The sequence below is a fragment of the Eublepharis macularius genome, chromosome 6, assembly GCF_028583425.1.
Source record: "Eublepharis macularius isolate TG4126 chromosome 6, MPM_Emac_v1.0, whole genome shotgun sequence".
NCBI classification, from domain to species: Eukaryota; Metazoa; Chordata; class Lepidosauria; order Squamata; family Eublepharidae; genus Eublepharis; species Eublepharis macularius.
The window spans coordinates 115,313,175-115,385,263 of record NC_072795.1 but is presented as its reverse complement, the minus strand read 5'-3'; the positions used below and the strand labels follow the sequence as shown (position 1 = coordinate 115,385,263).

At 40.5% G+C, this 72,089-nt stretch overlaps 2 protein-coding genes across 4 annotated transcripts in view; one reads left to right on the top strand and one right to left on the bottom strand.

Annotated features, from left to right (window-relative positions):
* The window catches only part of SIRT1 (sirtuin 1), a 16,197-nt gene extending 2,844 nt beyond the window's left edge, over positions 1-13,353 (top strand). The window contains exons 3-9 of the mRNA XM_054982867.1: positions 1,873-2,114; positions 3,146-3,298; positions 4,417-4,564; positions 6,021-6,100; positions 6,827-7,013; positions 7,301-7,858; positions 11,417-13,353. Coding sequence (XP_054838842.1) covers positions 1,873-2,114; positions 3,146-3,298; positions 4,417-4,564; positions 6,021-6,100; positions 6,827-7,013; positions 7,301-7,858; positions 11,417-11,736 — 1,688 coding nt within the window. The 3' untranslated portion in view covers positions 11,737-13,353. The remainder of the gene's footprint in view (positions 1-1,872; positions 2,115-3,145; positions 3,299-4,416; positions 4,565-6,020; positions 6,101-6,826; positions 7,014-7,300; positions 7,859-11,416) is intronic.
* A 10,374-nt stretch (positions 13,354-23,727) lies between these two features.
* On the bottom strand, positions 23,728-71,684 carry HERC4 (HECT and RLD domain containing E3 ubiquitin protein ligase 4). Of its 3 annotated transcripts, XM_054982863.1 has the most exons (25): positions 71,589-71,684; positions 68,451-68,536; positions 66,204-66,489; positions 62,384-62,543; positions 59,712-59,788; positions 58,668-58,889; positions 56,795-56,886; positions 54,339-54,469; positions 52,902-53,062; positions 52,385-52,458; positions 51,184-51,317; positions 47,974-48,033; positions 47,087-47,198; positions 46,389-46,578; positions 45,250-45,422; positions 43,767-43,886; positions 36,558-36,656; positions 31,996-32,163; positions 31,062-31,205; positions 29,343-29,509; positions 28,830-28,896; positions 28,577-28,659; positions 27,770-27,953; positions 27,017-27,119; positions 23,728-25,031 (listed from the first exon to the last, which is right to left on the bottom strand). In XM_054982863.1, exons 3-25 carry the CDS (start codon positions 66,427-66,429, stop codon positions 24,823-24,825), a joined length of 3,156 nt encoding a protein of 1,051 aa, XP_054838838.1. In that variant the 5' UTR covers positions 66,430-66,489; positions 68,451-68,536; positions 71,589-71,684; the 3' UTR covers positions 23,728-24,822. The 3 variants fall into 3 exon arrangements, with proteins under 3 accessions (XP_054838838.1, XP_054838839.1, XP_054838840.1); XM_054982864.1 differs by lacking the exons at positions 68,451-68,536; positions 71,589-71,684 and adding an exon at positions 67,170-67,255; XM_054982865.1 differs by lacking the exons at positions 23,728-25,031; positions 27,017-27,119; positions 27,770-27,953; ... (2 more) ...; positions 29,343-29,509; positions 31,062-31,205 and having other exon boundaries at positions 32,002-32,111.
* Between the last annotated feature and the right edge of the window lie 405 nt (positions 71,685-72,089).

Genomic DNA, 72,089 nt, shown 5'->3' with positions numbered 1-72,089 from the left:
GTCATCCCCTCCTCCTTGGTCAAATAATCTCTAAGCATCCATGATGTTGTCATTCCTTATATACAAGTTATGGTAGGTTGTATATTGTGTGCATTTTGCTATCCACTGGTATGTATAGCAGTGGACCTCAAATGAGCAGCTGAATGACCCAATGTATCTTCCCTACCATAATTTACTCACCAGCATGAGACTGTGCCTGCTGTGGCCCTTATATTCAGGATTAGCCATTGAGACTCTTGCACTGCTGTATGGTGGCTGTGCTCTTTTTCTCTTTTGACTTCTGGCTTTTAAGTTCCACTGATCCATTAATCTCAGAGAAAAGCACATATATGTGCAGTACTACCATGCTGTGACATGTTTCTATGCCACTAGCACTGGCTTTAAACTGCCAACACAACTCTGTACTGGGGTACCAGTACAGAGCCATGGGGGACAGCGATGTGTAGTATGAAAAGGACAGTATTTTGAAAAGGGCTGCCTTCAAACAACAATAAACCTCTTTATATGATGGGCATTAACACTGCTTGGTCATCATGGTCACATGTGGAATGCAGATGGAGAGCTTCCCAGTTGGGAAAAGCTTTCAACTAATTCCAATTTGCCATCAGATTCCCAGTTTATGGGGGAGAACCCAAACTCCCACTTTGCCAGGTATCTGCATTCAGACATCATGGCAAACAGGAGTCTGAAATCTTCATGTTTGGAAAGCACCCTGCATGCAGTGGGAGGGAACTTGCAGGTATGGCAAACAAGTTGTTTATGTCCATCAGGAACAAACAGGCTTGTCCAAATGCTTGAATACATAGGGAAGTAGTGAAATTCACATCAGCAGAATGGGAAGCAGGTGGTTTTCTCCTCAATACCTTTTTACACAGCTGGGTTCTCAGTTTCAGGGCCTAAAATGCATTCAGAAGGCTCAAGATATAGCATGAACTTTTGAAAACATATTTAGAACAAATATAATAACGGATGTAGGGCTTATCAACTGTTTAATTAGTAGCTGTAATAGTGACATTTATAGTTATTACAATATAAGTTAAGTATGAAACAATGAAGTTTAGTTCTAAACAGCTGACAGAATTAACTACGTGCAAATGGTTGCAATAAACAAATCATACAACTATGAAAGAGAAAAACCAGTTCTCAATGTGGTTCATGAAAGGTGAGGGTGAGGTGGAAATCCTCAAAGGAATGGAGAGCAACCAGATTATACCACAAAAAGGTCACCTACCAAGGTATTTCATGGACTACTGACAGTATTTAACCACAGTCACATAAACAGACAGTTGGTCAGTCAATCAGCAGAGCTTCTAACCATAAACGAATTTCTAAATTAGATTAATTCTAAGATCGACAGTATCGCAGATAAACAGATGGTGACCAGTGCAACGCCAACTTTTGTGGTGAGAAACTTACAAGTCAAGCGGGGGTAGAAGGTCAGCACTGCGGAGCAGACTTACTGTGCAAAGCTGCATATTCTCATTTCCATGCCATTACCACGTGATGGCAGGAGGAAGATGTGAAGAGGCTTGGAAATGCTAGGCTGCTGGTGTCACCACACTACCAGATCTTGCACTTAATACATAGTGATATACTGATGGACCGAGATTAAGCCCAAAACACATCATAGGAAGAGTCTGCCCTGTTTCTTGCTCAGGGGGTATGCCTCTTGTAATGCTAATGCATGGTTTCTGTGCACGGTACAAATTGGTATGACACCTGGTTGAAAACTAATCCAGCTCTGTTGGAAATGAGATAGAAATGAACTGAAAATGAGACAAAAGATGCAGTCATTGAAGTTATTGCAAAATTCTGGTTCAGACTCTGCATGCTGTGTCAGCCAGATCACATGTATTTTGTTTTCTGTAACAGGGCCCTACACTTTTGTCCAACAACATCTCATGATAGGCACAGATCCACGTGCAATTCTAAAAGACTTGTTGCCAGAAACTATTCCTCCCCCTGAACTGGATGATATGACATTGTGGCAAATAGTTATTAACATTCTTTCTGAACCACCTAAAAGAAAAAAGCGGAAAGACATTAATACTATAGAGGATGCTGTGAAACTCCTACAAGAATGCAAAAAAATAATTGTTTTAACTGGAGCTGGGGTATGTATTTCATATGCTTAATAGAAGAAATTGATCATTTCTGAATTAACTTGTATGCAGTTCAGTGCTAATGTTAGTGTTGCTCCTGGACAGATTTTTCATTATAAATTACAAGATCAAGGTCTGTGTGATGATCTCACACAGGAAGCCTACAGTCCAAATTTCAATGCCATAAAAAAGCCATTAATTTTCAGACCACTCAGTTTTTCCATCCAAACATTAACTATCTTGTATCTCAGTTTCTACCAATACAAATTTATACAGTAATCCCATTTAAGACCACAGGGCTTAAACTGGAATAATTCTGCATAGGATTGCGCTTGAAAATTTTGATCCTGCTGCATGTCAGTAGTCAAGCACAGTGTTGTTGTGTACTGTATCCTATCCTCAGCATCTTGTTTCCTTTCTCTCTGTTTATAAGTCTTGCATCCCTTTGAAGCACTAGCTGCTAGTCTTCTCTCCCCAAGTACTGTAGACGGGGCTCTTCCAGGGTAGATTAGAGATGGAGCTGGGTATTTACAGATCTGCTTCTCTAGCATTGTCCAAAATATGTTGTAAGGCCAGTTGCCAGGGTTTTAGGAAGGAAGCAGGGCAGAACATGGCAGCTGTGCCAGTTAGCAATGCATACTATGTCACCTTAGTTGTGGTTAAAAGGAGATGTTTGTGTTACAACTAAAAGCCCTCAGTAAGATCATTCAGTCTTCATTTCTCTGGAACTGAGATGATATCTCTTAAGTAGGTAGAAGTAGTTATTTGTCTGGAAGTGGTTGGACTGTGCTTTAATATTTTCCCCTGTAGTACTGTATCCACATGTTCTTCGTACTGGATTTTCTGGATAGTACATACTGTTGAATCAGACTTTTCTTCCATGTAACCATATAATAAAAAATTATGAAGAAAAGTAACATCTCATTTGTCAAAAGAAAATGAGCAACTACAGTTTGCAGCATGTTATCTTAATGTTCACATGTGATAAACAAGAAGTACAAAAGCGTGTACACATTTGATACTACTGTATGCAAACATTTCAGGTGTCTGTTTCTTGTGGAATTCCTGACTTTCGATCAAGAGATGGTATCTATGCACGCCTTGCAGTTGATTTCCCAGATCTTCCAGATCCTCAAGCCATGTTCGACATTGAATACTTTAGAAAAGATCCAAGGCCGTTTTTTAAGTTTGCAAAGGTGCTTTTTTATATTCTACTTAACTGGCAAATAGACTTTAAGCTGTCTGCACACTTACACTGTATCTAAAACAAAAAACATCTCTGCCCTTCCCTAATGTCTTTATACATAATGCCAAAAAGTGATGCTTAGGAGAGAGCCTGTGTGTCAGGCTAGATATGAGGAGACACTGTTTCAAATCCCCATTCACCATGACACTCATTGGATGATCTTGGACCAGTCATTCTCTCTCCTCCTAACCTATCTCACAGGCTTGTTGTGAGGATAAAACATAACTGTGTACTTGAACTCTTTTGGAGGAAGGGCAGGATTAAAAAATGTACTAAATAAATGCAAAAGGTATGCTGTGAATAATGCATGAGTATAATATTAAACTTTCATTGGAAAATGTTTGAGAACAATATTCAGAACCTTTTTTTGTAGTTTTTTTAAAAAGATGGTGGATATAAAAGAGCTAAATAAGAACGAAGCCAAGCCCATGAAATAAATAACATATAATCCCCTCAAATAGCCAACTTCATGGTCAGGTGCTATCACAAAGGTAGTGAAAGGGGCCCACCAGCAGACAAGGTTGGCAGTTCTTCACAATCAGGAGACTCTCTCTAGGTATACAAAAACAAAATTTAAGGACAATAATCCCCTAACCTCAATGGTCTGATAAGGACTGTGCATTCATGCTGATGGCCCTCAGACCATTTAGAGCAACTGAATCGGGTAAAAGAGAGGCCCATCTTTCACTTTAATGTTTAAATGATGTTTAAATGATGTTGGGATCTGATACAGCATAATATATTTCTTTATTGAGTTTTTGCTTGAGGGAAGGGATTTAATTAACTGAGAGTAATTCCTCTAAATATTTGCATTTTAAGCTTCAGGATATGTCACTGTTGGGTACACTTCTCCATTCACATAATGTATTATAATAATTTTGAATCTAAGCCTAAGGTTTAACACACACTGAAATTAATCTATGTGGCTAGAATCCTGTGAGTAGAATTTTTGGCAACAAACTCTACTGTTGAATGTTTGGTATTGCTTTTAAGAATAACTGACATGTTTAGTGAGAAAAGAATGTGGCAACCACAAAGTTATTTACATAATTATTTTTAAATTTGTAGGAAATATATCCTGGACAGTTTCAGCCATCTCTCTGTCATAAATTTATAGCTCTGATGGACAAAGAAAGAAAACTGCTTCGAAATTATACTCAGAACATAGATACACTGGAACAAGTTGCAGGAATTCAAAGGATAATCCAATGTCATGGTCAGTCAAGCTTCAATTATTTTCTATCCTAAATCTAGGGTTTACATTGAAGTACTCGATAGTGGGTACACAGTTTGGATAGAAAAGCATCCTCTTGCATGCAGAAAGCATTCTCCACTCGTGAAAAAGCTTTTATACTTTATACTAGAATACTACACAGGAAAAGTGAAACTATTTCCCAAGATGTATGCCTTGATGTATGAGAGACAGCACAATATTACACAGTTTCTTGCACATGCATGAGAACTTTTTTATAATCTACATTATAGTATGAACTCCTGCACATGTTTTTGTGCATACTTTTGCGGAACTGTATTCATAACTGTTTTATATTCAGAAGTGTTGCTTTAATTGAATTGATCGGTATTATTTACATTGTTTCTACCTGCCTTGGGCCCTAAGATGCCTGAGAGAGAGAGATGATTATATAAATACTTTCAATAAATAAGTTCTACTTATTTAAAAGGAATTTCATTTAATAAATAAAAGGACTTTCATTTAAAAAAAAACAAAAGTAACTAGGCTTTTATCGTATGGAAGGATAAGGAAAAGGATTCAAGCAATATTTCACCCATCTGCTCAGTAAGTACTAAACCTTCTCCCAACTTCCAGTGTCCTAGCAAGCAAAAATGAAAGATTAACAAGTACTCAGCACATTTTTTCTATATCGTTTCCTCTTTCCCCATGTACTCTTGTTTCTCCCCTCACCCCACACCACACAATTTTTCAATAGGACAGTGATACAGAAAGAAATAGTGTTGCTTAGAATATGTACAAAACTACAGAAAAATACTGTCTGCTAGAGAGACAGCACAAAACTAGATGAGCAAAAAATTTGGAAAGGCAGTATAGAAGTATTTTAAGTAAATAAATCAAGTTTCTGCCTCGATAAACAAGGGTGTAACAGGGCATACATGTTAATATGGGCCTATACATTATGCCAGTTTTCTTGTTAGTGTGCCTTAAAGCTATTGTGGCTCTTGCAAAATCCTATGTATGTTCAGAAGGAATTTCCACATAAAGAAATGTGCACAAAATTGAAACCTTGGACACTGAAAAATAATAACTTAAGATGAGCTGGAAAGAAATTAGGTGGTATGTGGATTAGGTGGATACTAAAACGTGGCAGATAAGTCTCCTGATGGGCAGTGGAGAAACTATAAAAGGAATTCACTGACAAATGAAATAACAGTAATTTCTTCATCTCTCTGCAAAATCAAAGCAAGTATAGTGTTAAGTTTCCAAATTTTCTGATCATTAAAAGTTCAGTGTGAATTAGGCTACAGTCATATGCATGAATATTTGGGAGTAAGCTCTGTTGAACTTAATAGGGCTTGATTTTGAGTAAGCATGAATAAGATTGGGCTGTAAAGTTATCCTGGCAACTTGAATACTTGAATTTATACAACATTTCATTAAGGGTCTAATAACTCCCTTTGCTCCATGTATTTTTCAGGTTCCTTTGCAACAGCTTCTTGCCTAATCTGTAAATACAAGGTTGATTGTGAAGTTGTCCGTGGAGATATTTTTAATCAGGTAGGACTACTCTCTTTGAATTAAGCACTAGGCTGGGCAAGGGGAGGCAGGGCAGGCAGCATGTGTCTGCCTTATGATTGGAGTGGTGTGGGACAGCCATATAAAAGGATTGTGTAAGATGTGGCTAGTGATCTAGCAACTTAAGGAGGCAGTAAGAGCCAAGAAAGAATGGATCTGACTTTCACATACTAATTGGAAGTAAACAGCTAATTCCCTTGCAGTGGGCTTTTAGTTCTTTTACAGCTAATGTGATCATGATAGGAAGGGGTGTCTATCTTCCACCTACTCTCAATAGCAGAGCTCAAGTTGTTTACTCTTAGAGCTTAGTGAAAAAATTATCTACACAATTTGAGATTAATGTGTAGCATCAGTTGGGTTCTGTGCAATACCTTCCAGGAACTTTCAGTGATTCTGCTCATAACAATGCATTTAATGTAGTATGTAGGCATGTAGAATAGGTCTGATGAGGGGGGGAAATTATTTTATGTTCGTTATGTATGCTCAGGTATTTCATTAGTGCATTTCAATAAGGTGTTAAAAGACCCTACAAGATGTAATTAATGTTGTAGTGGCTGAAATGAAATCTAGAATAGTTGTGTGTGCTACATTGTCAAGATATGTTGTGGAGATTTGACCTTCTCCACAAGTAATCTGATGCAGTTAATGCACTGAAAGAATGCATTTATAAAATTAATTCTAAAAACATATCCTGCTTTCTGCATGCAGATTGTTCCTAGGTGCCCCAGGTGTCCACCTGATGAACCCCTTGCCATCATGAAGCCAGAAATAGTGTTCTTTGGCGAAAATCTACCAGAGCAGTTCCATAGGGCCATGAAATATGATAAAGATGAGGTTGATCTTCTTATTGTTATTGGGTCTTCACTTAAAGTAAGACCAGTAGCACTGATTCCAAGTAAGTGTTCATTGCTGGCTTATTGTGTGTGGGGGGGGGGTGGATCATGGTTTACATTGAAAATGTATGGGTAACAATTCATACAAGTTGTATACTGTACACAGCAGAGAGACAGATGAATTTAGGGAGCTAGAGTGAATCACTGTGGAAGTAATGGGTGTGTATCTAGTATATTTTGGAATGTAACAAATGCCACTTAAAATTGGTTAACAAGTTTATTTGTATCAACTGTCATAAAACTAATTTTAAAATGAATTTTAATAGCTTCTTTTTTCTTGAAAATGTAGGTTCCATCCCTCATGAAGTGCCTCAGATTCTAATTAATAGGGAACCATTGCCTCATCTACACTTCGATGTGGAGCTTCTTGGTGACTGCGATGTGATTATCAATGAATTATGTCATAGGTTAGGTGGTGAATATACAAAACTTTGTAACAGCCTAGTCAAACTTTCAGAAATAACAGAGAAACCTCCACGAGTGCACAAGGAATTTGAAATACACTCAATTGAATTACCACCAACTCCTCTAAACATTTCTGAATATTCTAGTTCACCTGAAAGAATTGCACCCCAAGACTCTCCAGTGGTACATTCAGATCATTCTTCTGAATATAAAGCAGGAAATTCTGATGGTGCCTTGGTATCTAAAGAGAACTGTGTAGAAGGGAAAACATATGAAGTTCAAAATTCTTTAGAAAACGCTGAAAGTCTTACTGATCAGTTAGAAAGCCCAGAACACATGAAAGAAAAAGGATCTAACCAAGGCGAAAACAAAGAGAGACTTCTATTTGTTGAAACACTGAGAAAAAGATGTGCAAAAGAACAGATTAGCAAGCGACTTGATGGTAAGTTCTGACTTCTTCTGAACACCATGGGTTGGATACTATGAAATGGTGCTCACAGATCCAAATCTTTCCTGCGTGTCCCTTCCGCAGGAATACTCTGAGATCTCCAGAGAGCTGATGCCAGAGGTTGCAGGTCATACACAGCCAAAAGACTATGTGGCTGAGAGGGCTGCAGCAAAGAAGGGAGATTGAACAACTTCACCCCAGTCTCACTGTTGTCTTAATAAACCTTTTTGCACCAATGGAAACATTACTGACAGAAGAGGAAGGCTGGGGATGTAGGGGTGATTTCACCTGGTCCCTTCTCCCTTATTGTAGCCCCCCACGGCTTGTTTGCATAGGTCCCATGATCTCCAAGTAATAGTTGTGCTCTTGCTTCATAGGATCCAATCCTATGAGTTTCCCAAGTATAGGTCTTTAGCTTGAATAATGTCAAGATGAGTTTGTTTTGAAGATTTGAATAAATAAGGGACAGCATTTTGTTAACATTCTGTCATTTAGTAGTTAGAAGCATTAGCAAACATCCACAAACATTGCCACAAAACACTTGTGTTGGCCTGATGTGATAAGAAATGGAGAAAAAGTAAAATCATTCATCTGACTGATCCAACTAGTTTCTTAAAGGTTTGCCTTACAAACTACATTGAGGCAGTAGTATAGTTAGAATTTACAGTCCCTTCCTAAGCAAGTCTACTCACGGGGCAGATATGACTTTCTAGTGATCGTATATTCACTTGCTATACCTTCCTTATTTGCTATTTTGCCTTAATTGTCTTACTGGCCATGACTCCAAGGAAAACACAACTTAACCATTATTAATGTAGTCTTGCCCTGACATGATGACTCAGGCTAGCCCAATCTCAGAGCTAAGCAGGGCCGGCCCTGGATGGTATTTGAATGAGAAACCAAGAAGGAACACCACAGTTGCTACGCGGAGGCAGTAATGTCAAACCACCTCTGAAGGTCTTTTCCCTTGAAAACCCCAGCAGGTTCTCCATAAGTCAGCTGCGATCTGATAGCACTTTACACACAAAACGTAGTCTGTTGTAGAACTGTGGTGTTCTAAACGGATAGTCTTATGCCCAAATTGTGGATCTTTAACTGCCAATGAACATATACATTGAATGTTTGCAATGATTAGTTTGTTCAGTAAACATTATTTCATCCAGGTAGATCAATGTTTCATACCTTCTGAAGTGAGACCCATTTTAAAACTTGCTTTACTTTTTAGGGCCTACTTAAAAATTTAATGTAGTTGGTACCCAAATGCAAAGGAACTCCACACTACTTTCCCCCTCCAATGAAACAATGAAGGATTTGGTTATGTGGTTGGGTGCCAATAATGGTTACGTGGTTGGGTGGCAAATCAGCACTCTGCTGATTTGAATCCCACTACTGCCATGAACGCTGCAGGTGGCCTTGAGTAAGCCACTCTTTTCAGCCCCAGCTCCACAGCTGTATTGTGGGATAATAATAGCACTGACCTTATTCACTGCTCTGAGCGGGGCACTAATCTGTCCAGAAGAGCGGTGTATAAGGGCAGTTATTATCATATTTAGTATTCATAAATATGCAGCATTGCTGAAATTTGTGGTTATTTTGTACATTATGCAAAGGCAAACCCAAATTTGCTATTAACCATTCTCTCCCAGATCCTCCTCCTCCCTTCTGGCCTTGTGACCCACCTGTGAGAGATCTGCAACCCTCTTTTGCATTCCAAGCCACAGAACTTCTTAGCCAGATAGTTCTAATATAAGCTGTGTGTGCAAAGTGCCATCAGTTTGTAGCCAATTTATGGCAACCCCAGAGGGTTTCCAAGACAAGAGTATCAGAGGTGGTTTGCCATTGCCTGCCTCTGTGTAGCAATCCTGGACTTTCTTGGTGATCTCTCATCCAAGTACTAACCAGAGTCAACCCAGTTTATCTTCCAAGATGTGATGGAATCGGGCTAGCCTGAGCTATCCAGGGTCAGGGCTTATTTTATCTAGGGGTGCCTTTTAAGACCTCTCAGAAAATTCAACTTCTTCAAAATGCTGTGATAAGGATGCAGTGGAAATGGACTGGAAACCAAAGCATTATGCCTGTTGCTGCTTTGGTTTCCAGTCCATTTCCAGGTGTAGTTCCAAATGCTAGCTATAACTTATATAAAACTAGCATTTACTTTACTGCTCTGAACAACCTGTGTTCAGAGCATCTGAAGAACAGTTTAGTTCTTCAAGTCGCTATGAATCTGCCCATTCATTCAGGTCTTCTTCTGAGGCTGTTCTTCACAGTCTCCCCACAATTTGAGGTGGATGTTGACCAGGGAGAAGAAGGTCTTCCGTGGTGCCATATCTTTGGACATCCTTATTCCACTTATAATTTAATCGATACCCTTCAGTTACTATAGTGATGGGAGTGAATTTTTGTTTTCTACTGTTTTATCCATTTTGCCTTTTCTTCTCTCACCAACAGTGAATTAGTGAAGGGTATTTGGGTATTATTTTTGACATTCTAGAAAAGGGGCAACAAAAGTGTTACTTCTGGGTCTTGGGTTAAGGTGGAATTTCTCATCACGGGTATCGGCATGTTCTGTTCCTGCATTTCCCAGGCTTCACCTTTTGTTCAAGACCCAGGAGAGCAAGTGAGAGTCCATCACATTTCCTTTGCTGCCACTATTTAGAAAATATGAACTGAGCTAATGTTGCAAGAAAAGTTTGAAAACAGGTGGTAAATAATTTGTGTGTGTGTTATTGTCAGTAATGAGCTATTTATATGAAGCAGTTTAACACATATATTGGGTGCTTCCCTCCACATCAGACTTTTTGCCATTTACAGTGGCATGGACAAAATAATTTAAATCTTGTGTTGAGCTGCTGCATGCAACTAGTTCACATGGTAGCTGTGCCATAAAATCAGCCCCAAGTTTCCATTTCCCATATGGCAAAGTTCAGGTATGTTTCATGAATTACGATTTGTATTAAAATGAAGCAGTATGTTTTTCTTTAAGAGTACTTAATAGTATATTGGATGATACATCTGAAATTTGAATGCACCTTTCTTTGAGAGAAAGCTTTCATCTATGTACTAGCTGTGCAAACATATTTGAGAAATCTCAAGCACCGCAAGCCTGTTATTGGAGCTTGCAATTGTACTACTCATGGGAAGCTTTTGTATAGTGAGCTAACCTTTAATAAGCATTTAGATTGTTAGGTTAGATGTTATGGCTGTGTATCTTAACTAGGTCACCGGTATAGTGTGATAACATTCCTAATTCAAGTATGTCTTGGAGGAAGACCTATCTGAATTAATAGGAGAATTCTAAAGTTGCTATGAATTCTTCTAGGAGAGAAAAGGAAGATAAGCTGTGGTAAATATGGGTACACTACACCTCTGTACTGCAGAACCTCTTCCTTGGAATCCTGCAGCCCTTTTATTAACCCTTCTGTGTCACTGGGTGCTTACTTAACCGCAATTCCCTTACCTACAAACAGAGTGCATAACGATTGCATCTTTCAAAATCTTTTATCAGTTTATTCACTTTGAAATAACTATTCTTGCTGATCAAATGTGTTTCAGGTACTCAATACTTGTTTTTACCCCCAAATCGCTATATCTTCCATGGTGCTGAGGTATACTCAGACTCTGAAGATGATGTCATATCCTCCAGCTCTTGTGGAAGTAGCAGTGATAGTGGGTCCTGTCATAGTCCAAGCTTAGACATAGAAGATGAAAGTGAAATTGAAGAATTCTATAATGGCATAGAAGATGATGATGTTCCTGATAGAGAAGAGGAGAATGGCTTTGGGGAAGATGGAGCTGACCTTCAAGAAGCTGTTGATGAGTCAGCTTCTGTAAATGAGGCTATAGGACTTGATCATCCAACAGACAAGCTGTGAAGTAATTACTGGTTCCAGGAACTTTCCCACCAGCATTAGAAATTTTGGCATGTCAGAATGAATGTGTATTGAATTTAGAGCAAAGAATAAGGATGTAATGTTTATACACAACTAGAGTAGATTTTCATGCATAGTTTTCTAACTTTTCAGATCAAATTCTATAAAGGCACACTCAACACCAACTGATCTTATGTTTTGAATTTTGAAGAAGGTACTAAGTATCTTTTACTGTCACTGCATTCACATTAAGTTAATCTGCGTGATCTGTGTGTATATATACAGTATTTTTGCTTAACAAATTTCAGCCTATTATTTTTAAACAGTTTGAAAAAGCCATTGGAATGTTAATGTAATATAAAGGGAACAGCTAATCTAGACCAAAGAATGGTATCTTCCACACCTCTCTTGCTTTGTTATACTTTGGTTTATTTAAAGTCTGCTTGTATTTCTCTTAATTCTCTTCCTGCATAATCTGTTCAACACTGGTATTTCCCCAGAATTTCTATGGCAGCTATGTTTGTTTTAACATTACTCTTCATATTGAGATGCATGTGAGCACACTGCAAGATACTTAGACATCATTGCAAGCATCTCATAAATCTTTTGTAGATTACTAGAAAGTGCTTTAAAAAACTTCCTGTGGATATGTGCTAGTGCCTGTGGCTTGCACAACTGTAGCAAGAAAGTGTTAAATGATGTCATCAGCAACTGCTCTTGTTGCAGGAAGTCAGTATATAAAAAAGCTTAATGTAAAAGGTTCTTTGTATACACTGCCAAGATGTGAATATGCAAATGTACTGAAAGTATATATAAAGGGAAGTTAATGCTACCCAAATACAATACTTTAGTAAGGAGTTACTTAGGCTTCCAAGGAGTTACTTAGGCTTCCAGTGTAATGCATAAATAGCAGTTTAAGCGTGATTTCAAACGTGCTGCCCGAGGGCTTACGACTTTGGTTTGGAAACCCTTTGGAAACCCTCTAATACCACTTGTTGGTACAGTTCTTTTTAAGCAGCTACTGAAATTTGTCCCTATACTGCCTCAAGGCTGCCTTTACATAGATATCGCAGATGTTTCCAGCATAGTTTTGAATTTGTTTTGAAACCACTTTTAACAGTGTCCCAAAAGAGCTCAACCAGTCGTCATTGCAGTGCATTGCTTTAATATTTATTCCATTTTGAAATATGTACAGTAGCTGTCCTTTTAAGCAATTAATACATCTGTTTTGTAGCACAGCATAACAAACTGTTAAGAATGGCCTTCTGTGTTCATCTAAAAAATGTTGGCATGTTTTCTAGTGGCCCAGGTTCTAAATGTCAGAACTTAGGCTACACTAAAGAATGCAATATGTTTAGCTTTGCTTGCATGTCAAAATGTATTTGTGCTATAGGAGATATTTTAAATGGAAAGATTTTGTTTTTAAATTATTTTTACAGTGTGGATTGTTTTCTGCTTTTATATTGTATATAGTGTCTTTTATGTAACCAACTGGCAAATGTTTTGTAGAAGATGGTTTAAAAATGACTGGCTCTCTTCCTGCAACTTTTGAAATATAAAACCAGTGTTTTATACTTGTATAGTTTGTTTTAATGTCTATTAAATTGTCATTTAACTTTTGGTTTCTGTTAAGAATGTGTGTGCAAAGCCTCTTCTCATGCAAGTTGTCCTGTTAGTGAATATGAAATATAGTGTGTGACTGGTGTAAAGGTTAGTGTGGTGCTTCCCCTATCACCTGCTGCCACTGAATGCTGTACTCGATGGCATTTCCATCTTACTCAGCAGGTGCTTGGCAGTGCAGTTTCCTAATCCTGAATGCACGGGGTGGTAGAATGCCAAGATGGATTCTGTTGATATAACACTGCTCTTGCTGCCAAACAGGTTTCTTTCCTGGACTGATCAAAATAGTCTCAGGGGTTATCTCTTCCCCCCACATACAACAGTCTTGATAAACTTCAGCATTGAAGTGGAGGCCCTCCTCAGATTTGGCTAAGGATTTCATAATTTCTGTACTGCAGGGGTCCCCAGTGTGACATGCATGGGCACCATGATGTCTGCCAGTACCTTTCCTGGTACCCACCAAGTGTTTTAAGAAAGTAGGTGGAGCCAGGTGGGTGTTTTTCCCAGCACCACTTCTAATTAGTTATGCAGATTTTGTAAAAGTTTCTTCAGCAGCAGCTGCTACCACAGCACAAAGTTCTCCACTGCATTACTGAAGGTCAGCTGTGTGTAGGCAAGGAAATATTTATAAACAATATTTTCATTCTAAAAGACTATCTGTTAAACAGCCTCTGCCTGAAATGTTGAAGAGTTACTCCCTTACATTTTGTAGTTGACCCCATCTCCTATAGTGGCCATTTTTGTGCTTGCACCCACTACCGTAGGTCAGAAGAACTCCAAAAGTGCTCACCTGTTCAAAAAGGTTCAGGATCCCACTGTAATGTCACTCTCAAATTTATATACATAGCAGGGCACTTTGATTTGGTGTTTCATTTGGACTGGTGGAGAATGACCTGAAGGTAGAAGAACTTTGTATAATTCCTTTTATTTGACAGGTAGATTACCTCCTGCAGCTTAGACCCCTAGGAACTTAACAATAAGATAACTCCTGAAGAAGCCCTCTTTGAATCCTATAGATCTGGATAACTTGAAGCCAATCTCAAATCTTCCTTATTTGTGCAAGATCTTGGTGGTGGGATCTCAACTTGAGTCTATTCAATGATATTTAGGTCATTTTTGGACTGGATAATTGGATCCTTTTTTACCTGCCTTAGGTGAACTACACCAATAACTGCACAAAATTTTACTGAACCTCTGTCATTGTTAAGCTGCTGACTCTGGCATCTTTCTGGATTGCTTAACCAGGGTGGGGATGAGAGAGACAGAATTAAAGTGGTTCTAGTCATTCTTGGAGGGTAGATGTCAGAAGGTAATACTGGAAGACTGTTAACAGTAGTATACAGAGGGCTTCTGATTAAAAGGCTACCAAAATATTTTTATTTTAAACGTTAGATTAGTCCATCACCTTAACTGCACAACTGATTTATTTTTCCTTCATACCCTGCCTTTCTCCCCAAAAGAGACCCTGTAGTAGTTTACATCTTTCCTCCATTTTAGCCTGATGATAACCCTGTGATGTAGGTTAGGCTGAGAGTTTGTGACTAGCGCAAAGTTACTCAGCAAGTTTCCATGACCGAGTGGGGATTTGACCCTGGGTCTGCCAGATCCTATTCCAACACACTAACCACTACACTGCACTGGTTGTAAAAGGACTACAGACACTTATCTTTTTTAAAAAGAGCTCAGAAAGTAGTTGATTATGGCAATAGATTATTACAGCACTATAGTGATCTAGCAGTTCGTTTTTTTTTAAAAAAAAACCTGGAAAGGCCCTCTGCTATGGGGTGGGGGGAGATAGCTAAGAGTGCTTAAGCAAGCGAAATAGTGGCAAAGTGGGCTGGATCTGCAAAAAGCCACATCATCTTGGCTACATGGAATCCAGGTGCTTTTGTCAGCGATCTTTCCTAAAAGATCTTACCATACTAGGTTTGGGGGAAAAACATAGCAAAGGGTAGGGTACACATGAAGGACGACTAAAATATGGCATAATGTGGATGCTCCTAAAAATAGCGCTGCTGCAAGGAAGCCAAGGCAGAGCAAAACGTCCATGTGGAATCAGCTCTCCCCATCAACAAACAAACGAAACCCTCCGCCCCCTGAGGCATCCATTCAGGACCCTGATAAAAGGCAGGGCTCAACCCGCCTCTCTCCAGTTGCCACGCCTCCTCTCAACCAGGCTCCTGTGCCTTTCGCAACTGCCAGGATTCAGGAGGAGGAGTTTTCCCCATTGTGGCAGCACCAGGTTCGGAAAGCTTTACCTGTTTATTATTATTATTAACAACAACAACAACCGATTTGTATACCGCCCTTCAGGACTACTTAACGCCCACTCAGAATGGTTTACAAAGTGTGTTACCCCCACAACAAACACCCTGTGAGGTTGGTGGGGCTGAGAAGGCTCCTAGAAGCTGTGACTGACCCAAAGCTGGTCAGATTAGAGCCCTGCTGCTCTTAACCACTACACCAAACCTATTAGTCTAGAAGGCTCTGGAGAAAGCTCACTGCTCGGGCTATCAGTTGTTAGAAGTTTACAGCCGACTCTCCTAACTAGTTAGAGCTCGCATTGTAAATGTCTTATTAACTATGTTTTAAACAATTATCTCTGTGATTTTATGTCCGACTGTAATTGAGAGAGGAGTGATGGAGTGACTGGTAGGCTATACTTAAGAAAATTACTAGCGCCTGTTGTGCAGCTGTTCACGACGGGGCGGTGTAGCAAACCCTACCTGGAATGGTGGCAAAGAGGGCCTCTGAGCAGGTGCTGTGTTCCTTGCCTTCCCTCTCTTCCCTTAAACTCTGTGAAACAAGCCGCGACTTTCGGTTCAGAAGTGTGGCAGAGCCGCTCGGGGAGGAAGCCTGCCAGAGGGCGCCGCCTGGCCTCGTGATACAGTTGGCAGCAAGCGCCGCCTTACGGGCCAGGTCCCCTTTCTGCCCTCCCTCAGGCTGGCTTGAGCGGCAGCGGCAGCAGCGCCTCCTGCCTCGCCGTAGTGTCGCTTGGTTCCCCAGTTGCTGTTCTGCGGCCTTCAGACAGCGCCGGTCTCCGCCCGGGCTACGAGCACAGGCGGCGGGTTCAGCTGCAGAGGGCGGGAAGAGCAGAGCGCGCCTCGGTTTGCTTTGGGCTGCAGCTCTTGGCGGACGAGAAGGGGGCGAGGTTGTGGTGCTCGCGTTATGGCGTCGTGAGGGACTCTAAAGCGGGTTCTTGGCTTTGGTTTCTGAGTAGCGCCCCACCCACGCGCCCACCTAGAGCTCAAAGATGCAACAACCGGCCTGTACGCAGCTGCTAGCGTGGGAGCGGCTTGCGAGCGGCCACCGTGTGTAACCTTTGGTTTCCAGAAGGGGCCTTTAAAAGTATTCTTAGATCATGTACTATAAAGACGGGGGACATTTTCTTCTCCCACACCATGCCCTCTTTCCTTGTCCTCCCCCCCCCCCCATAGTCTTTCTCCTTTTCCTGCTTCTTTCCCTCCTTCCCACCCACCTTGGTCTGCCACACTGGGGCAGGCTGCTTAGCCGGATCCAGTTGCATGGTACGGGACTTGCAGGGGGCACTTACTTCCCTTTTCCCTGTATCCCCTTCCCTGCACAATTTCCTCCTCCAGGCAGCCTTCATATGCTCATCTTTCATCACACCCTTGTCTCTTTCAAACCTACACAGCACCTTTTATTTGCCCCCACCCCGTCGTCATCCAGATTTATTTAGTCACTCAAAAGGTGCTCTGTATATACCAATGGCTATTGCTGTCTTCAATGCTAAAATAATCCCCCAGATTTTGTTTGGGGCTGGTATATGCATAAGGGAAGTCTCCAAATCCTTGGACTGTACACTCCATTGGTTTTTACATCCGGTGGCAGGAATCCCTAGCTGTGTTGCTGGAACCGCACTTTTTGCAGATTTTGCACAATGCTCTTTGGAGCCTGGGTGGGGGAGGGGTCCACTGTTTACCATAAATATAACTGAGTTACCCAATAAACAGTAATAGTACAAGCAGGGTTGCCAACCTCCAGGTGGTGACTGGACATCTGGAATTACAGCTATTCCCCAGCTGACAGAGATCAGTTCCCTTGGAGAAAATGGCTGGCTTGGAAAGTGGCCTCTATGATATTATATCCAGTTGAGATCCCTTCCCAAACCCCACCCTCCCCAGGCACCACCCCCCAAACCTCCAAGAATTTCCCTACCCATAGCTGGCAACCTTAAGTGCAAGTGATATTTGTTATCTAGTTGACTTTTCTGATAGTTTCTAAACTCTTTGCAAATGCCACCTGCCGTAGATCTTAGTTAATATTTCATGAAACAAATGTTGCAATCTCAAACAAATTTATTGGAAAATAAATCCAAGTGAACTCAATGGAACTTGCTTCCATGTAAATATGTTTTAGGGTTTCTACCACAAGCTTGCAAGCTGTTTTGTCCTACTGGAATAGCCACAGCTGTGTTCGTGGGGTCGGGATGAGGAGGACCAACAGTTTCTGAAGCTTCACTTGGGCTTGTTCTCCAGCTAAAAATTGCAGCCATAATCGACATCAAGTTAATCATTGTTAAGTTCCATCTGTTTAAATGAGACAGTTAAGCACACGCTCAAATCTTTCCTGTTGAAGCAACACAACTTAAAATGATTCAACCTTGATGAGATTTATTTTTCTTGCACAGGCTTCATTATGTCGGTTTAATATCAGATAGTGAATTACTACCCCGTGAAATAGGTCTACAAAGTGCAGATTTATTCAGTAGTTTATGGGAAGTGGTCCTCTATGTGTCATCAATTGCCTGAGCTGCTGCCTTACGCAAGCAATTTTGACTGAGCCATGTAAGAATCAGCCATGTTCCTATGCACCTATGATAGCTCTGAATTGCCTTTCCAGTACCAGTAGAAAAGACAGGCTTGGACTACCTAGTTGGAATAGTGAGGTGCCCACCAAATGGTTATGAATTGCTTTCTTAACAATATCTTTAGTCCCACCCCTTTGTTCTGTGCTATTAATTTACATTTTTTTAAAAAAAAAATCCCTCATGGCATCTGTAGTGAGCCTTCCTGTTCCTCACTCTCACAGGTATTTGGGAAGTGTTTTACATGCCTAATAAATACTTCCTAAGAGATGTGCACTCTTTTAAATGGGTGTGTTGCAGAGTAAGTAAGTGGTGCTTTACTGGCTGCTGAAAAGTTAGCCTTCGAGATGCAGGTGTAAGTTACCTTTGTATGATATGGTTTAAAAATAACTTCCAGACATAAACATGCAGTGTAATGGTCAGACTAGATTGTATCTTCGAAAACTTATGGCCCTAACCTCACATTTTCAGTGCAAGGGGGTCACTTATGAGGAGAAAGTACACATAGGGGCACTTACAGGGAGGGTCTGTGGACAAGGATACTCTCCCACACTTGTTGAATCTGCCCTACAAGCTTCCACTTCTCAGAAACTATGTTACCACATATATATTCTGTCCATCTGTGGAATGCAGGCCAATTTCAGTTCCCAGGTCATCTACGTAGACGCTGGCTACATTGAAACCTGCTTAGCTTCAGCAAAGTTGCTGTATCCCGTGCCTGCAAACCAAACCCTCAAGAATGGTCTCATTCAAATTTCTCAAATCCAGAACACGACTTTAATGGGAGATACTTGACCTCGAATCACCCACAGAGCCATCTGGTGAAGGAGGGTGGGCATTGGTGACAGATCCAGAGGAGGTTCCAAAGGGACATTAGAATGAGAAGTATTTATTTATTTGTCATTTATAGTCTGCCTTTCTTGCTGAGACTCAAGGTGGATTACACAGTATGAGATTAGTACAATCAGTATCAAGTACGTTTCCATGATGCCATAGGGTAAATAGATACAAGTTTACAAGACATAGCAAGAATCCAATACAGAGTAGTTTTCTTGCCCTTGGATTCAGAAGATTCGTACAGAATCAAGGAGTTAGCCAGAATGGAAGACATCGGAGCTGTAAAGGTAGGCACCTTTTGCTGATAGTATTGGCTTGTCCAAGGAGTTCCATATGGTGCCAGTGGCCACAGAACTAAAGATTTTGGAGGTCCCCACAGTGGTAAAGATTCAATTCCATTAAGGAATGTTTTTAGAAGGTACTGATATTGAAGGTGGAGGAGCAATCTTGCAGTTCCAAGGAACGAATATGATGTGACAGAGCACGTGGAAGAGCATCGGGGTCCTCATGGAGCACTATCCGCTCAGATTCGTGGACTGAAGGATACAATGGAAACTGAAGACACAGATCATCCTGCGCTTGGAACCGAGGGCTTTTAATGTGCTTAGGACTTTACCTTAGCCTTCTTTGGAGTTGTTTCTGATACAGTTCTGGAAATCAATGAAATCGGTGAGCGAGACTGACATCTGGCAGGTTCCAAGGCCAGAACAATGGAATCAAAGATGCTGATTCCATCCTGGCCAATGGCTCCTTTGCAGCAGATTTTTGTGATGCTGGATTTTTCAGAGCTTGTATGAGTCCTTTCCCAAAGGGCAGCTTTTAAGCTTGAGGCCCTGTCACAGCATGCCTTCAAGGTGAAGTTTTGGCAGTGTTGGCAGGTAGCAATGTTATGGGCTTCTCCAAGGCATATTAGACACAAGTTGCGTTGTTCTATGTGTGTCATTTTTATGCCACACTCAGCACACTTTTTGAACAAAGATTTCTGTGCCATAACTCAAAAAAGAAGAAAAAATCTTTGCAGACGGAAAATCGTCCTTACTGCAGACAGGAAATGAGGCAAAAGAAGAGAACAGAGTGGAGATCTTCCTCTCCCAAAGCAGCAAAGAAGGGGCTGAGGAAGACAGGGGCCTCTTCCCTAACAGCAGGAAAAGCATTTCCTGCACAAGCTGGGACGGGGGTGCCCTTCCAATCTGTTGAAGCAAGAAAATTCTCTCCTGATGCAGGCCTGCATATGTGCAGTCCCAATGTGGGACTGTACAGAAGACGGTAGATGAACATACAGGTTCTAGTGTCAGCCTTCCATCTGCAAGTTTAGACTGCACTTATTTCAAAACACCTTGCTTCTTTATGGTTTATTCTATTTTTTTTTAAAAGATCTTTGGACAAACCATGTGGAAAGGAACCTAGGAAGGTTTTTGCTTCTATTGTTGCTGTAGTTTTAAACACCTTGGGTGGTACTTCCCACTAACACTGTTGTTGGTTTTGTATAAAGAATTCACGTAACATGTTCAAACCTAAAGAAAATACAGGAACCAGGTTAAGATTCTCTTATTGTTCCACTGACTGGAGTCGAGAGTTGGAAGATTGCATCTGTGCATACCACAATGAGTTTGGGTAAGGTACAAGTTAGTATCTCCCCCAATTCACCCACTGCATGGTCCAGTTGTGTAAAAGCAGTTTTCTCTCTATTAAATTTCCAGATGTAATCCAGTTATGTTCCGGGTGTAGCACCTTCATGCAGGTTCCTACAGGGTTCAGTCGAGCTGTTTCCCTCTCCCACGTGCTTGAGAATAGGAATAAGTTGCACTGTAGGGAAGGATGCTAGCATGTTATAGTAGACATAACCAAGACAGCCTAGTTCCTTTAACAGTCTACTGCAGTACTTAGTCTGGAGTAGGGGGGAATACAGAACAGGCATCCTCTGCAGGCAGGGGAGGTGTGTGGATCATGCCCTAAGTAATGCAACATGTTATTTATTACATACTCCTACAATACCTTGTGAAACAGCTTTGGTTTTTAAAAAAGCCTTCTAGTCAGATTGAATAAAAATCAAAACTTTAAGAACTCTTATTTTTCAAAACAACCTGGCTTAAAATCAAATGACCATAGCCCTCTATCTAATCATGCCTACTGGCCATGAGCCAGACAGTACAAAAAACAGACAGTGGAAAAGAAATGCGCATTCCAACATAAAACTGCATTTTAAAAGGCAGTTAAACAAGTACAAATTCATAAAACAATTGCAGGGTTGTTTGCCAAGAATTGGGGATGGGGGGTTGATGCTAATCCTACCCATGTTCTAAAAAAGAGCTGGTCTTATTTCTGGTTTAAGCCCAGTGTTTTTTTAAAGGGGGAAGGGACTGACAAAAAACAGTGGAGAGTCATGGGGAGAAAAGCAGAATCCTGCTGATTCTTCCCTGCATTCTAGAATCTGAATGTGTCTCAGCAGTGTGGAGTTCTGCCCTACAATGACATTCTGCCCAAAGTTGTGGCAGTATGAAAAATTCCCTTTTATTGGTAGGATGCCCAAACTCTTGCTGCAGGAAACATCTCATTTGTTCCTTTTAAAAAGGATTTAAAACCTCCGAAAGTATTAACTCTATGTACTGGAGAGGAAGACAACACCCTCCGTGAAAAATTAATTTTAAATATTAAAAACCAGCCTAGCAAAGCATAGATGTGCAAAAGCCATATAAAGTGTTTCCGCATCCTTCACCTAATGCTCCATATTACAAGAGAAGGGGGAGAAAAAGCAACACAAGTCACTTATTTGTACAAGCAGTTCTTTGTTAATTAACAGCTTGCTTTATCTATGAAAGGCCATTTATGCATGTATAACCATTCAAAGAGGCCAGCAGTTGGCTACAAAATCCCCCATTTCCTTTGCAGATGCTTGCTTCATGGACTCATTGCAATAACCTTGCCAAGTAATAGCAATTGCAGAGTTGCCTAGATGTCAGCCAATTTTATTTTGGCCAAGGTGAACAATGCCTGTATCAAACTTGGTTTTTCTCATGTGTTTCCATAATAATATTGGTCAGCTGTTTGGATCTCCTTCCTTATTCCAGACCACTATATGCCGGAGTATTCCTAGATAAGTACTTTGAAATAGAAGACTGTCTCATCTTTAATTTTAGACTAAGGACAGAAGAGCCTGCATTTCTTATCACATTGAGATGAAGGTTGATGGGGGTTTACAAGCATTAAGGACAGAAGCATCGTGATATCAATCGTGCATCAAACATCACATTTACGCACAAGTAAGAGGATTCAGAAGAACAGCATCATATGCAGAAAACATCATATGCAGAATGGAATGCTTATCCAGCAGCTCCCCACATTGGGAGCATTGGAAATGTCACTGTTCCCCTCTCCTTTGGAACAAGACGTGTGAAGTGCAGATATGCACTAGTTTTGTCAGCAATGTGGACATAGAATTAATGGATATGAGGACTGTACAGATTGTACTCTTTGCCTGACTCCTTTTGATCCTCAAATTACACATATCCCTCAAGTGATACTTCCTATGATATCTATATGTGCAGAGTTAGGTCTTCACCTCTTGGAAACTAAGGCCTGGATCATGGCTTTCAAGTACTGGATAAAAATTCACTTTAGATCTGAACATGATAGCTTGCTATCTCATTTGATGAGAGATAGGCATAGTACCATATGTTGTTGAAGGCTTTCATGGCCAGAGAATGATGGTTGTTGTGGATTTTCCGGGCTGTATAGCCGTGGTCTTGGCATTGTAGTTCCTGACATTCCTGTGACACAGAGAGATCTCTGTCTTTTGGTGCTACACCTCTGAAGATGCCAGCCACAGTTGCTGGCGAAACGTCAGGAACTACAATGCCAAGACCACGGCTATATAGCCCGGAAAATCCACAACAACCATAGTAACATACGGTTTTCTATGTTTACTCTCAAACTGCAAAAGCTTGGCATTGCATTGGACTCCCTACTCCTATGTGATGAATTACATATCTTAAGAACAGTTAAACTAAGACTGATGGAACATGAACTCCAAGAGATGTTCCCCCTGCATCCCCCTGTCTGTTCTGCAGCCAACTTAGGCATATACCAAAGGCAAGGAATGATGCCACATTATCTCTCAGCTCTGGACATCCCATCTCAGCGCCGAATATTTACCTTAGCATGTTTAAATGCCTTTCCATCAATGGTGCTCTCTGGCAGGTTCAGGCAGGTACCCCTTCAAAACAGGATATGTCCTTGCGAATTAGGAGTCCTCGACTCACTGTCCCACATTATTCTAGAATGCCCTCTTTTTGGTCTGTTACGCAAACAATTTTTAACTGAATACTTTCAGTATAATAATTCTATTAAAGGAGGAATTTTAGTTTACCTTCTAGAAGATCGTAACCCTTGTTTAAGCGTTGCAAAATTTCTAGCAGAAGTTTATAAAGTTAAATCCAAGCATATAGCCGCACCTGATTGCTGAATGTTTATTAATTTTATTAACTGTTACTAATTGCTTGTTTATGCTTCTGCCTATCCCTGTCTCTGATTGTCCCTATCTCTGATGGTAAACTATTATTATTTCTAATGCCAATAAAGGTGGTTGATTGGTTGATACTTCCTTTGACTAATCTCTGTATCAAACAAGTTAACTGACACTGCTTGCACAATTCAAACTTAACATAACTGAAAGAAACATCTACATGCATAAATGTGTACATAATCCAGCATTTTCATTCAAGAATTTTTATTTTATGCTTGAGAATTGATTTCACTGCATTTATAAATCTAAAAAAAATAAATATTTGTTTCACAGCTGAAAGTCATATGCTATCAGTAACACGTAAACATTCAGAAACTTAAGCCGCAGTCTCTTGCCCCCATCAATCCATATGTTCAATTCATTGTGATCCACTCAAGAGAAGTCCTTTTTAAGTTTAAAAAGAGGGCCATTTAAAAACGATTTGAAAAAGTGAAAATTCAACCATAATGCCAAAACTGTCCAACATTTGAGAATGAGAACAAAGGATTAAATTCTGGCTTTGCTGAAGTTATGGGCAAAAAGGCAGAAGTTCTGCCAACAATTTAGAAGGTAGGTAATTCTAACTATACTGTTGCCAAACACTGAGTTTCAATATTAAATTATGGAACTCTTCATAATTTTTATGTATTGTTAGTTCATATATCCTTGGGACTTAATGACCACTGACATCATTTTGATCATCATTATCTTCAAATTTTCTTAACAGAATTCATGCTGGTTCCAACATGAAAAGGGCTGCCATACAAACTATTTCTAGTGTCATGATTTTCATCCTTAGATTTTCACATGAAACTAGAGACAGATCTTCTACTTCAGCCAAAATGTTGTCTTTTTTTCCCCCAGGAGCGAAGCCCCAAGCCAGTGACAGGTAATAGAAACTCCACAGCTGCGGGAGCTTAGTTACTTTATTACAAAAATTTTATTTACAAATTGAAAAGTAATCGAAATGTGACTTAGTCGCAGTGATTAAAAATTTATGCACATCTTTCACACAGACAGCAAGTCAGTTTGCAACATGTGAAAATTTAGTTAGTGAAACTCCAGCTTTTATTCAAAAGTTGCATTTTTATTGTTAAGATGGAAAATGTGGCTCCAGAAGTTCATTTCAAGACAGTACATTTGCAGAGGGATTTTGGGCTCCAATATGGAATCAGATAACAGGATAACAAATAACTTATACCACCACTGTCAGCCTTTTCGTTGAACTTGCTACTACAGCGCAGATACAGAAATTAAGTGTTCCCACATTATACAGAGCTAGTGAGTTCTCATCTTCAACAAGTTATACTAAATTGAAACCTTGATAGTGATCAATAGCCTGGATCAGCTTAGATTTGAGTAATGCTTTATCTGTGTATTTTGGAAGATCAAGAAGATTAAAACACGTGTGAGACACTGGAAGATACTCATCTCCACCTCCAGTTGGCTGGATAACAAGATTAAGACTCTTCATCCCAAGAATAGGAATACGGTCACTGCCTGTCAAAAATACTACCAAGAAAAAAAATGAGAGAAGTCAATCTACAAAGACCAACAGTTTATCACAGACTAGAACTATGCAATATCTGGTCCTTTTCTGTATTCCAAGTGTTAGGTTGCTTTATAGACTGAAGCAGCATAATACTAAAACAGCAAGCAGCTGACAGTATAAAGCAATTATTCACTGAGTTGGATCCAACCACCTTTTCAGATATTAAAAAAATGGAAGACCATAATCATGAAAAAGGCTATGCTTGAAACGAAAGCCAAAGGATGGGGGCTGCAGTAAGGAAAGTAACTGAGTGAGATTGTGTGAGAAAGCTGGCTGGATCTAATCCATTTTGTGTATTTATACACAAACTCACAAGACAAATTAAGATTTTATTATCAATGAATTGTTTTGCATTTATCACAACTCAGTAAAGAAGGTGGCTTTGAGGCTGTTTAATGAAATGAAGAGTCTCTCTTTTAGCTAAATATAGATAATCCACTCTTTGAAAACAGCACATTAATCAGGAAATAGATACATAAATGGTTTAAACTGAATGTAAATATCCAGTCTCAACTTTCCTTAGTCAATTTAATCAATGCAGCTGAAGGAGTGCTTAACACTGGTGTGATACAGGTATTAACAGAAACTGCTACAAGGAACCCCTTCCACCATGTATCTTTACACCAGCTAAGGTGTTCCATGCACGCAAAATTCAAACTTTGCCATACTATGGAGCATGTGAATGTAGCCGTGACCAGTCTCTCAGCCACACCCAAATCCTGCCTGGTATTAGCTAGAATGATTCCTCTTGCACCCCACCATTGGCACATACTTTATCTGAGAGTTAAATACAATATAATTTTGTTACAAAGGTCAAAACTATTTTCTAAATATTTTGATAAACAGCTATAGATGATACTCGTAAGAACAATTTTTTTTTAAAAAACACCATTTCATGTACCAGTGAGGTCTTTTCAGCACAGGGTTTTTAATCAGTTCTAGCCCCGGAGTTCTGCACACATAGTCAAAATATCCTGATTCTCCAGGCTGTTTCTGACGTTTTTGCATTCTGGTCGGGAAAAGGCTGCGTTTGCAGCAGAACTGATCTCTCCCTGACTTTTCTCCCTGCACTCATACCCCAATGTTTCTTTTTGAAATGCAGGCTATGTGAGGCCTGTCCCTGTCCCTGCCTTTCACTCTCCCCTTTATCCCCCTGTACCTTGATTGGTTGAACAGCAACCAATCCATTTTTTTCCTGATTTTTTAAAAAAATTAAACAGCAAGGTTTCAGCATTTGTACCTAAAAACAACAATAAAAAAAACACTGCAACTGACAGGGAGGGGAAAAAAAGGCTGCAATATGTCTAACACAAAAACTCTGCACACAGTCCTGAATCCCCCTTGATATTTTAAAGCTCCCCCTCTGTGCTTCCTGTACTTTTTAGTCCGTTCTTTTTTGGCTTTTTTCCCCCTAAACTTAAACAGCAACGTTTCAGAGTTGGTGCCTTAATCCTCCTCCCCCAAACCCTTGCAAGTTTCTTCAGCTGATCAACTGATGGAACTGATGTATTCTCCAGGAAGTCCACAGCAGAAACCAGGCATTTTTCTAGTGCAGAAAAAATAAACAGACCCCAGTTCAGTTCGGCCCTGCCCCCGAGTGTGATCCAATCCTCGCAGACCAAATATCCAGAAACCCCGATGCAAGTGTGCATATGGAAAATACCTGACAACTCTCCCTTAATTAAAGAAAACTACTTTGGATACATTAATAAAGTTATTTGGCTAAAAATAACATGAACCTAGCCAGTTTTACCTCTAGGCTAATTTAAGTTACAGTCTAATGCTTTCAGTGAGGGGTTTTGTTTGTGGTCCTTTCCTTACCATTCTGTATTCCTTTCCTCCATATCTTCTCAAATACTTCCCATACCACTAAGGAAGGAACAAAGAACTACAGATGCAGACCTAATATGATTTCTTATTCTTATGAAAAGAGTTTCACACTTACACAAGAACTGTTTCTTCTTTTCCAATGGTAATTCATGGAAAACTTCCCAGAAAATTTTAATTGTTGGATGATCTGCCCAATATTCACCTTTGTATTCTGTGTTCTACAAAGGACAACCATAATCATACAGTCATTCTCACCTATTTACCAATACAGTGAATCTGGAAGTGCTGCATTCTCAACATTCCTATATAATGAAATTGTTTAAATAACAGAGAAGGGGCCTTTTCTAAGCCTGTGACCCAGGATCTCGGGGATTTCTGCTCTGAGTTCTCCTTATCTGCAGTGAAGTTAATTTGTTCATTTCCCAAACAACAATAAACAGCAATAAACAAAAACAGCAAGGTAGGCAGGTTCGAGTGAAATGTGTCCCATTTATCTTTGTTTTTAAAATTTATAAACTAAATCATTTTTAATTGATATACAAAGGTTCATCACACCAAAATTGGTATTATAGTGAAATCGAGTACAGTGGTGAGTTCACAGGCATTTAGGAGAACCTCCAATTACTCTTCTTTCTTTTGGCAAGGCGAATGCCCTTTTAAAAGAAGAATGTATACAGCCACCTACTTTCAAAGTGGAAGGACATAGGGAGGACAGGGCATGTGACATGCATTATTTATCAATGCATTACAGTGTAATCCTATAACTGTTTACTCAGAGCAGGTTCCACTATGTCAAATGGGGCTTACTTCCAAGCAAGTATGGATTGGGTTGCTACCTCAGTCGTTAGCTCTTGTAATAGTCACCTACCTTTTCCAGTTCTTTCCAGTCGTAATTTGTGTTTCCAATCACCATTGCTTGCAACTCATTGGGCTGGAAGAGCTGAAGAACTTTACCTCCACACACTTTGTGAAAGCCTGCATGGAATGCATCATAGAGAGAAGCCACGGATTTATTGAAGATGTAGTCCACATAGGCATCCACAAATTCTTGCCTAAAAATTAAATGAAAAGAGAAGCCACCACATTTTCAATAGATGACAATGTTCAAATCATAATCTCTCTAAAATAAACAATAGCCAATGTAAATGTTGGAATGATCATTTTTTGAGAAAATCTCTAGTTAAGAACCATTAGAATCATCCAGATAGCACTTGGCCAAGAACAGCAATAATTTTTCTTTGCTTGTAATGGAGTTTTAAAAAGGGAATGGTTCTACTAGAGAATTTCTTGTGGTTGTAATAATAAACATCAGAGTCTGGTCTCCAGCAAGTGAACTTGAAACTCTCTAGGAACTCTTCCAGCTAAAGGGTCATGGTACAGTAGCATTTCCTCCAGAATAGGGGGAAAGGTAAACTTCACTGTTTAAAACTTTGTGTCTGTTGACTACCTTAACAAAAAAGTAACAACTAAGTACCAAGTAAGACAAGTACTAAATAAGACAACTTTGCAATGAGAAATGTACATTAGAAGTGCAAAATTTAAACCCCACTTCAATCCAAACACCTTTCAAATTCAGGTTTGAACTGTAACCCTGTCTGAAGGGAAACAGCCTTCCTCCCTGACAAAATTTAACCAACATTAGTTTATTCTGTCCACACGGATTGCTAAAACTCACCTGTTCTGTTTGACAACCGAAGTATTTGCGCCATTCGGAATTAGCTCTTTGACTTCAGTTGCACCAAAGTTTTCAACAGTGATCTGTTTAAAATATGAGAGCATACTTTACTTTTTGCTACGTAACATAATCCATAATTTAATATAGCACACCACACAAAATCTACATTTATAATTTTAACAGGAAAAAGACCAACCATATTACTTAACACATTTGCACATAAATAGGTGCCAATGGATGACCTAAAGCTTACTGTGAAGTTGAGGCAGAAAGTATCCTCAATATCATCTTCTGGATAATCCAGCAACTGCTGCATACTCCTGCAAAGCAAGCAACACAGCTTCTACTGAGAAACTTACAGAATTGAAATGGCTTGGTATCTTGGTATAGCAATCTTGTTTAGATTTTTAAACAGCTTCTGAGAAGAGCCCATCTATTCAGGTTCCATTGATTCTTCAGATGTACCTGTACTGACATTTGTACAAATGCCCCATGAAATACTGCTCCTGGGCTACAGAGAACTTCCTCCAGAACATCATGAGAGGGGACTCAGGTCTGCCATGTGTGAAGCAGGGTAGGGGGAAATTGGCAAAAAAAAATCTCCCTTACTTCCATCAGCAGAAATATTCCACTGGATCCAGCCCATAAACTAAGCTGATTTTTACATTATCATCTTCTTAGATCAGTTTTTTTGGCAACAACCAAAGTAGCTACATATAATGGCCATAGAGATGAATTATTATATTTCCAACTGTAATGTGCTCACCTGCCAACATCAGGCATAAGCTCTTTGAGATCTTCAAGAGAAGGTTTTTTGTTCAGGAGCTTCTTGTACAAAGCCAGGGGAAAATGAAGGTCTACAATAGTAAAATTATATATTGCTAGCCCACATACAACACCAATCAGATGGAACAAGTCACTGTCTTCAAAGGTCTGTGAATATGAAAAAATTGAAATTAAACTAAAATAATTTAAAACTACAAAGGGCTATGAAGCCATGCATATTGCTTAATTCACAGAATATAAACCACATTTATATTCAACTTATTAGAGCTAAATCACCAGGTTTTTATAGCTTAATACTAGCTTCATCTTTTTTATTGTGTGAATCTCTTGATTTTGAATTGTGTTTATATGCACTTGTTTATATTGGGCCCAGCCTAAGTCCAACAAGCCATTGTGCTTTATGGACTATTTTATTAAGAACAAACCTGTTTAACACACCAAAAAGAATTATTCATGCAGTTGTATATTAGTTGAAAGACTGGAAAATATGAAAATTGCCATACTAATTTTTCAGGTCATATAGAACATGGTGTGTAGCTGCTTGCAGTTCTCTCTAATGAGATACCTAAGAAGGCAGATAATCAATACACACTGTGCGGGTGTGGCGGGGGGGGGGAATGTGTGAAAGTCACGCACTGCCTCCTTTCCAGGTCCAACCTTTGGAGCAAAGAAAAGAGAAATGAGGCAGTGTATTTTTGATGCTATGCTCCCCAAACCAGGTAGTTTCAGAAGATAGCCAACAGTATCCAAGAATCTCCATGTAAAAGAACAATGCAGGCAGGGGCAGCGCCAGGGATTTTGGCGCCCGAGGCTGGGGGCAGCGTCAGGTCCATTGCTGCCCGTGCGCAAGTGCGCGCACATGGACTGCATGATGATGTCACTGTGTGTGATGTCATCACGCAGCAAGCCAGCCCCATTGGTGCAGTGGGCGGCTGGGACGGCGCAGAGAGGCTGCCCGCGCTCCCCGTTGGGCGCAGTGGGTGGCTGGAGACGTGCACATGCACCCTCCCAGCCCTCCTGCTCCATTGTTCCACACGCCACCCCGGACGCCTGCCGTGCCTGGCCTGTGGCTGCTGCCAGCCAGGGGTGTGTGGTGGCAGTGGCGGCAGTGCGGGGCAGGACGGCTGGCAGGCTGCAGCAGCTGCGGCCCAGGCTCAGCAGGCGGCTGGGGCAGCACGTGGGCGGCTTCCCATCCCTCCTGCTCAGCCACCAGCTCCGTGGCGCGCACCCCTGCATCTGGTGCCCTGTCCGGCACCCCCTTCAGCACCTCAGTGCTCGAAGCGGGGCCAGACCTGCCTCAATGGGCATGCCATCCCTGAATGCAGAAATCTCAAACCACATTTATTAAGCACAAAGGCTCCTAACAACATCCACAGAAGATGGCTACGTAAACAACACCAAGCCCCAAGTCTTGCTTAAAACAGGTCAACATGATCAAGCATTGCTACAGGCACCCACATGTCCACAGATTACCAAGGAAAAGAAACAGAGCAAGAGCACTGGGGGGGGGGGGGGGAGCACTGTGAACAGCTGACACAGCAAATGTCGGAGCACTGCCACAGACCACAGGATGCATTCTGCTACAATGTTAATACCATAGTAGCTCCCTCTTAGTCACTCAAAGGGCTATGAATGCAGTGAAGCAAAAGTTAATTATTCATTGTCACAATTTTTTTTTAAAAAAACTTCAATTATATACCTTATCGGAGAACCAGATGAGCCTGGATTCTTCGTAATACCTAAACATTCCATATTTGGGATCTAAAAGTTCTCTCATGATAAGTAAGAAAAATTCTTTACGGACTCCTCCTGCATCAACAGCTTCTTCCCCTACAAAAATAACCTAACATTGGCAATGAAATTAGCACAGTATTTATTTAAAGTCATACAAATGTGTTACTTGAATACCAAAATTTAGAAACTAACTTAAAGTTGTATTGTCGAAGGCTTTCACGGCCGGAGAACGATGGTTGTTGTGGGTTTTCCAGGCTGTATTGCCGTGGTCTTGGCATTGTAGTTCCTGACGTTTCGCCAGCAGCTGTGGCTGGCATCTTCAAAGGTGTAGCACCAAAAGACTTTTGGTGCTACACCTCTGAAGATGCCAGCCACAGCTGCTGGCGAAACGTCAGGAACTACAATGCCAAGACCACGGCAATACAGCCCGGAAAACCCACAACAACCATCTAACTTAAAGTTACTTCACACATTAAAATTTCAAGCTGTATTTGAAAAATGTTTTACATCTGTACATAAAAACGTAATGTATAAACGTGACCAACACATACCATCAAACATGTTATACAAGTACACTCCCCATCAAGCTGTATTGGCCTCAGCTCCCTGATGAAATCACTTGCTACACTTAAACGCACAAAACAATGCTGTGATAGTTTTTATTTTTCAAAATGAAAAGCAGCCTCAAAGGCCGCAATTTGGAGTGGAAAGGGAATGCTTAACCCTTTCTCCACAAGCTGGTTTTCTGCTCAAAAACCACCTCCCCAGCTACTTTTCCGACTGCAGGGTTCCAAATTAGGGTTTATAAAAGTAAATGGGGCGCGAGGAGGAGAACAGCTGAAGTCACATAAAATAACACAAAGGTAAAACATGCATACATAAATAAATAAAAGATGTACCTTAAGAGGCTTCTTGTAATCTATATTTTTTGTTTTCCTTAAGACTTCCATGGCATCCCCCACAATATTTTCTCTGCGCACTACTAAAATCAGACAGGGATTGACAGATCCAAGTACTGGGACAAAAAGAGATGAGAAATTCTGTCTGTGAGCCTGCTCAACAGCCACCTGGGAAAAACCAAGTAAAAGCCTTAAAGGTAGCAGCAGTAGTAATGAACACTGGATACAAGACATGCTCAGTGTTCAAAGAATCTAGAGTTTTCCAAATTAATAAATGCAGATATTCTCAAAGCCTTTGGTACCCAGGGTTCTGTATTCAAATTGGTGAACTGCTTCACCAAAATATAGAACATTTTTTTCCTATCTGTTTCAAGGCTGCCTAAATTAATACTGTATATCTGTGTTCAGCTCTCACTTTTGCTCAGGCAACAAGGGCTCAGACATGAAACCATTTCTTCTAGTCAACAGTGATGCTTCAGGGAAGCCCCCCCCCCCACAGCTGTTGTACAGCTTGTAGTAGGGAATCCCAGTGCGTGTCCCTCCATTAGAATGTTGTTACTGCCCACACATTAGAAGGGAGGGGGGATTGAGGCCTACAGAGGGCCTCCCTGCCTTCCCTCTAAGGAACATAGTGTAAGAGAAGCATCCTCCATAGAAGCTAAAACTTTTCAAGGCTGCTTCAGCCCCCTCTGTGGTAATGGGCAAGCCCATTAAAAATGTTTAGCAATAACAACCCTGAATAATTCTGATCAAAGCAATACCAAGGCAATACTTTTGAACCAAGAGCTTTACAAATAAGCTCATGAAAGTTACTGCCCCACTAAAATGTCTAACCCTACAGATATCTCTATTATACACAGGATGAGGCTGGATACCATGATCCATCAGTCGAAAGTGCTGACAGTTATGAATTCTTCCTGCATTCACTTCCTCCCAGCACTCTCTTCCAACCCCTAGGAGTTGATTCCCAGAATCGGTGCAGACAAATAAATTCATGGGTCAGTGAGCTGCACTGAAGACCGAAGGCAAACTTGCCCTCCTGCCTCTTCTGTAAAAGTGGTGCTGGGAGAAGCAATTGCACCCCCTTCTCAATGCAGCCCCTGGCCTGGGTGGCTATCAGTCCTGTGAGTCCTGAGATCCCAAGAATCAACTTGCCTGGGGTGAGAAGGAACAGCTGGGGGGAGTTAAATGCAGGAAATGGAACTTTGGACTTAATGTGAAGGTTCCTTCTATTTGCAGTGGAAGAGGAAATCTTAACATTTGGGTACTTCTTCTCCCATAATCCCTAGAGGTAGGATATTAGGCCATTTTCATGAGGACAAGAAGTGCCCTCTTCTTCAATTCAGAGGCTTTCACAACTTTTCATAGAAAATCTATGTGCCATTCTTTGTTCTCATCAACAGGACATAACCTGAAGAGCAAAACAACCAAAGGGGCGAGGCCAAAAGACCTACCTCTTTTCAGTGCCAAAAACATTTAACAATAATAGTAATAGCAACAAGTAAAGAAAATTGGAACAAGAGGGCTATAATCTCACAAAAGCAACCAAAGTCCCTGAGTCAAGGGTGGGTCCAGGATGTCCTCCTCTACCTCAAACGTAAGTCCAAAGTCCCTTTCTCACTTGAGGACAGGAGGTCACCTTGATGTTTGGGATGTTACAAATCTTCCCATCCATGATGGGTGGGCAGCCCTCTGTCGTGGTTCTTCTTACAGCATGTGCTGAAGGACTCACCACTCGAAGGCCACATCAGTCACTACAAATGAGTCCATTTTGTAATGGCATATAAAGACAGAAGTAGCTGCCCAACTGGTTGTTCTACAGATCTCCAGAACTGATGCACTGGAGTGAAAAGCAGCCATGGTGGCTGCATTCCTGGTTGAGTGGGCTGTAATTCATTCTATTGGTTTAAGTAGGCCAAGAAGATGCACTTTTTCAACCATCTACTGAGAGATGCTTTAAGACATCTCCCTTCCTGTAGCTAGTAGATAGTATGCTACAAACAGAGCATCTAATCTCCTAACAGAAGCTGTTTACTGGACATACAAGGCATTCTAGTTCTTCTGTCCTTGGGATGCGCCAGACTGGGATGGAAGGTGAAGCTCCTGGGGCCTGTAGAACACAAATTTCACCCCTGAACTGAATGAAGGGTCTAGTCAGAAAACAACCACCTACTTTTGGAAAATGCAGAAGCCTTTAGCAATAAGGATAGAGTTGCTGGCCTTAAGAAGCAGCACCTTAAGTGTGAGGAACGTAAGAGATACCTCTCTCGGAGGCTCAAACAGAGGTTTGTGCATGCTTAGAGAGTCATGTGAAAACTACAGGAGCAAAAATAGTGAACCACTGGTGGGCAGGAAAGCGCTGCTCCTCTGAGGAAATGCTTGATGGCCAGGTGGTATGAGAGAGGAGTGCATTCGCTCTAAGTCCCTGGTTGAATCTAGCTTGTAAGAAAGAAAGGATGATGGGGACATCCACTTCAACCAGAAATTGTGCCCCCTTCTCTTGTGCTCCCTTTGACACCATCTGATGAAGGCCTTCCAAATGCAGCTATAAATCCTTTCCATTGGTAGTCATCTGCTTGCAAGCACAGTCTTCACTATTTGCTCAGAGAACCCTATCTCTAGAACCCCTTCAACTCAATCTCCACGCAGTCAGGTGCGGTCATGTTGGGTCCAGGGACAGGATGTCTGGAAGGGCTGGAAGTATCCAGTGGGGATGGACCAATAGTGTGATCACGTCTGAGAACTAGGGTTTCCTATGCCAATAAGAAAGCCAATACAGAGCCAGGAAGAGATCAACAAGATCAGAGAGAAGACATATAGCAGGCTGACCCAAAGAGCAGTGCATCAATCTTTTCCGCTTTTGGACAGTCGTGACAGGAAAAGAGGTGGGTGGTCTTCATGCTATTGGAGAGGCAACGCTAACCGAACCCATGAGTTACTTGATAGAACAGGACCTGGGTCAGAGACCACTCCCCTCAGTCCAGACAAGTCCAACTGAGCCAATTGGCCTGGGCATTGGAGACACCTTTGATGTACTCTGCTCAGAGCGATGTTAGGTGCTTCTCTGATCATTTCATGATAGAGGCCACTTCCTGTTGGAAGTTTCTGGGATAGCGTACTTCTCTGGCTATTGACATGAACCTTTGCCGTGGTGTTGTCTATTTGAACACAAGCATGAAGGTGCTGAGATGTTTTCAGGAAAAATTTTAGCACCAAGAAGATTGCCCTGCATTCCAGAAAACTGATGCTCATGGCCTGTTCTGAGACCAAACAAGTTTCTTGGAGCCAACCTAGACAGTAATGGGCTCTTCAGCCAGGAGACCTGCATCTGTGGTGATCAGTAAATCCGTCACTGGATGGGTCTCTTTGCTTTCAAGGAGATGTGAAGAGACATTCCACTGACAAAGGGAATTCCACAACTGCGATCAACCCTAAGGCTTAAGTGGAGCTTCAGGGCAATTGACTGCTGGTGAGGAAACAAGAACTGCTGAAAGTCCCTGCATTGCACTTTGGCCCATGGGACTGTGGCAACAGCTGCAATCATGAAGTCCAGAAACTGGGTCAGAAACATTAGGTCCACTGACCTCAAAGCAATGATCATATTTGCCACACTCTTTAACTCTGCCATTTTCTTCAGTAGGAGAAAGAGCTTCATGTGGACTGAATCCACGATCACTTCTAAGTAAATCAACATCTGCAACAGGGTCAAGCGGCTCTTCTCGAGGTTGATGCGATGACACATACTGAATAATGTACTACATGTCTTGGAATGCCTTCTGAAAAAGCCCTGAGTACATTGTCCTAGTAAGCATGCACCCCTGGGATCTGAGGTCTGTGACAAGGGAAACCATCACCTTCATGAACACCCTTGAGACCGATGCTACACAAAACAGCAGGGTTCATCCCCAAGTGAAACAGACATGCTTCTTGCGTGAAGGAAAAATGGGATACACAGGTAGGCCTTCTTAAGGTCTGTGGATGTCATGAAGTCCCCCGCTACAATCACCCCGGCAATTGACTTTAGTGTATCCATCTTGAATTTCTTATATATAAGGTTGCTGAGCAATTTTAGGTCCATAATGGTCCTCCAGTCCCCATTAAATAATCTCAGATGATTTCATTTGTTTACTGTCTCGTTTTCTTTTCTAAGCCTGCTTCGAACCTCCACTACTTTTAATTTTAGTTCCAAACCAGTGGGCACACATTGTTCATTATTCTCCATTTGATTCTAGACCCAAGTTCTGTTCACCCAGATACAGAAGTCTGCACATGTTGCTACGAGCACATTTAGTAACAAGTTACTGTGCACCATGGTTCCTTGATAGCCTAAAGAAACTCTTATACTGAGACTATGTAGATTTCTTTCCCCTGGAGAAAAACTGCCATATATGAAACATTGTTCGTATTTTTAAAAAGGATGCATCAAGTTGGCAGACACAGAAGAAACTCACTTTAGAAGGATGAACATACAATAAATTTTATCAACCAAGGAATGGCTAAATCACAAAGCATTTTATATTTCATAAAACCCTTTAAAATATTGAAACAAAGCACTATTTTACCTGCATCTGGTAGTATGCATCTGTTTGCAAGAGGGTTGTCTTAGCCTGTGCATCGAACACAAAAGGATAAGTACAAATTGTAACTGGCATTTCTGTTAGCTGGAAAGAACAGGAAAAAAAATAGTGAGAACCGTATTTGCAAAAAGTCACCTTAAAACTGGGATTCTATTCCTTCTCTCTGCTTTGCTGATTAAATAAAGACTGCCCAGCACAAGAATCTATAGTTTAAACAAGCACATCTTAACAGATCTAATTTTGTAATCTTTATTTGTCAAGTAGATGTATTATAACAGTTTGTGATCCAGTCTCCAAAAGTGTTTAGATGTTGTTTTTAAAAGCATTGTGTGGCCTATCCATGCATTCTTTATGTAACTTGATCTGCTTACTTGGTATACCAGTACTGGATATATCTTTCAAGATGATACAGTGTCATGTTTGCTCCAAGGCTTTAGAGAGAAGGCAAAAATGTAGCATTTAATTTCAGAACTTTTGCTGTGAAAATCAGGTAACCCCTTACCTCATTTAATCCATGGCTGATGTCCTACCATAGCAGTGCAGAAAAGGCAGCAGTAATCAAGAGGGAAAAGCATAGTTAATTCCTGCATGTACATTCCTCTCCCGCTACCCTCAAAAAGTATTTTCCTGAACTTTTATTTTTAATATGCACAAGCCAGCTCCTGGACCCCTTCTGTGGACAGCGGAGCCCTAAGACCACTGCACATTAAGTGGATCCTGGGAACGGCATATGCCACAAGAACATCCAAATCCAGACCCAAAACTAACACACATGCATGGAGTCACTATTCTCCTGCAAAAGAACTTCAAATTGTGAATCCAGTATGAAACTGCTGAATTATAATTCATTAAGAGACTTGATGCTATCTTCTTCTAGGTACTAAACAAGTACTTGAGATTTCTTACTTACTAAAGCTGTTAAGTATCTTCACAAGCCTGGGATTCCCAACCCAATACAGAAGTTAACAGTCTCTTTCTAGATTCAATTGAAGTTTGTAAAATCATATTTCACCTTGTACTACCTGCACTTTGTGTCCCTTGACTATTCCCCCCCCCACACACACACACTCCTTTATAAAAGGCCTGCTTCCTGAGGAGCCACTGCATTGTGTCTGGTAATAAGAGCTCCAGTCCACATAAGTTTATGTTCAAAATCTGGTCCGTTTTCAAGGTGTTTGCTATACTGCAAGCCATTACAAAAATACCTCCAGCTCCTACTGAGCAGGGAAAGAGACACTTCTTATCTAAAAATAAAAGCAATACCCTCAGAGAAAGGTTTCAAATAATTGCAGGAGAAGGATTTTTCTGTGAGTGCCACTGATATTATTATTTATTATTATTTATTACATTTCTAACCCGCGCTTCCCACAAGCGGCCTCAGAGCGAGGGACAGCAGTTATAAAAATATAATACAAATATTAAAAACAATTCATAAAACAACAGTTCATCATAAAATCAACAAACAGATAATAACTGTCCCAAGATGGGGTCAATTCCAGATTCCTGCCCATCAGCATACAGGGGGAGGGAAGCGGACAGATAATGTACTGCAACCCATACATGGGTCAGCTAACAAATGGCACTACATAGCCCCGTGCTGTACCCATATGTTGGGCAGCCAGCCGGTGGACACTGTATAGCCCCACACTTGGTGGGAGGCTGGTGGGAGGCTCAGTGAGGATCTCATGCTGGCCTCAACCATACGCCTGATGGAACATCTTCGTCTTACAGGCCCGCCAAAATGATAGAAGATCCTGACGGGCCCAGGTGTCCTCAGACAGAGAGTTCCACCAGGTTGGGGCCAGAACCGAAAAGGCCCTGGCCCTGGTTGAGGCCAACCAATCCTCCCTGGAGCCAGGGACCACCTGCAGATGTTTTCCAGCTGATCGGAGCGTTCTCCGGGGCACATACAGGGAGAGGGAACTGAATGAGTGTCTGTCAGAGGGAAAAAGGATTGCACGTTTCTTCCTGCAATGGTGTATCTGTGTAACTCATGAGTTAGGGCCAAATTAGACATTGTTTTTTAAAAAGTTGTAGGGAATGTCTTTTTTTAAATAGTTTATTTATTTCAAATAATAAGCTCAAACATAGACACATGAAACATGAACTACATCATATAATTGTCTAATTCATATCTCTACAATCATCCACTACTTCTGTCATGAATAATCATCTAGGTCATATATGAACCTAAACACATCTAAATCCTATAAAAGAAAATATAATGAATAAACATCTATCATTTAAATCATATTCTCATCAATTAAATCATATATCCATATAAAACTTGCTTATATATATTCTTAATTTTTCATTTTTATTTAAATATCTTCTCATTTAAATATCTTCTCATATTTAATAATAATTGTTCTTAATTATTCTTAGTTTTCACTTTCCATTTTTCTTGGAATTCTGTAATTGGCTTATGATGTATGTAAGATGTTAATTTTGCCAGTGATGTACATTCATATAGCTTATTCTCCCATTCCATCAAATCTGAACATATTCTACTCTTGCCACAGTCACCAGATATTTGAAGAGTTCACTATGTAATTTTGTAATTTTACTCGGTAAAATATTTAACAACATATTTTTGGGGTTCATCCCAAACTTAAACTTTAATATCTTTTGCATTCCCTCATGTATTTATATCCAATATTTCCTTGCTTTCATTACACGTGAAAGAATGTTGCATCCATGTTTTGGCATTTCCAGCACTTTCCATTATAGTCCTTGTTAGCTTTTGCAATGTCCTTAGGCATAGGGGTGTGTGCTTCGGGTTTCCAATTCGGAAAAAATGCCCGAATTGGACCCAAGCCGTAAAGATTTGGGTTTCTCAATTTAGAAACCCCAAATCAAAGTTTCCCGAAGTGATTTGGATCGCTCCAGGAAGTTTCAGGGCCTTTTAAAAATGCTCCCTCCCACCACCCCACTTACCTGGGCCTTCCCAGTGGCAATGGAAGATGTGGCATGGGCAGCGGAGGCACCGGCTGCAGCCTTCCTTGCCACCCAGCTGGCCACTGCAGAGGCAGCAGAGGTACTAGCTGTGGCTTTCCCCGCCACCCAGTTGGCTGTGGTGGTGGCGGAAGTGCAGGCTCTGGCTTTCTGTCACCCAGCTGGCCACAGCACCAGTGGAGGCAGCGGCTCCAGGCCTTCCACCTCCGAGCTGGCCACTGCACTACGAAGGCAGCAGCAGTGCACTCTCCCACTGCCCGACTGGTCATCCCGGACTCCCAGCTGCCTCCCTGCCTGGAAAGTTGGGTGAGGGGAACTAAGTTGGGGTGGGGGTGGGTGGGTGTCTTAGGCAAAGCTTCCCCCCTCACTTCGGTATGCTCCAAATCTTTACGAATCATACCGAAGCAGTTTAAATACCGAATCCTTACGAGTTACACCGAAGCAATTTTGGGTAATTACGGAGCATTTTCCCACTTCGGGTAAACCCAAACCGGGAAACCCAATTTTTGGAGAGGCACACACCCCTTCTTAGGAGTAATATACCATCAGAAAAATATTTTATACCAATTCTCTCTTAAGATTTGATAGTCTTTAAATTTGATTTCTTTGGTCCATAAATTGTCCCACTGGTTCACACATATTTTCTCCAAATTTTTTACATCCATTTTATCATACAAGTTTTTACTTGCTCTAATTCTATATCATATTGCAATAATATCTTACATAAATTTCCTAATAGGTGTTTTGAATCTCCAATGATTAATTGTACAACAAATATTTTCTCTTTTAACCGGCCTCCTTCTTTGTTTAATTGTTCTTCCATTTGATAATACAACAACCATGGAATGTTTTTTTCCTGCAGCTTGAATTTCATGTCATGTTTCTATTTTCCCTTATTTCCCAGTAAGGTGATGACACCCAACTTTATCTGCTGATGGATGGATGGATGGACGGACCCTGGATAATTTGTTCAGGGCTTTGGAGGCCAAGACTGGGTGGTTATAATACAGTCAACTGAAGTTGAACCCTGTGAAGACGAAGGTCCTGCATCTGGACTGTGGGTTATCAGGCTCGGAGATCTGGCTCCCAACCCTCAGTGGGGCACTTCTTGAGCTGGCACCAAAGGTAAGAAGTCTGGGTGTAATCCTCGATGCTTCATTGTCAATGGAGGCCTAGGTTATAGCAGTTGCCAGGTCTGCATTCTTTTATCTTCGTCAGGCCAGGCAGCTTGCCCCTACCTGTGATCTAGTGCCAGTGATCAATGTAATGGTCACCTCCAGGCTGCCTTACTTGCTCTACGCTGGGCTGCCCTTGTGCCTGCTCTGGAAGTTACAACTGGTCCAGAATGTGGCAGTGCATGTCTTGACCAGGACTCCATTCCAGTCACATATCAAACCTGTTCTATGCCAGCTGTGGGCTGCCATAGTATGCTTGTATTTACATGATTGCTACCAGTGTTTTTATTATTTTTAATGCTGCTAACCTGCTCTGAGCCTGCCTGCAGGAAGAGCAGACTATAAATTGAAGCAAATAAATTAAACAAATCTGTCATATATTCATAATTTATATAATGAATTTTATTTCTTAAACTAATGTCACAATAGGCATCAATAAGAGATGTGAATGGCAAATTTGGAAGACTTATTCTATTTCTGCATTGAAACTATATTTTTACTTAGTAGTCCATCCCTCAAAAACTATTCAAAGACAAGATGGCACTCATAATATAACAATTTCTTTAAAAAAAAATTTAAAGGGTTATTTTTTATTTTTATTGTAGAAAAGTTAAAAGATAGTGCAAAGAAGGAAAATAAAACATAACAAAAACACAACTACAAAGTACCAGCAGTGGCCTACATACAAAGTTTAAAAAAAACTGTAAAAAGCATAATAAGCATATTATTAATCCATTACAGTTTTTCACCTACAACACTTCGTCCTTTAGTATCAATCAGCTTGTGGTCTAATTAATATCTTTTTTCTTATCTCTTCTTGATATCCCAGATCCTTATTCTTAAAAATCAAAACCACAAATTATTAATTCATTTTTCTTCATCTCTCGCAGATAGTCTATAAAGGGTTTCTAATTTGCCATGAATATAGAGAGTGTTTTATCTCTAATTAACACTGTAAGTTTGGCCATCTCAGCTTTTAACAATTTCTTAAAATTTTAACAATTTCTTAATGGACTTTGCATCCAATTTAAAAATTCAGTCTCCCAGTTCATATTTTGTAACACTTTCATCAAAAATAGCCAAGACACATTATCAAAGGCTTTCTCTGCATCCAAAAACATAAATGCAATTTTTTCTCCTTTTCTCCATGAATACTCAATTGCATTGAGCAGATATCTGATGTTATCTCTCATATATCTTTTTGGAACAAATCCTGTTTGATCTCCATGAATTAGATCTGGAATGCATTTTTTTAATCTCTCTGCTATTATTGTTGTGAAAATGTTATAGTCCGCATTTAATAATGAGATTGGTCTATATAATTGTAATAATAATGGATCATTCCCTTCTTTATATATTAAGGTTATATTTGCTTCTTGCCAAGTTAGAGGTATATGTTTTCTCTCTTGTATTTCATTCATTACTCTTTGTAAGGGTATTGCCAATATATATTCAAAACATTTATAATATGTTGCTGTCAGTCCATCTGGACCAGCTGCTTTGCCTGTTTTTAGTTTTTTAATAGCATGATTAATCTCCTGTATTGTTATCACTTGATTCAAAATTCTTCCATGTTCAGATGTAAATCCTTTAATTTGTACCTCAGACAGATACTTCTCCATTTCTTCCTCATCTATGGATTCTTCTTTACAAAGATTTGAAAAAAAATGTAATTTGCTCTTTCATTTCTTGTTCTGCATAGACTACTTGATTTCCTTTCCTAATCCCAGGTATACTTCTTTTTTCTGTTTCTTTTCCTAGACAGAGTTCTCTTAACTGAATTTTAAACAATTAAAATAACTTAGTCAGCAGATGGCAGCATTGCTTTCTTGTTATAATTATTTAATTAGGATATGGCCTTTTGCCTGCAAACATTTCATAAAAGAACATGTCTGGAAGAACCCAGAAAGAAATAAGATGGGGGAAATTCTAAGTCAATACTTATCCATTACATTTCCACTTTTTGCAGCTTGTAATTCTTGAAAACAATATGAAGTCCAATCAATAAAATACCATATAGTCTTTTATAATCCAAATTGATATCACAGAAGTAGGGAGAGCAAGGAAGAAGTAAAGAAAACAAGAAGGAAGTTCTATGTCAATACTTATCCGATATTCCCCTTTGCATTCTTGGTAGCATTGCATTCTTGGTAGCAAAATATGATCCAATCAATATTATAAAATACAGCGTTTTTTAATCCAAAGAGCAAGGAAAAAAATAGTTTGCAAATTTTTGTTTTGTAACCAATTTCCAATGTTACTCTCAGTAGAAACTCACTACTGAGTAGTAGGTGAAGTAGTTCAGCTCTTCCATCCCACATGGCTTTGCTCATCAAAACTGCCCTCCCTCCAAGTTGTTATGAGAACCCATATGTTTTCATTTAAAGAACTAAAAGTGTGGGGAGTGGGGGTGCTTTCAGTTAACAAAACCATGTGGAAATGATAGGGTTAAACCATGGAGAAGAGGATTATATACAACCATTATTTTTATTTATTTATTTATTTTATTCGATTTATATTCCGCCCTCTCTGCATCAGCAGGCTCAGGGCAGATTACAATTAATGGATTTTATAAAATGTGAAGCAGTGCATAACCGCACAATAGTGCACTGAATCATTTGAGCTTGTATTTTCAGTGTCACCTACAAGCGATGTTGCAGACTGCCTTTTCTCTTTTCATATGCTTGTCAAAATATATAACCTCATAGGAAAATCTCAGAGACAATTTAGGATTTTTTTTAAAAAAAACCCACAAAAGTCTAAAGTACTCTCAACAATTTGGCGCACAATAAAACTGCTCCTGGGAAACACTGGAAAAAATAATTCCTTGACACAGAAAAGAAGTTATGTGAAGGAGAAGGCTAGGCTGGAACCCTTCTCTGTGATGTCCATCTTTCTGTGTGCAGGATTCTTTTACATGAGGAAGGAAGGAATCAGGTGATTCGCCCACTCTCAGTCTGACATGGAATACTTCCAGCATATGAATCAAAATCCAAACAGCATGCAGAATGGAGAAATCTAGATACATGTTTTAGAAAGCATGGACAAAAAAGGGAATATTTACCATGCCATAAGACTGCTCATGGAGCCAGGTGCAGTAGTCATTTCTTATGTCTATCAAATCCTGTAATTCATGTATGTAGAATTTATCATACTGTATGATTTGTCCCCCTTTTTCATTTACCTAAATAAAAAATGTTATTTGTAACTAAGAATACTTTTACATTCCACTAAGACTGCAGAGCAGACATTTTCAGGCTCTTAGACTTACCTATGTCAACTTTACCTTCTTCTGAAGCAAACATGTTTAACAAAACAGATTCACGGAAAGACCATTTGCCTTTAAAAATATCATTAATGCCAAAGTGCGTGAAGACATGGTACAGAGAATTCAAATCATGTACATTTCCTAGAAAGAAGTGAATAAAGGCAGCCTTCACAAAACATGGGCCGTTTTCACACGTCGTTAACATCGTGCAACACTCACAGAACACTAGTGTCTTTATAGCACATTTCTGACCTCGTCGTGCCACAAAAATGGAATCGTGACGGGGTGATGTCAGAAATCGCGCCATGAAGACGCCATCATTCCGTAAGTGTTATGTGACTTTTAAAGATGTAAAAACAACCATGCACCACTTTTAAAATTCAGTGCAGCATTTCAGATTAACTGAGCATAAGAGCTGATAAAATCCATTTCTTCACTATTTTTGAGTGCTGCACCCCAAAATCTTTTTTACTTTAAACTACAGTACACTGTCTACTGCTAAAATCATTCATTTCATTTAGGTGCCTTTAACCAATTCCTCTCTAATCAATGAGGATTCAAAGGAACTTTTAATCTCAATTTTTTTAAAAAACCTACACAGTAGAAGAACATGAAATTCTACAATTATTTAAACACAGGCTACCTAACAATAAATCTACCTGTCATCAACAGACTGATCAAGATGGTAAGGGAGGCAAAGCTGGTGGTAACAACTCTGCCCTTGATGGAAACAGTCTCTCCATGGGCAAACAGGAAGAATTAACTTAGTAGCTTTGAAACTATTTAGATATTGGTAGAACTCTTAAAACATTTACTTCAAATAACATCCCATTTCTTCCATTATAAGGGGTTCATAATTTCAGTTCAAGGGACCTCTGCCGTTTTGCCGGTAGCAAAGTATTACTGAAGCTAGCAAATTCATCACCAAATAAATTTTAACTCAGTGTATTCAACTGAGGTGACTTTTCATACAGTTGGTTTGGTGAAAATATGGGTAAATGCTCCATCTGCCAACATCCTGCTGCCGATATTATAAACAGAGAATTAGCTATTCTATTAAAATAGCTTGAAAAAATAGAAATCCTAATCACAATCTATTTGCATTTCCATTCATGAGAACACAAGGAAATGTTCTTTTCAATGTTCATAACAGAAATGCCAAATTCAAACAGCCACAAAGCCAGAAAACACTGCAGAAGAACTTTTAACTTCAGCTCTATTGATGATAAAATGTACACAGTGCCTTAGACATATGGACATGTAACGCTAAGAGACGTACCCTATGCAAAATTTCCAAAACTCTGAGGGCTGTATGTAAACAGCAATTGAAGATCCTTTGCTCTGAAGGAGGAATGCCCATCTTATTCAGTTTCAAAAGATGGACCACAACATCCTTGTAAAGTTCCACTACTTTGAGAAACAATGGAGGCTCCAATAAAGACCACCAGTTTTCTGTAAAGAGAGGACAAAAAAAAGTTGAATAATCTGCAGTTAAAGACAAAAATATCAATCAACTTAACTGGACTTAAATGTAACTAATATTATTTGTTGTTCAATTTATTAGTTGTTCAGCACTACACAAGGTAGAATATCCCTTTATGCAAAATTGCCAAATACAGGAGGTTGCACTTTCTCTAATCTTATACTGTGTTGTGAAGTTGCCTGGGTTTGTTGACACAAAACAAGACTTATTTTAAGATCACAAGTTACATGCTGTAGTATTCTTGGACAGTTTTGCTTGGTTGGATATAGAAATTTGGTTTAATGAACTCAGCCAGAAGGTTATATTTTTCCAGTCGCTAAGAAAACAGGGCAAAAACTTAGCCCAGCAATCTCTCTTTTGGTATTGGTTTTAAGGAGCTTTAAATCAAGTCTAGATTGTAGATTTTCAAGACCTAATTAGGGAAAAAACATATTCCTAATTTTGGAGTTTATCAGTGGTTCTTTTACTACACAGGAGGTGATGGGAGTAAGAGCTCAGGGACTGGTTCTTTCTTAGCTTCAGCATTTTCCATTACAATCCCTCCTTAAGAGAATTATGATCTTAATTTAGACTGAGAAACTATCAGCTTGGGAGGCAATGGTGCTTAATACTTTGAGAAAGAGAAGTGCACTCTTTCAAATATATTCATAAGAGTTGCATGATATGAGAAAAACAAACATTTATGGGAAAAGATCTAAACATTTGTTTCTGGTAAGAGTTGGAGTAGAATTTGTGATTAAGAATTCCATTGAACAGTTCAACATTTAAAAACCAGCAGGACCCAAAATTATACGTGTAGGTTATTTTTATGGAGTACCAGCATTTCTCACACAAATTTATCAGACAGCAACATTTCTCTTTAGTGGTGCAACAAACTGAGGATCAATATACGCAAATTCATAGTTGAACACTTTTTAAAAAAAGAAAAACCTTACCAAGGACTTTCAATGGATTTTTTTCTAGATTTACAATCGCTGTTGCAAATGGAATTGCTAGCGTCATATAATTGTTCACATCACTCATCAGTGGACATTCAGGAAGAGTTACAAAGAGTCTTAGGGCTTCATAATCAGGGAAGGAACTGGTCAATTTGGGAATAAGATTCTTCTCCAAACTAGCTGCCACCTAGAAATGTTGCACAAAGTTAAGATTCTAGGTTTAAATTTAAAACACTGTGTCAAGACAAACAGATCAGTAAATTTAACCCAAACAAATGCATATTACCAATTATAAATCAAAGAAACGTGAACATCAATTTCATTTGCACACAGCATTTTACAAAGAAAAAAACAGCCAGAGACCTTCAGTTAGCATTCTCTCAACAAACATTTCTAAACAGCTACCTTAAAAAATGAAAACAGTGATTATGGCCATTCATTTCTGTTTTGGCATATAAAATATTAATATATACTTATTTCAACTCTAAAGAAATAAAAATGCAGCACTTTAAAAAAACTGCAAAAAATTTTATGTAGTTATATCAGAATTGCCACTATAAATAATAATAAATACAAACTTCTTGCATTATGATACTAAATTTACAACTTCACAGTAAAAAGAAGGATCTATGAGTTAATATAATATCGCATCTAGGGTGTAACAACTAAATCAAAGGACGATTTTTAGGACAAACCTGCTGAGATATCCGTGGATGCTCTGGCTGTATAAGTTTATGAAAAAGTAGTCGAGCAGCATTCATATCAATTCCTGAGAATCTGGCACTAGTTCTGTAGTGATCATCATTACTACAGAGAGAAAAGAAAAATCCACATTTCAACTAGGGGTGTGCACGCTGAAAATATTCAGATTTCCTGCTTCGGGTTTACCCGAAGCAGGAAAAACATTCAGAAATACCCAAAATCTGAAGCGGCAAGCTGCTTCGGATTTGGGTATTTTAATCACTTCGGAATGCTCTGTAAAGAATTGTAGCATTCCAAAGTGATTCAAGGGGCTGGGTTTTCTCCCAGCAACCCCACCCACCCCCACTCCCAAATCCCCCCACTTCCCCCCTGCCACCTGCCAGCTGATAGCGTAAAGGGCCCTGTCCTGCCACTTGCAAGCAGCAGGGCCCTTTAAAAAACCCACAACACCCAGCCCCCCCACCCTTACCTTTGCTCTGCTGAGGTGCAGGCTTATGCCTGCATCTCCGCCACCTCCTTCACCTGCCGGTGTCAGGGCCAAGGAGTTCCTCAGCCCCGACACCGGCAGGCAAACAGGGAGTTCCCTGGCCCCGACAGCAGCGCCAGCACTCAGCCGCTCGTTGGGGAAGCCCCTGATGAGCAGCTGGTTCAGGGGGTTAAATGCCCCTTTCCCTGCTGCTCGCAGTGGCAGGGAAAAGGGCATTTAAACTACTTGACCCGAAGATTCCCGAAGCATTATGAATGCTTCGGGAAGCTTTGCTTCGGGATTTCCAAATCGGATTCCCAAAGCGCACACCCCTAATTTCAACTCCTCCAATTATGAGGCAGTTAATATTATTTTAAATTTAGGAGTTCAAAATATGACACACTACCCACATACCTGATTGCTAAAAAGCTCCCATTTAGGCAACCAGCGGAAGAAAATGTTCCATCTATTTCACTATTTCAAAAATAAGAAAATATATATTTAATGCACTGTTTACATATTTTATAACACTTATTTATGGCATTCTAGTCATTGGCTACTTGTGGCCATTACACTATCACTGGATGATACTGGACAGCTAACCTGTTTACAAAAAAATGTCTATCCACTGCAAACATACTTAAAGAGACTATCCACTATACTGTAAAAATATATGTTTGGTCTATGCTGGAATCAAAAGACACAATAAGAGCAAATGGTAGGTGACAACTTTTCATAATCTACAATTTTTCAACTAAAATTCTTCAGTCTTGTAAAGGCAGACCACCCAAAATCAGGTTGCACATTTATTTTTCAGAATTGTATTCCACCTTCTTCACATTTCATAGCAGCTTACTTGGATTTACCAGTGCAAACATCAATCTAAAAGACTAACAGGCATCACAGTTTAAACAATAGACAGGAGTCTGTAATATACAGCGTTTCAAAATTTTCTAATGTCTACACATAGATCTATAAAATTATCTCATACAGCAAATGCAATATTTAAAAAAGCCTAAGTAAGAGCACAAGAATGAACATTAAAGGTATGCAAAAAGAAACAAACAAGCCAGGAATACACATGGAAATCGGTGTTTCATTAAAGCAGCTTCCAGAACAGTGAACCAAATCTGGGAAACCAAGTTATAGTGACTTCCCCCTCCCAAAAAGTTTGTATATTTTGTTTTGGTTCTTACTGCAGAGCTGCAGCAGGCAAGACAGGCCCTGGGCCAGCATGATAACATCTTGTTTTCCTTAACGGCATTCACCAGTTGAGAGGGGACAGCCCTTACATTATGGTATACCATCTAATTAACTCAGTTGGGGGGAAGAGGGAATGTGCGGAAGGTGCATGAATGCATCTACCAAGCAATGGTATTTTCTCCCTGTCAATCAAGTGCCTGCAAGGAGAGATCCCTTCCTTGCCTATCAACTTTGGAAATGGTTGTTTAACACCATTGGAGGGATGGGGGAATGTGCACCTTGTTTTTCAAGGTTTTTTTTGCAGTGTTACCCAGGCACTGGTCTGTCTCATTCATCCCTATCAGGGCACTTGCATAGTCAGTTGCTGAGGGGAAAAGTACTGCTGGGCAGGGTGCAAGTGTTGTGTTCAATCAAATGAACTTGATAAAGCCCTGGAAGACTTTAATCATAGGCTGCAATCCTAAAGACACTTCCCTGGGAGTAAGCATTATTGATTAACATGAGACTTACATCTGAATAGACCTGTTTAGGGTAGAATGTGTATCTTGCAAAAACTGCAAGAACTGCAAAAACAAGCTGCCCCAAGGAACCTCCAAGGTCTCATTACATGAAACAAGTCCATAACTCATGATAATGGAAAAAACAAACGGATTAGATCCAAACCAGCAACACTCCCCAAGAAAACACCAATAATGGTAAACAGTTCATTCAGAAACTCCAAATTCAAAATGAAATGAAAACTTTCCCAGTGCATATCCCTAATGACCATATCCAAAATTACAAAATAATGTAACTCAGAATAGCCTCTTGATGCAGTAAGAAAGCTTCAACAATGTTGTATTCCATCTAGGGCTGCCAGTTCCCCCTCCCTGTCGGATAGGAAGTGGGAGGCCTGGCACTTACCTTTATTTCACAGGTCAGTGTATTCACTCCACATGGCTGCTGTGGAGAGCAGTAACACTCCCACACTCCACAGGGGCCCGATTTGGGCCAATTTGGCCCTGATTGGGCTGATTCAGCCCCAATTTGGGCTGATTTGGTCCAGATTGGGCTGCTGCAGAGCACAGGATCTGGGCCAATTCAGCCCCAATTCGGGCCAACGTGGTCTGGATCGGGCCGCTGCAGAGCACAGGAGTGCTTCTGTGCTCTGCAGCAGCTTTATCTGGGCCTGATCCAGGCCGATTCAGCCCCGAGCGGGCTTCTACAGTGTACAGGGGCATGCCGCACAGTCTGGGAGCATGCTGCATGGGCCAGGAGCACACTCTGGGAGGCGTGTTCCCTCCCACTGGCCAAGTAAGCGGGGGAGGGGGGTGGAAGGTGAGACCGGGACATCTCCCGCCCCCAGGAGGGGACTGGCAACCCTAATTCCATCAGCTCACATTTCAAATTAACTATAATGTATATAATCATCTATCACATTCAGCATAAGACATCAAAATGCAAATTCTACCCATGCTCACATTAGAATCTAACAAAAAAATCCTCACCATTTAGCAGGGCTTTGAGATGGTCAGTGAGACAATCCCCCAATCCATTACAGAAAGTAATAGATGTTCTGCTTTCAGAAGACTACAAATGCCAGCTGGGTTTAACAGCCAACAAGTCTTTCTAATAGCTAGTAAGGTGAGACACTCATATGTCTTACTACATATATGCAAAACAAGTGCATCAGTTTTTTATCTGCTGTCTAGAAAGATTTTTACAGGTTAGGAGTGGAGGGCGGATGAGTCACTTGCAGCAGCTTTCCCATCCAAAATATGAACTGATGTTGTATTCCACTGCGAGATGCAACCAGGTACTATTTTTAAAGAGAATTACAATGTTTCTATGTGCTGCCAGCCAAGTTTTAGAAAATGAGTCAATCCCATGGGATAGGGTTTTTTGAGACTTTCCCTACTAATCTTCAGAATTAAATTATTGGCTGCCACTGGGGACTGTAGTTGTGGACCCCTGTTGGCATCCAAATAAGACATTTTCTAGCATTTGCCCTCTACCTTTGCATGGAGGACACTAGTTTCCATTATTTTCTTTAAGCAGGCAAATGACAGAATGAAATAACTGGATCAGCACAAAGAGGATACCATCAGCTCTCATCAGCAAAATCTCTAGTAAAGCAAATGCTTTGGGACCCCAGAAATTGGCTGCCAACTCAAGAGACAATATTGTGTTCTCAGGAATTATTCTGATCTTTGTTGAATTAGGAAGTCTGTTAAACCACACAATCACCTCAAGGAAATTAGCAAGTGTACCTGCCAATATATACTAATTAATACTCATTACTCATCTCAGAATCTTTTTTAAAAAAATTACCTACACACTTTGAAAAGACTCACTCAAATGCTAGACCCACATTGATAGCTCAGGAAAAACATCACTGATTATAGGACTGACCAAACAGTAAGAAACATAATTTGTTCTTACTTTGCTATCTCCACTGGCAGTCTTCCTGGACCTGAAGATGAACAGCTCAGCAATCTCTGAATGAAGCCTTCATTCACAGTCCAGATTTGCTTTGAAGCATTAGGATATCTAAAGTCATCTGGTGGTACCAAATCCTACATTTGGCAAATCATACAAATCAATAAATACAGATTTTTGAGTAATAAACCAATATATTTAAAATGTTATCCATTAGTTTTTTAAGTTTTAGTCCTTCAATTATTTGGTATATTGACCTTTGGCTCCACTTCTTGCTTAACATATTACATACAAACAATACCCACACAAATTGAGATACTATATTATCTGACAAGACTGATAAAATCCATAGATTCAAATTTAATTCTTTTAAACAAACATTCCCTCTTTTTTCAGGAATTAGGTCAAGAACACACAATGGCCCTGATCCAGCTTTCATTAACTTCCATGCATGCAACCAGCTGCCCCAGATATCCGTTAAATTTGAGGGAGCTGCGTGCTCACCTGCACCAGGGGCCCAAGAGTAAGACACGCACTATCATTTATGCGCGGGAACTAAAGGCTGAGCTTCATAATTAATACACAGACTCTTAAGAAAACTTTATACACAACAATAATGCAGAGCATGCAGGGATTATACATATCAAGTGGGCAACACCATTACAGACATCCAAATGTACTATATATTCCAGAAGACATCTTATCTGAATGAATTTATATCCCCTCTTTATAGCTTTTTGCAATCTAAAAAAAGGATTGTTTATGTATTTAATGGGAGGCTATTACTGTTTTCTTTTGCCTGTGCATCAGGACGATTCAAATAAATGAATTGCATGCTATTGTCTAACGTACTAGAGACATATGATTCTAACAAGAAACCTTAAATGCTTCAAATGCTGTGAACTTTGCGCAGTCAGCTAGCAATAAAGCAAAGCCTTTTTAATCAACTTGTAAGCCACAATTATTAGATGATTTATCACTAAATTCTAAAGCACCTCAACAACTGAAGATTTGGGAAACTTAAGGTTTAACAAGGTAAAAAAAAATAAATGTAGCTGATATATGACCTGGGCTATATGTTAACCGTATTTCAATAAGGCCAACAGAAAGTAATCAAGCTCCTGAGTCCGACACCAAACAAAACTCAATACATCATACAGAACACAGAAACTAGTTTATAGCGCTTAAAAGTCAGATGAATTACCTGTGGACTAAAATAATGTGAAAAGCTTTGATCTCCACCGGAGAAAATCCTCTTTACACAATAATGTTCAGCATCTATAAATAAAATCAGATATGATTAAAGTAAGTAACCCAAACAGACTATCGCACTGGTATTGGTACTTTAATTGCACAAGAAAGAATGAACTTGAAAAACGCAAGTCCAATATCATCTGCTAACTCTGCTAAGGACATGTCTGTATGCCAACATTTACCATCACAATTCAGAAACTTCTGTTTGGAAACACATCCACAGTTATTATTTGGCACTATTATAGAAGTGAATACATTCTACAAGAAACTAAATTCCCTTTATATAACGGAGATGCTTAAAAGAGGAGCAGATATTTGTTACACCTATGATAAATGGTAGCAGATGGTGCCGAAAACTCTGCTGATGGCATCCATGAATTCATTCTCTGACTCATACTAAAGAGTCATTTAAGAATGACTCACTAGCATAATAGGCAAATACATGCTTGACATATATATGTAGTTACCTGAATCTGGTGGGATCTGGCCACTATAAGGAAGCCAATTTCCTTTTACTGGGAAAGGGCTTTTCCTGTTACTGGTTGATCCTGTACCTAACTGCCCATTCCCTCCAAGACCAAAAGAATAAATTCTTCCAGTTGAAGGAACAAAGGCAGACGTGTGCTGCCTAAGGCAGAGAAAGAGAGAGAGAATAGAAATTCAAAAAACAACAATATGAGAATGCAGTAGTACCCTACATTTAAAATAAAATACAAAATGAATGCTTAATTTGCCGCTGTAACTTCAGGTGGGCCCCGAGATTCCCCCTCCCCAAGATAATGAAGGAGCAGTTGACTGGAACAGGAAGCAGCTGGCAGTGGCTGGCACGCCTACCATCTAGTCAGCTGTGCACATACAAATATCAGAGGTGGGTTATAAGGAAGAAAATGATTAGCTGCCATTTTTCTGCTCTGCCTTTACTAATGTGTTCACAGTATCAGAATAAGTAACTTTAGAGAAAACAATCATGATAGTTACAATGGTCAGAATTGTGAGAGAGAATTATATGGGATCTTATTAACTAGGGAGGGGCCATAACTCAGTGGTAAGGTATGTGCTGTGCAAGCAGGAGGTCCTAGGTTCAATGGCTGGCATCTCAAGTTAGAGGGATCAGGTAGTGTGTGCTGGGAAAGACCTCTGCTTGGGACTCTGAAGAGTCACCGCCTGCTAGAGAAGGCAATACTGACCTTGACATACAAATGGTCTGACTCTAGAAGGTAGCTTTGTGTATTCTTTGTCTAACTGCAAACAGAAAGTAATTGAATGCAGATGTCCCCCCACATTCTCTTTTCCACAGCAGTTCCCTGTGACCTCGCAAAAGTCAATGAGTTGGGGATCAGGAGAGCCTAATGGACACAACACCACACAGCCCAGTGACATGCAGTGCAGAGAGAGAAATGGGGTGAAATGGCTCTTCTTGCTCTTATGCGAGCCAAAAACTTGCTCCATCAGCAGAAGAGAAGGGCAATCTCACCCGATTCCTTCTCTTCACTGAAGCCCATCATGCCACATGGTGCTTTGTCCATTAGGTTTCCCTATCAGTTTACAGGGACCAGAGAGTTGTTGTTGTGGGAAGACTCATAGTTCATAAGATCCAGTCCCTAGTTTCCAAAAAGCAATCTAGATACAGGAAGCTATTGTGCCTATAGAACATGTTTATTTAAACAACCCTATAACTTTTGGCTTTCAAAGTAAGCATACTAAGCAGCTTACTGCCAATGAAATTAGGTACTTCTGAATTGCCTTAGTGTCAGCCTAAGTTATTCCTTGGGTCCTATAAACTCTAAATCACAGCAGTTCCGTCCCTAACAACATATCATCATGCCCTCTGCACTAGGACATCCAACAGGAAAGGATTACAAATGAAATAACTTTTTGAAGCCCCACTCTAAGATAAACTTTACCTTCCACAGGCGATCTGTGTGACAATGCTCCCCATAAGTTCAAATACTTTTCTTGGGTTTATTTCATGACCAGTAGAGTTGTGACCCAGTTGTCCATAGCCCCCAGCTCCAAAAGTAAACACCCCTCCTTCCTAAAAAATAGAGGTGGTTAGAACACAATGTGGAGGCAACTCATAATTTACATGTTCAAACTGTCAGTTACCACTTGAGAAAAAGTACTAAATGACTGTTCTAATTAACTGCCCACCCAAAGATGTTAATCTTTATAGAGCAGATACTACATTGATCATCATGTGGAAGTGTAAAGAACAAAATCGTTCCACGGTGCTATATTTTAAAGTGTTTTGTGTAATTTAAAACTGGAAAAACCCTGCCATTTAAAAAAAGTCAGGATCATCAAATCGCTCCCAACACCCTTCCCACCAGGAGGAACACCAGCAGTAATAGCTGCTTCCACAGCCAGCACTGTGCTTCGAGATCAACAGAAGAACTGTGAAAGATACGTGGAGTCTGCAAATCTCCCTGATCAGGTTTACAGGAAGTCAGTGAAGAGAAAGCTTGAATTCCTATTCGTGGCTGTAAAAGTCAGGAAAAAGAGATGAGGAAGAAAAATGGATCTCTGGCTTGCTGCTGTCACAATACGCTGCAAGAGCTGAAAACTGTATGGGCATTACTAGGTATTGTCTGTGAGGTATTTTCACCTAGATGGACAGTTTTAAGTTTTGATATGCAAGCCATTTTGAGACTGGACTTCAAAGAAAAGGAGGGAATAAATGTTCTGAATAAATAAACTTCCAATGTTGTCTACAGGTGACAGACAGGATCGTATTAGCTTACACCAACACAAAAGTATTTGGCAATATCCCTTTATATTAAGCTTTCCCCTTCTCATTTGCAGCAGACACAGCAAATGGTAGAAGCAACGAAAAGCAGGAGAAAGGCAACTCAGTTTACATAATTTCAACAATGTTATAAACAGTGTATCTGATTTCTGTATAGTTCTGAGCTGCTAAATCTAAGTTTTGGTCTACAACTTTAAAAAATAATTATGGTCTGAAGAGACTTGAATTTTTATTTAAAGGGATATGGTCAGTAAAGAAAAAAGGTTGCCCTACATTGCTAGTAATATCAGCCTGAAAAAGGGAATACTCTAAAAGGCTGGGTGTAGACTGTGCGTGATCTATAAGAGGATTGCGGTTTTCACTTCCAGATTTTATTTCAAGAATACCTTCAAGAATTACAGAGGAATATTCAAAAGACTGCAAAAATAGATTCTCCATGCTACTTGTGAAGTAGTTTCGAAACAGAAAAAAAGAATATAGGTTTTTATAATATAAATTCCATCTTCTGTACAAGAAAGAAACTTGTGGTATTTATACAAAACAGGCTGTTTTAACACGACTAAAACCTCCAGAAAATTGTGCAAAACTCATGGCACGATGGCGTCTTCATAGCACGATCTCCCATTTAATGGTGTGATTTCTGATGTCATTGTGCCATTAAACGGGAAATCACGCTTTGAAGACACCATCATGCCGCGAGTTTCGTGCGATTTTCTGGAGGCGTTTACAGGTGCGTAAATGGCCAGAGACTAAGTGAAAATGAACTTATATTTACAGATTCACAAATATATATATATATATATATATATATATATATTTACAGATTCACTTTGAATTTAAAGGACAGCATATATACAGAAGCTGTAAAATACGTTACACAACCACAGTTAATGAGCATGGAATGATAAACCTTGGGCTCTAGCACTAGCAAAAAGGGATATCCATCATTAAGGCGGTCACTTACAAGGTTATTGGAACCACATGGAGAGAGCAAAGAAAAATAATAATCTTTCCAACATAGGCTTACAGCTCTTGGAAGCAATATAAGCACAAGCTCTCCTATCTCCCCTCTCCCCTCTTCCAGCAGTTAGTACTAATCATTACATGCCAGACTCTCCTGTATTTTCCAACTATTGTGAGAGCTGTTATGACACAGCATCTTGGGGAAACGGCAGCCACTTAAAAGCCAAGTTGCTAGCTCACTGCTCCCATGTGTTGACCGTTTGCATGCAATAAAAAAAATGAAGAAAACCCAAGTGGCTAAATATAACATGCGACTGGTACTTCTTACGAAGGCTAAAGTGGGGGAAGAGTTCATAGCCCAGCAAACCTTTACAGGGTGCAGTATTAGTTAAAAAAAGGAGACCAACTGATGAGCGACAGTTGCAGAAATGATTTCCCTTCTCTGTACACATGTGCTGCTGTTCACTATTATGCCATGCAAGGCACCTTGGCATCTTTTTGGCAACAGTCTTCCTATTTCTGGTTGAACATGCAGAGCAGCAGCTTGAACTGTGCAAGATTCAGCACGTGGATGAACATATCCCTTCCCACCCATCTATCTCCAATGCCTGACAGGAAAGAGTCATGAGAGTTTCAAGTCGACCACAGTACCTTTGTAAGAGCTGCAGTGTGGTCTTCTCCACAGCAGATGTAAACAATTTTCTGAGATCTTAGTGACTTTAGAAGAAAGGGAACATATCTATCTGAAAGTTGTAATAATTCAGTACATGTAATATACATGCTGAAACAAGCTATATACAAAACCATTTAAAAATAACTAGCTATTAAATCTAGTTTTTCAATATCATCCTTTTTTGCCTAAGAGTTAGAATTCTATGGAACAATGCAGACAACAAACTGCAATGCACTAGGAAGCCTTACAGCTATTTGCATTTTTGAAAACCCCATTGAAAAAATAAATAAAGCATTTATAGCACTTCAGAGTCATAAAGTAACAGATTAACAAGGGATCCACACTAGGGATGTGCAATTCAGGTTCGAAATTCAGCAAAAATACCAAATTTTACCTGATTCATTAAAATTCAGTATTACTGAACTTAAATACTGAATTTAAGTTTACTGAATTTATTTGGTAAAATTCAGTAAACTTCAGTTTACCGTTCCTTTGGTAACGAACAGCAAAGAAACATTGCTTTCTGCCTTTTTTAAACCAGATGGGAAGGGGGAGTGAGTCAGGTAGGAGGGGGAAAGGAAGAGGGGCGCATAAGTGGCCAATCCTTGCAGCAGCTCACCAATGGCATTCTCAAGAAGTGCCTTTTTTAAGTGCTGCAAGGAGTTAAAGTAGGAGGCTTGCCTCAGTCAGCCTCTATTTTGCTCTGGCCTAGAGATTGAGAGACACTTCTCGCTGGTTGCTGCTGGCGGCTGTTGGCTTTCTCTCCTGACCTGCTTTGGATTGTGACTGGATCCTGCTGCCCAGTGAGTGGAGTGCATTCCTGGCTCCTGCCAGCTTTGAGAGTCATTGACTCCCTGGGTTTTTTCTCTCTTTGGGGAGAGGGGGTTGCCCTGCTATCTGGGAGGGATTTTTTTTTTAGTTTGCATTTTAAAAAACTGTTTTGCTGTGTAGGGGAGGGCTTTGATTGGGCTTTTATGTAGGGGGGGCTTTGATTTCTGGCTTTTGAAGCTGGTTTTATTTATTGTTCATTTTCCTGCTTGTTCTTCTGGGGGGGGGGGCTGTTTTCCCCTGTTCTTGGGCTTTCTTTACAGAAGTTTAGTTAGTGTTTTTTGCTGAGTTCTGTTTTCTGTTGGCATAGAAGTTTGGTTTGGTCAGGTGTTCAATGGTTGTTGGTTGTTGTTCCTCTGAGGGGAGTGTTTGTTGGGGTGCTTGGTTCAGTTTGTTAACCTAGTGGTGTTTGGGTGTATTTTTGGAGTATCCTGAGAGAGTTGTGAAGTGTGAATTTTTAAAAAGTGTTTTTAATATAAGCTAGTTGTAGGTTTTCCCCATAGGGGATAATGACGATTGGAGGTGGCTTGGGGCACCGCCTTTGGGGGGGAGTAAAATCCCCCCCCGGACTCCAATCTTTATGAAACATGGATGGTCGTTAGAGGAGAGTTAGAAATAGCCCCCCAGCAAATTTGAGTGAAATTTGGTCAAAAACTACCCCCCTGCAGGCCACCGGAAATTTCCAAATCGAGTTTCTCATAGGAAACAATGGCCGAATTTTCTCTATATTACTGAACTAAAATGAATGAATTCGGTATTCCCGGAATTCTGATTTTTTTTTCCAGTTTGGTATTACCAAACCAACCGCTGTGCACACCCCTAGTCTGCACTTCTAAGTGCTAGACCACAAGGGCAACCACAATTTCTTTCAGCAAATTCTTATGTTTCCTGTGGTCTCCCAGCTACAAAGTTCTCTAAGCATGCAAAAGTAAAGAAGCATAATTCTTTGTTCTTGCTTCTTTTTAAAGACAAACAATTTGCTCAAACAAAACAATATAGAGAAGAGGAAAGCACTGCACTTACCATTATCATCGTTAAGACCAAGCTGGCCAAATTTGTTGCGCCCCCACCCAAAGATAGCTCCAGAAACAGTAAGTACAAAGCTATGGGCACCACCTGCTGCAATCTGGGCAAAAGGTATTCCCAGTAAAGATTTTATCAGCTGTGGGGATGTCTGCTTTTTAAATTCGTAACCTAAACCTAGTTGACCATGCTTATTCTGTCCCCAGGAAAAAACTTCACTTCCTGTGAAAGAGAAACAAAGACATGCATTTTAAAAAAAGATTCATAAGAATTTCTTGTTCTAAGAACTAATCAATTATTTTACATCACACAAAATTCGAACGGTGGCAATAGTGAGTCAGCAAATAAAGGCATTTCTTAATTAAAACAAGAGACTACGCTGTTGCAACTTGCAGCTCACCCAAGATGCCTTCTTGCTCATGGGTTAGTGTTCCCCAAAGAACTCAATTAGCATTCATGCTTACAGATATTAAACTGTTTAAAAAGAGGCAAAGCTCTTTCTGGGATGGCACTCTTACCACCAACCCTTCCATGTCTGAACAATAAAGACTTCCACTTGAAGACCATCCCTATGCTACAATTTCTGATAGAAGTAAAATGTTATTATATAACCTGTCACAGTTTGACAGCAAGGAATGCGAGAATCACAGTGATGTATATACCGCACCCTGTAGATCAGTAGCAGAGGGACAGGCATACAATGACAGGTAATGTACTAGAACCAGCATGAGACTGGGAGAGTAAAAACAGTACAATAAAAATACAAGAGTAAAGAACACATGAGCACAGCAGAAGGGTACAAAGCATAACAACACTGAGAGACAGTATGTGCAAAAAAAAAAAGATAATTTCACTTAGTATACAGGATTCATTTCCATGGCACAAGTCTGCCCAGTTATAAAGTATTTTCTGTGTATTCAATGTTTGTCTCCAAAACAGACTGTTTTACTCTGTTTAAAACTTTTAGTGACCTTTTGTTGATGCTACAACAGATTATAAAATTACAAATAAAAATGTTAATAACAGCCCAAAGAGTTTGGTTACCTTTGGAAAGTGCAAGTGAATGATAATAGCCACAGGCAACCTGCGCTATTTGGATCTCTGATAAGCTTTTAATGTTTCTATGGGAACAAAAAGCAAGAAATGAAGGAAAACAAACAGAACTACATATTGAATATTTTAAAACCATGTAGCTAAAGCCAATTTAAGTATTAAACAGAACCTTCATAACTTATTGGATTTATAAACAAGTGTAGCTCTGTAACTTCTAATCTATTGCTTATCAAAAAGTGGGGGTCTTCTAAAAAAAGTTAACATATTTTCTGTTCAAAAGACAATGGCTGAAAATGAAACATCTTTACTGCAGAACAAATTGTGAAGGAAGATTTCAAAAAGAGTTTATCCTCCTACATTTGTACAGATTTGAAAGGGAATATTTGTGATATTCAAGATATTTTGATTCCTATACAATGGTAGGATGCAGCAGTAATTGTCTGCTGAAAATTGGCACTGCTATCATAAAATGAGACTCTCCTACTCCCCCCCTTCCACTCTAGTCCAGTGAGCTCCCCCAAAGTGCTGTTGCACTGTAGTAGCATGAGGGGCAAACTGGAGGGTCTGCAATGGGAGAGGGACTAAGCAAAATCACTTCCTCTTTTTGCTAGTAAAAAATTTACTGCTGGATGCAACCTAAGCAAAATATTTCTCAATTACTTGGTTAGTAATTGGATGACAGCCCTCCAAGGAAGACCAGGTTTGAAGAGGCAGGCAATGGCAAATCACTTCTGTTAGTCTCCTGCCATGAAAACCCCACCAGGGGTCGCCATAAGTCAACTATGATTTAAGGGCACGATTTTTTAAAGGCTATAAAAATTTAATGTAACCCAGCCAGCATAAAATGTACACACTGGCAGTGATCCAGAAATCTTTTTGGGTACATAGAAGGGGATTCCATCACGTGACCCCCACACACATGCGACCCCCCCCTTCCAACTTAATGCCAACTTAATGCCCTGTTTTGGAAGCTGCTCAAATGCTGCTTGACTAAGAGTCTCTTTACACGAGACATCTTACACAGGGACGCTCAAGTGTAGGGAGATGCAATGTTAGTTGGGAAGCATAGTTAAAAAGACAGGGCCAAAGGCTCTGTCTATTTCACATCTCTATAGAGATCACTCCTCAGAGGGTTTGTTAATTTCATCTTTGCCTCCCAGAAGGCTCTGTCAATTTCGCCTTTGAAGAGGCAAAGATTAAATTAACAAACCCTCTGAGGAGCTATCTTCAGAGAGGTGAAATAGAGCTTTTGGCCCTGTCTTTTTAAATTATGCTTCCTGGCTAACATTGTGTCTCCCTACATTTAAGCATCACCATGTAAGATGTCTCATGTAGACAGACTCTAAGAAAACAGCCTTATTAAGCATATGAAGGTAGCCATGTACAGATACAACCCATGATCTAGAAGTCTGCATGACTCAATTCTGGACACGAAGAGTCATTTAACCATTCTTCTACCACCAACGTACAGTACTAAATTCTCAAACCACTTTTATCCTGCAGAGAGAGAGAAACTTGGCAGAGGAACCTGCTTGGGGGGGGAAAGGCCTCATAAAACACTAAAGCCTATAATGTGTATGCGCCAGTTTGCTGGATCAGAAAGCCTGCTTATCTCAATTATATAACTAAAAGTATTGTCAAAACCAGAAACAAAACAGACAGATGTGTTTTTTAAAAAAATCCCTGAATATTATGTTCTAAATTGAGGCTCTGCCAACTGTGGCATTCAAATACTATGGACAGTCTATTTTAATACTGCATTAAGTACTGAGGCTACCCAGTGAAAATCATGCTACTTATGCAATTAAACAGGCTATATTTCTCCAGAGGTAACTCCATAATTTCAGTTTCAGTTTCCAAATGTATTGAATTATCAGGATGCACACTAGTTCTTAGAAATTATTTTCTTCTAATAGGAAAAAATTAATACTTAGCATTTACATAGCTCTTCAGAGTACTCAATGTGCTTCACAGATATTAACCTGTATATTTTTCCCTGTCAAAGGAAACAGCAGACTTGTGGGGGCAGGGGGAGATAGAATTTACATTTAAAAAAGGCAGAAGGGGAAACATTGGGCCCTCATTCCCCTCCCCACACACCAGTCATAATCCAATTCAAGGCTCCATACCAGATAATATTAACGGGAACTTAGAGAGACAGGAGATCGAATAATATCTTGTCTAATTGCACCTTATAATCTTTAGGACTGTAGTAACGTGAACATTAAAAAGTTAAATTTAGACCTCTCTAGACCACAGTTAGAATCCACCTTTTGTGGACTTTTCTTTCTTATTCCTTTCATCTTTTATATCAGAGTGTTATATTCAATAATAAAGTAATTTGGTTGTTGACCTGTAATAAAAGTTATTTAATAAAGGGGCCTAATACAAAAATGACAACCACGTAATGTAGACTAGTATTATCCCCATGAGGCAGGGGCTAAGGGTGGGAAACAGTGTGTCTAAGGCTACCTATCAAGAACCAGAGACTTCCTACTACCACCTTTCTGGAATTTATACATGTAGATTATGTCCTATAAAGTAAAACCTGAAATATTTTAAATGTGTCCCGACAGAGCAATAAAACCTTTCTACAAAATTAAGACAAAGCATTTTCCTAAGAGGTGCAAATAAAGAAACCTCACATTATGACTTTGCTTTACCTGGGCACTCTAATATATTCTTCAGTTCCAGGAAAGCCAAGCTGTCCATCAGCTGCAAAACCCCAAGCATAGACTTGTCCCTTGTCATTTAATGCTAATGTGTGGGCTTCTCCACATGAAACAGCTACAATATTTTGAGCATCCAGGGCACCAACCTGCTCTGTAAATATCAAAGGAAAAAAGTTACAATCCTTTAACTGCAATTGACAAAACTGTTTCCAAAACACCTAATACAGCCAAAACACCACCCCACAACTAATAGAAGCTGCAAGATTATTATTGGCGAAATCTTGGATTTACTGCCTTCAACAAATAGCTGGTTGAGAAAATGATAGTTTAACACACTTATGGCTAAAATTGCACCATGTAACAATGAGAAAGAAAAACCTTCACGCAAAATGCATTTACTCAAAACTGGCAGTTGTTCATTGTGTACTGGAACACTGTAAAGGAAATACAAAAATGGAGGACATGTTTTATGTATAGAACTTTCTGGTTTGTAAATCACACGCTTGGTATTTGTGTAATGTTATTGCACATCTATTCTTTGTTCATTTATTGATATGGATATAATTTCCCATCTATATAAAATTTTAAAAGGAAAAAAGAAGTATGCCAAGAAACATATTAAACCTTCTTTATTCATCATCAGTTATGATATAATCCAAAAGGCACAATCCTGGAAATCACATCATTATTTCCCAGTGCTCAATAAGGATTATTTTTTCAACTTAAGGAGAGTAACACGAAGAACTGAGGACTAGGTGTGTGCAACCCCAAAAGATTCGAGTTTCCTGCTCCTGGTTTACCCAGAGCAGGAAAAAAAAATCAGGTAAACCCGAAATGGCAAGCCGCTTCGGGTTCGGGTTTTTAAGCCGATTCAGGTTTATTAGGGAAGATTCGACCATTGTTTCTAATGGGAAACACTGCTCCTGGCTATTTGGTTGGCCTGGGGGGGTCATTTTCTTCCCTAATAACACCAAATTTGCAGGGGACCCTCTACCAACCCTTCTCTCACAGCCACCCATGTTTCAGGAAGATTGGACTTGGGGGGGCATGTTATGCCCCCCCAAAGAAGGTCCCCCCACTCGCCACCTATCTCCATTGTTTCCTATGGGGAAAATCAGGGGGAAGGTTCCCAGGAGGCTGAGGATGGCATTTTGCAAGCAAAATTTTATATTTCAATTTCAAAATGCACCAAACCTGAAAGGGACTGTCTCCCAACCCTCCTCCCACAACCACCCAAGTTTCAGGGAAACTGGACTTTGGAGGGCCATGTTATGGCCCTCCAAAGAAGGTCTCCCCAGCCGCATTATTCCCTATGAGGACTGTCTTCAGAGAATCACAATAAGAAAATTTTGATTAAAAATGCACAAAGCCGTATGAAGCAAGTGAGTGAGCAACTAGAAGTGAACTGATGATCGGCCTCCTTCAATACAGCCCAAACTGAGTGATCAACTTCAGAGAGTCATCCAACATTGAATTCTACCCAAATCAAACTGAACCATGTGTTGAAAACTAATGGGCTCTTCTAGGAGGCTGGGGGTGGTATTTTGCAAGCAAAATGCACCAAACCTGCAGGGGACCCTCTCTCAGCCCTCCTCCCATGGCTACCCAAGCATCAGGGAGATTGGGATTTGGGGGGGCATGTCATGGCCCCCTAAAGAAGATCCCCCCAGCCACATTATTCCCTATGAGGACTATCTTCACTCCAGGGAATCACAATAAGAAAAATTTGATTAAAAATGCACAAAGCCATATGGAGCAAGTGAGTGAGCAACTAGAAGTGAACTGATGATCAGCCTCCCTCAATACAGCCAAATCTGAGTGATCAACTTCACCCCAGAAAGGTGAAGTTATCCCATCTTCAAACAAAATATAACATCACACCAGAGAATCACACACACCCAATTTTGGGGGGGGGGGATTTCAGTTTTTGGATTTCTGGGAACAGCATTAATAGCAGCGATTGGCTCTTTGTCTCAGCCAATCACACTCCCTTCCCTGATACCCCCCTCTCCCCCTCCCCCTCCTTCTCCTGATGACGGGAGGGAAGAGAAATGGAAGAGCTCTTTGAAACCTTTTCCCCTTGCCATGGCAAGGGAAAAATGCTTCAAAGAGCAACCCAAAGCAACCCGAATCTCTTTGAGTTGCTCTGCTTCAGGTTTCCTAAATCAGCCCCAGCACTGCCGGGGCCAATTCAGGAAGCACAGATCAACCCAAATTGGGGTTGATCTGTGTTTGGTTCGGGTTAAAGAAACCTGAAGCACACATCCCTACTGAGGACTGAAGAGTAAACAATACAAATAATTCCTTGAGAAAGAATGCATCCTTATGTATCTAAATTTTAATACATTTGCTTCAGTACAAGTAATGTGTCCTCCAAATCCACAGAAGCAAAAAACCACCCAAGTTTATACAACCACTTAAAATTAAATTGCTATTGTCAAGATAAACAGTTGAAAATATTAAAAAACGTGCTCATTTAGAGCACAAACCCTTCAATGACAAAAATGGCAACTGTACTCTTCTTTCATGTAGTTCACTTTCTCCAGGAAGCAAAAATAACAAGCCTGCAGTCACAACACACCCAAACTGATATTTAAAAACTTAGCATTCTTGCCATTTTATAAGTACTAGATAAAAAGGGTTTCCCTCACATACTGTGGTAATGAAGGGAAAAAAGAAAAGTGTCTACGTATCTTCTTGAAGTCTTACTAATTCTGGAAACACTTCAGTAATCTACACAACAGTTTCTGCAGCACTCATTCCATGAAATACCCTGAGTCAATGCATGTGATCATTTTATGGAGCAAGGCCATATCACTTTATATTTTGGTCACTGTATTGTGTATATTTTAATACAGATGAGTGCTGGTTCATGTATACTTGCAAACAGATACATATGTATGTTAAAAATAAATACATGAGAATCACCTTAGCCACAAATGATGCTAACAAGCATCAGTTGCAGTTTTCCAATTCAAAATTCACTGTACTGCTGAATGAGAATCGATTTAAAGGGGAAAACAGTATGCACACACAGGGAGCCTTCATTCCTGTGTAAGTACAAAACTTCTCATATTGACCCATTCCCACATGTATTAACTCAGGCTTGCCATCTCTGATTTAAACCACATTTCAAAAAGATTTGAAGGACACAGGGTGCCACATTGTATGATTTCTCTAAAATGTGTGAATATGGCAGGCCAGATAGGCTCTACGTATTTTTTGCACATGAGCTACTTTATAAACCTTAAAGCTTCATGATTTTTGAAAAAGAGTTTTATGAAACAAGAATTAAACATAAGCATTTTAATTAGTCTGATGTATTAAAATATGTGAACTGTCAGGGCTGAATCGAGGGGGGGACAGGGGGGGTAGTCTGCCCCTGGCGCCACCAGGGAGGGGGCGCTGGGAGCAGCTGCCAGCGGGTGCAGGCAGCAGCGTGGGCAGCCTTGCAGTCCCCCGCACTGCCTTTCACCTGCCCCACAGGACAGGGGGCAGGTGAAAGCAGCGCGGGGGGCTACGAGGCCACCCGCACCATTCGCCTGCAGGGAGGCGAATGGTGCGGGTGGCTTCCCAGCTCCACACACTGCCTCTGCCGTTCCGCCCTGCATGATGACGTCACCGAAGTGACATCATCACGCAGTGCGGGGAGCACGCGTGCGCTGTGTGCGCGCACAAGAAAATCAGTCTAGGGTTGCCCTGGGTGCAGGCAACCCTAGATCCGGCACTGTGAACTGTTACCTGTTATCCTCCACACACACCCATCTCACCAAAATACATATAATACCCCCAAATACTGCTTTTAACTTACCTGGTCTTTTTCTGGATTTTTCATGTCCTAATTGTCCTAAGTCATTACATCCACATGTATACACAGTCCCATCATCCAAAACAAATACAGTGTGCCTTAGTCCACAGCCTACATCTTGAACATTCTTGTTTAGGAAGAAGCGACATTTTCTGGGTTCGAGTACAACCTCTTCATCAATGCCCCCCAGTCCAAGCTGTCCAAACGAGGCATTTCCCCAACACAACATGTTGCCACACCTCTCAATTATCTGAAAGGTTCAGTGTTCAAAAATATTCTTTCTGCATCACTGTCACAAGGAGAAAAATAAACTAAGTCAGTATATCAAAAGGAGAAAAATAAACTAAGTCAGTATATCAAAATACAGGAGTCTTACTATTTATAGCAGGATTCACAACTTTCAGCCCTCAGTTATTTTGATTGGCGCAAACAAAAGGTGTGGTAAGAATTTCAGTTTGCATTGTAAGCCTGGGAAGCTTTAAGGCTGCTGAACAATGATCTTTTAAAATGTGATCTCTTTATATCTTCTAGCTTTGAAGAACTTTCCTGTCGCTGGCACTTTTAGAGGTCAAAGCATTAAAAACGGTCAACTTTTGTTACCGATGTGGTTATGTTACTTCAGAAGCAAATGAGATGCAAAAATGTAATCTCTGAATCATTTAATGAACAAATGATGGCAGGTTAACAAGACAGGATTTTAAAGCACTGTTGATTCATTCATATATTGATCTGAATGTAAATTTACTAGCAGAGGAACCAGAGTACATGTAAATTTACTACTGTGCTTTTTAAATGCAGTGAGCATTTTAAATTCTGAGTTTTTACATTCTGAGTTTTCAACTCCCCTGTTTTTTTGACAATGAAAAGTTTGTCACCATTCCTTATCATACAGTAGAATTCCCCCTTAATTTCAGAACTGAAAGAAGGCCTTTTTTGCACAAGCAATTTTTGCTGCATTTGGCCCCATACCTCTTCAGTTTTTCTGAATTCCAGAAGATTAACTCCACTTCAGATTTCAATGTGGCATTTTCCTACGCAGAAAAAGCACAGGCAGAAAACTTGGAAGAGAACCCTTGAAATGCTGCATTGAAATCAGAAGGAAGAGTTAATTATCTGGAATTCGGAAGAAACCCAAAGAGGTAAGGGGCCAAACACAGCAAAAATTGCCTATGCAATAAAGGCCTAAGAATATTCTTCGGGCCAAAGGACTGTAATTTTCCATCCCAGGCTCATGCAATCAAAACACTGTCAAATCAAGTTAGGAAGTATATACTCCCATCTTCTCAAACATCAGGAAAGATTTAAAGAAAGCTGTCAGCACGTACATTATACTTCTAGCACCTATAAGTCTAACAAAATGTGTGGTAGGGTATGAGCTTTCGTGAGTCAGCTCACTTCTTCAGCTACCATATGTGACTCACGATACCATGTGTGACTTACAAAATTTTGCCTCTACAGATATAGTCAAGGAAGCAAACAAGCTGAATGGTTTCCAGACTCATTTCTTGCCATGAACAAACCAGAGTTTGTTTCTGCAATCTAAATGCAACCATTGTTCTAATCAAATACAGTACTGTCAATCAAGTTCCCTTATTCTGTATTGGAAGAGACAGCTAACACAGAAATGTAAAATTACCAGAAATCTTGGCACGGAGGGGAGGGGAATCCCAGGTTTCTATTTTTTCCACAGATCTTCACATCTAAGCTAATACCAAAGATTATTTCCATACCAAATCTATGCACACTTTCTTGAAAAATAAGTCCTACCAAAACCAATGGAACTTACGTTCCCCGGAGACCGCTTCAATCAGCGGATAAATGTTTACTGGTGGTCCCCGGCCCTAAGGAAGCCCGCCTCACTTCAACCAGGGCCAGGGCCTTTTCAGTCCTGGCCCCAGCCTGGTGGAACACTCTGTCAATGGAGACCCGGGCCCAGTGGGACATATTATCGTTCCACCGGGCCTGTAAGACGGAGCTGTTCCGCCAGGCGTTCGGTGGTTGAAGGGGGCGGTGCCATGTCAGCCTCCCACCTTTGGGGTGGGGGAGGGTTCTCCCCACCATTGCACTTGGTTAATTTATTTCATTATTGTTTTGTATATTGATTTTAGTATTGTTTTTTGTTTTTATCAATTTTAAACTGTTCACTGCCCAGAGCCCCTGGGATGGGCGGTATATAAATTGAAATATAAATATAAATAAAAAATACTCCTACAGGATTATAGCATTAGACTGAAAAAGATAAATATATACCACATTTAGGATACACTGAGGATGCCATGAACTGGAACATATTCCTCAAAGTAGCTTTCACGCATCCATGTCAATGGTGAGTCAACCTGTGTTACAAGAACATAAACAGCACAGTAAGTTTAAGATCCATATTTTCATTTAAAAAGAAATGTGCTTTGAAAAAATATAGAGAAAACCAAACTAGTCATCCAATTATAGCTATCTGGAGAGCATCAGAGAGGATACACATATCACAACAACCCACCATATTAATTTTTTGTCGTGATTAGATGTGCCACACAAAGACAGCACCTACAGCACCCCACCACATTTTATTATGCTTTGGTCATAGTTAGATGTGCCACACAAAGACAGCACATTATGCAATGCTCCACACCTAACCATGTTCCACCCAATGCACATTCTTTTCTCATTATTCATTCATTGCCTCTCTGCTAAAAAGAATAATTTTGCAATGGTAGAACAACATAGTGAAAAGTTCACCCAAGCCTTCAGAGAAAGATTCCCTTCCATATTGCTTAATTAAAATGTGCTTTGAGCTTCAAACTCAAAAAATCCCAGACTCACGGCAAACTCTTACTTTATCTTTCATTATGAATCACTACCGTTACGTTACTGGTTTACAGAAGAGTAATGCACTTATTCGGGATGAGTTATACAAAACTCTTAATCGACATCACAGAACAAGTACACAGAGAACTCAGATTATGGTAAATTTTAAGGCCCGTTCTGGTACAACTTTGAGACCCACGCTTCACACTGCATGGCACAATGCCATTAAGAGATTTATATCCGCAGTGATTTCACTGAAATGTAGAATAAGTCTCAGCTTCACAATGAAACAGCCATACCTGACAATGTTTAGTAATGGTTCTTTAAAAACTAATACCTAAAGATGCTTCCATTAGCCAGTTTTAAATTACAACTATTATATGATATTTATATTTACTGTAAACACACTAGCTCCTTCAATACTGAATATGCCAGGGCTAGACAAATCCCTGCCACCAGGTCACCAACGTACTTAGAAATTTGATTTCACTGCGGCTCATAGCGTTTCAGGGGACGGGAGCAATAATTAAGAGAATATGTTCATACATAACTCTGAAGGCTGAAATATTTGTCAAGGCCTATAATATATTAAACGGGCATTCTGGTTATAACATACTTTGTAAACTGCTCTGAGTGGGCGTTAAGTTGTCCTGAAGGGTGGTATATAAATCGAACGTTCTTGTTGTTATCTTTATAACTAAAAATGAACTGGCACACTAATGTCAGTCGATCCAGGGGCAAAGAATTAAGTTCCAATACAGCTTTTAAGAAATGGCAATACCCTCCCCTTGAAATTCCAGTAGGCAAATCTAAACCACCATAGCCCTGCCATTTATACCCACTTACCAATTAATGCTGTCTAACCCACTAACCAGTTAATGCTGTCTACACATATCACTCACATGGCAGATCAATAGTTTTGTCAATAGTTTCAATGGAAGAAAATACTTATTTTGGAACCTGTACCCAATGTCATCAGTGGTTTGTGGCTGCATGGAACATATCAGCTGGAGCTCCCTGATCCATTTATACGGACCACTGCTCTACAAAGAATGTAGTAGAAAATCCACAGTTCTCCCAACACAAGATTGATTCCATATGGGAAAAAGCCATGTAGAACCCCTTTAGACTGTAAGCCCTCCGACAGGCACCAGTGTCATTTCTATGTAAATTACAGGGTATCGCAATACTTAGCGCTAAGTAAATGTTATGTAGGACTAGGGATTGCCAGCATTAACGTTATATAACTGCCTAGAATACACTGGGCCTCCTTTATTATTAGAACACAATACAACAGTCGAACATGAATTGTTCCAATAATGTTTCATATGTCAACCCTGTATAGCAATACCGAATACAGAACTCTGTACAAAATAGGCACCTCAGGTGAACTTTTGACAAAGTATGATCAGCAGCATGGGAGGGGAGCATGCTATTTGGTTTTAATCTGTATTGTTTAAATTATGAGTTCAAAGCTGCCATAAGCAAAAAGAAAAGGCAGTGTGTAAATATTTTAATTAATAAATAATAAACTGTGCTGCATGACTTACAAAGGAGTAGATCTTCAGGCCCTGGCTTGGCAGGAAAGAAAAAAGGGGCCTGTGGGGGCTGGCCCTGTCAGGGACAATCCAAACCCCGTCCATGAATGATCAATTTTCATTTAAGCCAAGCAAGCAAGAAAGCCTTTAATGTTTTCACTAGAAAAGGGGCCTTAGGGCACACAGGGTGGAAAATCTGATGTGTTCTTCCTAATTGCTCACTAAGAGCTAACCCCTATAGCTGCATAGATGTGCAACTGGATTTCCTACTTGTTCTTTTTTTTAACATGGGGTGGCTGCCATTATTCGCCCCAGACGCTGGAAAAGAGGATATGTAATCCCCACACACACACACACACATTATTTCACAGATCTAAAGTTCTCCTCCACCGTAAGGGAAAAAATGCAGGCACAAAACGCATACCACTTGGCCTCAAGCAGCCGAGCAGCAGCCCCGCCACCCAGAGCTCCGGGCCAATGACTGCGCTAACATTAGGGTCACCCACAGAGCACCACTAAGCCGCCTGCGCTTTAAATTCTACGCAGATCAAAGTATCGGCTGCAACGAACGCGCGAGACGCCCCCACCCCGAGCGCCTGCAGGGCCCCTTGCCCAGGCTCCGGGCCCGCTGCGGGTAGAACTTGTTTGAAAAAAGAAAAGAAACGCCGCCTCGCCTTTCCCCCATAGGCCGCAGCGACCGCGAGCGGACAGCGCCTCGCCTCCCGCTGGAAGAAAGCCAACTGTCAAAGTCCGGTGCGGCGCCTGCCCTGCCCACCCACCACCCCTGCGCCCGCCACACGGGCCTGGCTGGCTGGCAGACGTGCAAGCGGCGAGCTCCCCCAAGGCATGAGAGGGAGGAAGGCGCTCCTCGGGGCGGTCCGCCCTGCCCGCAGCCCCGGCCAGTCCCAGCTCCTTCCCCGGCCGCCTCAAACCGCCTGTCACGTCAGGCCCCGGCCTCCCCTCTAAGCCCGCCTCGGCAGCCAGCCGCACTGCCCGCTTCTCCTCGTTTCCCCCCGCTGTGGCGTCCCCCTCCGGAAACGGGACTCACCGGAGCCCCGGCGGGAAAGCGCCCGTCTCCTCCGAAAGGGCAGGCCGGCGCTCGGGCCGCGCGGCGAGAACAGGCCCAGAAGCGCCGGCTCGGCCCTCTCCGCGCGCAGGCGCCTCAGCACCAACTCCCCTTACGGAGGGAACTGAAGCCGGCGGGAAGCAGGTCCTGACTCAGCCTTTCTCGGCTCCCCCGAACAGGAGAGAAGCTGAAATGAGCCCCCGCTTCTGTTTTCCCGGTGGGAGAGGGGGGCTGTTTTCTCCCTTTCGCCTTCGCTCAGGAAAGAGGCTTATTATTAGTAACCCCTCACCATATATCCATCCACAGAACTCTGAAGAAGTGAGCCGTGACTCACGAAAGCTCATCCCCTACCACAAACTTTGTCAGTCTTATAGGTGCTACTGGACTCTTGCTCTTTTCTACTGCTACGGATAAAGTGTCTCTACAGAAGGAAGCTCAAGTATAGGGAGACGCGATGTTAGCCGGGAGCCTAGTTGTGGAAGG

What these genes read in the sequence shown, in the direction of transcription:
- HERC4 (XM_054982863.1), bottom strand. Translation starts at nt 66,429, where the DNA reads ATGTTGTGTTGGGGAAATGCCTCGTTTGGACAGCTTGGACTGGGGGGC. An exon ending in TTCACTTGCACTTTCCAAAG is followed by an intron (nt 58,890 to 59,711) that starts GTAACCAAACTC and finishes TCTCTTTCACAG; the next exon opens with GAAGTGAAGTTTTTTCCTGG. An exon ending in ATTACAAGAAGCCTCTTAAG is followed by an intron (nt 31,206 to 31,995) that starts GTACATCTTTTA and finishes TGCCAATGTTAG; the next exon opens with GTTATTTTTGTAGGGGAAGA.